Source organism: Amblyomma maculatum, chromosome 6 (assembly GCF_055883805.1).
Source record: "Amblyomma maculatum isolate TAMU_Amacu chromosome 6, ASM5588380v1, whole genome shotgun sequence".
Taxonomy (NCBI): Eukaryota; Metazoa; Arthropoda; class Arachnida; order Ixodida; family Ixodidae; genus Amblyomma; species Amblyomma maculatum.
In genome coordinates this window covers 94,488,747-94,560,835 of record NC_139349.1, presented here as the reverse complement: position 1 = coordinate 94,560,835, position 72,089 = coordinate 94,488,747, and the positions used below count along the sequence as shown (strand labels likewise).

General features: G+C 45.2%; 1 protein-coding gene across 1 annotated transcript; it reads right to left on the bottom strand.

Annotated features, from left to right (window-relative positions):
• Window positions 1-12,191: 12,191 nt before the first annotated feature.
• Window positions 12,192-51,472, bottom strand: LOC146186300 (uncharacterized). The gene is made up of 12 exons (XM_084605652.1): window positions 51,348-51,472; window positions 41,156-41,217; window positions 40,222-40,269; window positions 34,107-34,154; window positions 31,632-31,734; window positions 25,577-25,686; window positions 24,426-24,458; window positions 18,411-18,446; window positions 17,647-17,806; window positions 17,028-17,066; window positions 16,685-16,716; window positions 12,192-12,389 (listed from the first exon to the last, which is right to left on the bottom strand). The coding sequence occupies exons 1-12, from the start codon at window positions 51,424-51,426 to the stop codon at window positions 12,336-12,338; spliced, it is 804 nt and encodes a 267-aa protein (XP_084461778.1). The 5' UTR covers window positions 51,427-51,472; the 3' UTR covers window positions 12,192-12,335.
• Between the last annotated feature and the right edge of the window lie 20,617 nt (window positions 51,473-72,089).

Here is a 72,089-nt window from a genome sequence, read left to right as displayed (position 1 = left end):
TACTGCCGTCGGAAAAAGCTGTCCGGGTGAGCGGCGTACTTTATTGGTCGACAATAAAGTGACGTCACCAGCCACTAAATTCGCGACCAACCAGAAGTCTCATCTTCTCTAGCGTTCCAGCCATCTGCAATCCCACACTTGAACGCGCGCCAAAGAACGCCACGCGACAGGAGCGTTCCTGCCATCTGCAATCACACACTGGAACGCTCGCCAAGGAACGCCACGCGACAGGAGCGATGTTGCATCCAAACGCCAATGCTGTTGGGAGAACAGGACAACTAGCGTGACGTAGACGGCTGGGAGAGAAGGATGTGAGCAGGCCTTGTAAAAGTCGAGAAGGTATTGCACCACCCCGACGGGGCTAGCAACCGGAGCCTTGCAGGAAGAGGGGAGGGGGGTACACTCAGCGGCGAACGATGAGGGCAGGAGCGCGCGCAGCAACCGGAAAACAAGAGGAGAGGAAGGGGGGGGGGGGGGGGCGACCTGTTCCTTTACGTCGCTGATGGCTTATGAAGATAACGTCGCGACTAATCAACACCGCACTAGACGTACGCTGTCAAAAACAGACACGAGTTATGAACGCGTTACGAACGAGGTATGAATGCGCGCCTGTCAAAAAAAATTACGAGGGCCTTAGCGACTAAAGCAGTGAAAGGCGAAAGCCTGAGAAGTCTCATCTTGTCTAGCGTTCCTGCCATCTGCAATCCCACACTTGAACGCGCGCTAAGGAACGCTACGCGACAGCCGCCGCGAAAGCGGAACACACTTTGTCCACCACAGTATGAGTCATTGAAGACTTTCGCCTTAAAACGCGCGGTACGAACGCGCGCAGAAAGGGCGGAGAAAAGCGTCAGACGCATACCACCTGGCCCCGCGTACGCTGCTTGTACTTTGAGAGATTGCCGACAGGTCGCGCAGCCATTGACATGAACGCTGCTGTTCGGGATGATGCTATGTATAATTTTGAATGGCAATGTACAGTCTTTGCAAAAAGTAACCCGGCTGCGGGTTTCGCTTCTAGGTCGTGTAGTGAAGAATTCGTGCGCTGAATATTAAAATCTCGCTGTGCTGTCTAGTACTGTACTATAAGCCTGATTCAAAATTTAGAGGGTATCTTAGATGTCTCTTAGGAGAAGGGCGAAAGCCTACCCTTTCTATTCTATAATTTGCCTCTCATCGTTAGCCTCTTGTAGGCTTTCGTTGCAGTGCTATATATAATTATAATTGGTTTAAGGAAAGGAAAGACTCAGTATCTGTCACACTCTCTCCGGCAAGTGTAAGTTTTGATGGTACGCCGCTCCTGTCGCGTGGCATTCCTTGGCGCGTTCAAATGTGGCAATGCAGATGGCAGGGAGGCGGCAGGGACGCATTCCGCCTCGACCAACAGAACGCAACAAAAGCGCGACACACTGTGTTCACGACAGCATGAGCCATTAAAGAAGGCTTTCGCCTTAATAAGGAATAGTTCCGTAATGGTATAACATTCCTGAGCATCACCTGCGAAATTTCTGGAGGCACTATATTCTTGTGTGCAGCGAGCTCCGTAGTTTCCCCCACATTGCCACAGAAAGTTGTCCCCATCTCTGCTGGCGTCGGCAGTAGAATCGGCTCGCAACCGCGGCGGCCACGAGCGCTATTGTGATGCGCAGCGCACCTGTTGCTCCTCTCCTGTTTCCGCGCATGCGCACAAGTGGCCTGTCTTACACACTGCGAAATGCTAGACTGGGTAGCGTAGTGTAAGTCTTACTACAAAACTCTGAAATTCCGATATCGGCTTTCACTGTGAGACACGAGGTTGACCGAGAGGTGGTGATGTACTTCCCGCGATAGTATTAACGGTTGTTGTCTAGAAGTGCGACATCGGCGTTGTGGGCGCAAAGTCCCGATCATGGCTATACCAGGTGATAGATGTCAGGCGAGAGGTGGTGAAGCGTGGCAGTTCCTGGCCCTACGGGGCTGGGACGGTAGGTCAACGCCACTTGCGGCGGGGGCTAGCCAGCTACTGAATTTTATGTTGTAGGCCCTCATTGCACTCGCCACTGCTTCGGTGGTGGACGACGGCTGTTACTGCGGCGCGCGTCTTTCTCTCCCTCATTTTTTTCCTTCTCTATTTTCTCTTCTGTCCGCACGAGACAGCGGAGGTGGCTCAGCTACGAGCCAGTGGCAGGCCCGTGAATTTTCTTTTCCTTCTACCTACAGTCACAGCAACAGCAACATGTCAGGCGACATGACCGGCTACTGGCTGGTGGTCAGTTTCTGTGACGTCAGGACACAAGTCTTGGCCGGGTCCGCAGGCGCTGGCAGCTTGAGTTTCGCCCTTGAAATGGAACGAGGACATCAGAATTCATCCTTCGAGAACTCATGGATGTTTATTTATACAAGCTACCGGTCGGCTGTGCAGGTACCTTTTAACGCCCGCACTCTCAGCCTGGTTCCGCGTAGGTTCCAGATATAAGGTGGAATTTTAAAAAGTTCTACCTAAAACAGGAAAGCATGTGGATACAGATTATGCGTGTTGTAAAACAAGGTTTAAGGCAATCTCGGGTGGCCTTGCAAATACTTTAGTATCAATGCATGCTAGTGGCTAGTGAATATGCGTTGGAGAAGAGGTGCACAAATTAAAACGCAGTGATTAAGCAAGTATTGAAGCGTAAGAAAGCGAAGGAGGATCTGCAAGTGATTCCCGCAGTCGGGAGCCATCAACGCTATCGAGTCACACCGTCAAGAGCGGACCTTTGGAGTCACCCCAACATATTTTCATTTGCACACGTACCGATATAAAGAATTTTAAAGCGCGTTCCTCCCATCCAATGGCGAGTTAGTGCATGCATGCGCCTCTACGCTTCGATGTTATCGATCGCAAGAAAACGCATAATCGAAATTGTAATCATATTAACTTTTATGCTCTTTTATTTTTGTTATGTCACTTGCAAACAGTACCGTGTAGCAGTGATAATTTGTACTTAAATCGTCGAGTTTATTCGGCGTCTAGGAGCGTGTTTACGAGTTATTGCTATAGTTGCTCCACTTCGCTTATTTAAAAGTCAGCTCCCCGCATATGCACGCCATTGCGACAGTGAAGCTCTGACTCTGCTAAGCTTTCGAGCACTTTTCCGGTAGCGTTGGTGTCATTATTGCTCAAGTATCAGAGCTGAAAACCCTGCATATCTGAATTTAGTGCATAAAGCGGTTTTAAGACGCGTTCACCCGCCAATCTCCTCGATAGAGGCTGTCCCCGGCTGCAGTTCTCCGGGATCAAAGTAGGATCCGTGAGCGGAACTAGTGCCATGCTCCTGTTGCCCATTTCTTTACATTGGTTGGTACGTTTGTGGGAAGCTGAAAAATGTTTCGAAAGTGAGCGTTTGTTATTGGCGAAGTGCATTCCTTGTCATAACATGATTTCCACAAAATCTTTTTGTAAGTTTTAGCAAATATATTGTAATTATTCTATTGAACGTGATCTGCGAAGTCATGCACTGCTTGCGTACCAGGTCGACGCTTAGAATTTGAGTACTTAATATTGCAGCAGCCCTGTTCTTGCTGCGATTGCTGCGAAGCTCCTATATACTTTTCTTTACTGAAGGTAAAGCGCACGGGAAGTTTATTTCTCGGCAAACATACTAGACAGGCGGCCTGCAAAACGACGGCCACTCCGCTGATGGTGGACTTGATAAGTACATCCGTGAGTGGAACCGGCCGCGTCTCTGCTCGTCGTGTGCTCCTACGCATTCATCCAACACCCTCTTGACTAAGGCCCTTCCACGGAGGCCGTGACGTCACGCCAGTTGCCCTCGCCACCCCGGACGCTGCTTTCGGCCGCCTGGCGTTCGCGTTGAATCTCTCGCGGCTGCTTGCCCAGGTGCGCGTTTGTTGCAGGTTTTTTGCGTTCGGTAATTAATAAGGGAGCTTGACTAACACTCGCACCACCGATGCATGCACCGCCAATGTCTAAGGTTGCTTTTAGACTTGTAAACAGCGTACTGAAATAGAGTCGCAAATGCTTTTATACAAATAGTTTTATTGACAGGAAGGATTCAGTTCAGTTCAGTCGTTCAGTCGTGTCCGACACTTCGTGACCCTATAGACCATGTCACGCCACGCTTTCCGGTCTCTCACTATCTTCCTAACATCACATACTTCATCTGCAGTGCCTCGAGGATGACATCTAACCATCGCGTTGGCTGCCTACCCCTTCTCCGGCGACCCTCAACCTTTCCCAACATCGAATCTTTCTCCAGCGACTCCTTTCTTCTCATCAGATGACCAAAGTAGCTGAGCTTTAACTTTAGAATTTGACCCTCCAATGAGCAGTCAGGGTTTATGGTCGACAATATCGACTGATTTGATCTTCTCGCAGTCCAAGGAACTCTCAAGAGTCTTCGCCAGCACCACAATTCAAACGCGTCAATTCTTCGGCGGTCAGCCTTTTTCACAGTCCAACTCTCGCATCCATACATCACAACTGGAAAGACCATAGCACGAATTATACGGATCTTGGTTGGCAGTCGAATGTCTCTGCTCGTTACTAGGCCGTCAAGGCTAGCCGTGGCTCTTTCCCAGAAGCAGGCATCTCCTAATTTCATGGCTGCAGTCTCCTTCCGGGGTAATCTTGGAGCCCAAGAGAAAATCTGTCCAGCTTCCACTTCTTGTCCTTTGATGCTCCAGGACTTGATAGGGCAAGACGCCATGATCTTTGTCTTTTTAATGTTCAGTTTAAGCCCAAACTTCTCACTCTCTTCGTGTACGCGCATCAGAAGTCTCTTGAGTTCCACTTCACTTTCTGCCATTAAAGTGGTATCATCCGCATATCTAAGGTTGTTGATACGTTTTCCAGCAATCTTCACTCCAGCTGAAGACTCGTCCAGACCGGCCTTCCTCATGATGCACTCTGCATATAGGTTAAATAGGCAGGGCGACAGTATGCAGCCTTGCCTCACTCCTTTCTTAATCGGAAACCAATCAGTAAGACCATGCCCAGTTCTGACTGTGGCCTCTTGTCCATCATACAGGTTCCCGAGGAGACAGATGAGGTGGACAGGAAGGATTGGAAGCGGCCAATTTCGTTTCTTGCTGGACGTTTTCATGTTTCTGTCCGCAGCTTTTTTATTTTGCGCTGCAATTTAAATATGATCGTTTCTCATTTTACAAAATTTGTTCAAAGTAACATTTGTTGTTGCACGCACTACATGCCGCACTAGAGTTTCTGGTGTGATCATTTTTACAGGTTTCCAAGGCGGCATCTCGCAGAAATGAAATGCTTACGGGGCTAGCCTGCCATTGGATTTGTATCTTGTAGGCAGTCGTTTCACCCGCCGCCGCTTCGGTGGTGGACAACGGCATGGCCTTCCGGAGCTGGGACTGGTTCAAGTAAGCTGCGCAGTTCGGGTAAATAGGTGGTACGGTATTGGACACCAGATGAAACCTGTCACGGTCAAAGACTTTCCTGTTGCTGCATCAATGTGTGATAGCTGCTTCATTAGGTCTTTCTCTTGGAAGTGAAGTTAACAAACTTGCGCAACGTATGAAAAATATGTAGTCACTTATTGCCTGTATATGGACGCACTATTACATAATTTGCGTGTTATTAAGCAGTCCAGCACAGTACTGCATACTTCTGTTCATTATCCCGGGCCTGGTCAAATTCACTAAGACTGCCAGTCTTTTCATGTCAAACATTATTTAAGCACTACATGACCTTCTGGTGGAGCACGTGGGACATGGGGAGTACGGCATAAACTTCAGTTTCTCACCATTGAATGCACGCTGGGTGTGAAATACTTCCGCGGGATGACTCTAATCCACGATTCATTTCTTGGAAGAAGGCAGTGGAGCAGGTAACAACACACAACATAAGAAGCACACACAAACACGAGGACAACACTTCATTCCTGCTGGCATCCTTTGGAAACGCGAGTTCACGCACCTTGAGACCAGTGTCATAGTTCCCGCGACACACAGGAACACAACACCACCCCATGTTACGCCACGTCAAGTGTAGTCTTCTGCGCAACGCCATATCCTCGTTTCAAGCACCGGTGATGCTGGTCACACTTCAATATTTTGCGCTTACTGATACATGCAAAAATGCATGCACACGATGGAAAGCACACTTGAGCGTGGGAAAGCAACCCAAAAATAACCTCAACGCGGAGCTGTGCAGCACCAAACCTAATCAAGAGAGTACGCAGCGACGACTAAAAAGCAGATATTCAGTTGCTCAAACATTTTGTTGTTGTTGTAGTGGTTATTTATTGTATGTACAAAAGGAAAGAAAAGATGTTTGCCAGCCCCGGTATCTGCTATCTTATATCTGAAGCACCTGAACTGGGGCGGCGGAAATAAAGGGATAGCGAGGAGAAGGTAGAGGAAATCAAACAGGTGAGTGATAGGGAGAAAGAAAAGGGTAGGTAAAAATAAAAGAAATATATACACTATGGTACAGTATACAGTAGTTTGCTTGAGGCCCACCCGCAATGTCTTAAGTAACTGAGCACTCGGCCCATCGGGCGGGCCTCCGCAATAGCTCTGCGTCCAGGCAACTGTTCACAATGCACGCACTGGCCAACTGTACAAAACACTGACGGCTGTCGTGGACGATCGGCCGTTATTGTTGGAAATAGCACACGTGGAGCGTTCAGTCCCAGCGCGCACTATCCGGCGAGGTGAAATAGGCGGGTCATCAAGCCCGCCTGTTCGATGTACTCACACAAGCTTACGTGAGCTCGCTCGCGGACGCGCGCACAGCCCGGCGGCCACAGGAGCACAGCTACGCTGTCCGGGATTACCCCCTGCGCTCTGTAAGCCGCCAGCAACTCACGTCGTGGTTCGGCTAGCGCGGTGCAGCGCAGTAGGAGATGTTCGAGAGTTTCTACCGCGCCACAGCCGTCACACACGTCACTAGTGGCAAGTCCGTGGCGCATCCGTCGTTCCCCAGGCCACACACATCCAATGCGTACACGGAGGATCATTGCGCGTTGCAGCCGAGTCAGCGAGCGGCCGCTGACACTGTGAATGCGCTCACCTCTTGCAATGCGTGGGTCGGGGTGCTGCGTCCGGAGGTGATCGTCAATTACCGCATGCACATCCTCCAAAGCGAGTTGCTCGTCGCTAGGAGGGAGTTCATGTGCTGCGGTCGCGAGCTCGTCGGCACGTTCGTTGCCCTATATGCCGCAGTGCCCGGGGATCCACTGTGCCCGTATAGCGCAGCCACGCTCCGCCAAGCGCTTGAGACGCGCGCGAATCCGACACAGCAGCGGAGTTCCCCGGCCGGTGGTTCGAAGGCGGCTGAGGGCAGCGCGGGAGTCACATAGCACGGCACACCTGGGTGGCGGCGGAGTCAGTTCAAGCAGTAGATCCAGGCCTAGGCGTAGGCCCAGAAGCTCCGCCGTGGTGGAAGAACCCAGGTATGACAGGTGTAGCTGTCTGTGCAGTTGCAGGGCGGGGATGGTAGCCGCCGCTGCTAGCGAGCAACTGTCTCTGGCCACGGAGCCGTCGGTGTAAACGAAGAGGTGATGTTGGAGTTCCTCGTTGATGACGGCTCTGGTCAGCTGCTGCACTGCACAGGGCGGTGTGGTGCGTTTCCCCGCGATTCCGACAATCTCTCGCTGAACCTCCGTAGCAGCGGGCCAGGGCGAGAAGGCGTCGTAGGGGGGCGTTGCATTGGCGAGCTGCTCGTACCCGAGCAGCGCCGCTCCCATGCGCGAGTTCCCATGCTCCCATGCTCGAACCTGTTTCCGGGAACGTTCGGAGAAAGCCTTTATTGGCTGATACTGTCGTCGAATAAAGCTATCCGGGCGAGCGGCGCACCTGGTTGGTCGACAGAGAAGTGACATCACCAGCCACCAAAATTGAAGCGACCAACCAGAAGTCTCATTTTGTCTAGCGTTCCTGCCATCTGCAATCCCACACGGACGCGCACCAAAGAACGCCACGCGACAGGAGCGATGGTGTACCGTCCAAACGCCAAAGGTGTTGGCAGAACAGGACAACTAGCCTGACGTAGACGCTCGGGAGAGGAGGATGTGAGCTTGCCTTGTAAAAGTCGAGAAGGTGTTGATTCATCCCATTATGAATTCGTGTTCCCACGGCGTTTGTATCATTGCATAAACATTATTCGTGAACGCTCCAAGTGTGCTATTTCCCACAATAACGGCCGATCGCCCACGACAGCCGTCAATGCTTTGTACAGTTGGCCAGTGCGTGCGCTGTGAAAGTTGCCTGGACGCAGAGCTATTGCGGAGGCCCGCCCGATGTGCCGAGTGCTCAGTGACTTAAGACATTTGCGGGTGGGCCTCAAGCAAACTACTGTATACTGTACCATAGTGTATATATTTCTTCTATTTTTACCTACCCTTTTCTTTCTCCCTATCGCTCACCTCTTTGATTTCCTCTACCTTCTCCTCGCTATCCCTTTATTTCCGCCGCCCCAGTTCAAGTGCTTCAGATATAAGATAGCAGATACCGGGGCTGGCACACATCTTTTCTTTCCTTTTGTACATATAATAAATAATCACTACAACAACAACCAGTTCACTCTGACATAAACTACGGAGCACCACCAGCAATGGTTTTATTTTTTTTTTATTTGGGGAAATGCTCAAACGCTGAAACAACGCGCTAGAGCTTGTGTTTACTCGTCCTCAAGTTCGGCAAGCAGCATGACCGGAAGAGCACTGTTGGAACTCATTTCGTGTTAACAAGTCGCTGGTTGTCCTCTCTTATGTTTCGATATGACAATATTTTAAAAATATCGGCTCGTGATAATAAAATTCTTAACGTTCGCTACCAGTTGATTTGAGGCACAGGTAACAAAACATGTTCGTTATGGCGTCATCCTGTATTAGTTATTTTCTTTAGCGCAGTGCTTGATATTTCATTATATAAGTATTGAGTGAGTAGTACTTGTCTAGATCTTGAGTGCAAAGTAGATATGAATATGATGAGCCTAGGACACGATGTTTACTGAATGAAGCAATGTACTCCAAGGTTATGTTATATACGCGTTCATTGACATATACGCGGTGGTTGTTCAGAGTCACATCTGTACAAATTAAGGGGGATGTAGTAAACGCTCAGGCTTTACGAAGAGCAGAATTTATAAAACTATCCAAGCACTCGTTTTATCTTGTTTACCCGTTTACGAGTGTATGCGCGATGCAACACGTCATTGTCACGGTGTAATTCAACGTCGCCACTAATTCCGTGGGAAGAGGATTTCCTTTAAACCTTCACCTTTTAAGATCATAACACGAATGTGTTACCGGGCCCCGCTATGTGGAGCTGATATGGGTGCCTGCGCACTGCGGGAATCCCGGTAACGAGGCCGCCAATGCGTTAGCCCGAGGTTCTTTAAACCGGGCGCCGGCGGCCTCCGATCCGGCATTCATGCGCGATCGCATGCACTCCCTCAGTGAGCTAACGCAGGCCTATCGTGCCGAGCGACTTCTCTACCGTCCACCTCACCCATCTTTAGACGCTAAATTACCACCAGACGATCTGGCGACAACTACAGACGCGCACCCTCCCGTCTCCTTATAGTGCGTCTCGCTACCACCACACCCTCACCGATCCCTCCTGCACCCTTTGCAACAACTCCACCGCCACCCTCACCCACATCCTGTTCCAATGCCCAACAGATCCTACACCGCGGAGTCTAGAGCACCTTACCACCTGGGAGGACTGGGAGACCCTGCTGCAGTCTGAGGGCCCGGTTCGGCAGAAGATCGCCACAGACTGGGCTACCGACGTCATGAACCATAGGAACATGAACGTTCGAGTGTAGTGGGGTCATGCGGGGGCCCAGGGGCATGCATGCCCCAAACTCCTCTGTTTTAATAAAGTTATTACCACCACCACCATCGCATGTTCAGTAGGTCCATCTCTATTCAGTTCGAACCAGCTGCTTCGTGGCCTAAGAATGGCGCGTCTTCCTCACACTCCTCAAGCCCTGGACCTGAATTCTGACCCCACTCAAAGCTAAGTCCTTTCATTTACTGTTCAACTACTTTATTTTGGTTACATGAACTTCCTTGTGGAATTTAACAACAATTCGACATTTCAATCTGGTCTTGAATTTTAATGTCCATCGGGTTTTTACGCTCACAACCAATGACGATGCTGACGCAGTAAGAGATTCGTCAACACGTGACATTTAACGACAGCGCGCTAAATCCTTGTTAATTCGATCGTTTAGGCGATATATAAAAAGCCGAAGCTGATGCGGTGTATTGACTGGCGGCGCAAGAATGTCTCAGTGGGTCGAGGCGCGCGAGTATGCGCATATGAAGCGTTCTTGAAGAAAAAGGGCAGGATAAATTTAAGAAAAACAAGAAAGCAAAAAGAACAAAAACGTTCTGTTTATGTAAATCAGAAGGTTGTGAAGCATACCCACACTGAAGTTAGGCTCAACTTTGCAGCAGGCCATTTAGCTCTGCATTGTAGGAGGCACCTGGCGCGTGTAAACATTATTTTCTACCAAAATGGCCTCAGCGTCATAAATATTTTTACTTTTACACAAGAGGGTTACCTTAATTTTCCTAGACCAAGTTTGCAGGCAGTATGAGGCACGCTCTAAAAAGCTGCTTTTTCCATTCACATCGTCTCATTCGAAGCTAGCGAAATGAGGGATCGTCGACTCATGAGGAGCGCCGTCGAGAGGTCCTGAGAGCATGAAGACAGCTCCAATTTGCGCGTCCTGATACAGAGGCTAGCATCGGCAGGGTATACCTCCCATCTGCTGTGGAGCATCGCCGATAAGTTGCTGAGTGATCTACGAGTAAACTGCACAGCCAAGGCTAGTGGCCGCACTGAGGTGAAGACAGCCGTAGTAGCCTACGTTCATTGATTCTCGCACAGGTTAAAGAAGATTGTCAGAAAATCAGCAGTGCACTTGGTGTTCTCGGCCTCCAACAAACTTTACTCGACTTTATCGCAAGGTAAACATGAAGAACGAGGAAAGTTGAGTGCTCTAAGAAGCATAAAGATCATTTTTTTTCATGCAAGACTGGTGGAGTCAATAAGCTTTTCTTAAGGTGGTAGATGTTATGTGGGACAGATCGGTCGTTTCATTAACGATTGGTAGTTGGAACACAGTCAGGACCTCAGGACTGGAACCGGTAACAATGGGGCAGTGCATTGTGCCTAATGCTGAGATTACCGTCCAGCCTTCGATAAGTGCAGCGTTATTAGACGAAACAGCGAGTGACACACACGTGAGATATTCGAGGCCTTGTACATACATAAGATAGGTGGTGATAGTGTCAGCACCCCATCTATCACTCTGCGCAAGAAGGAACTTGCCTGCCTCGATGACCACTTTCTCCCGGAATTTCTCGGTTCGTCTCTATCCCTTTCGTCATGTTAGACGCCCACAGTAATGTGCAAGTTTTTTCAAACAAAGGAGCAACCAAAACTGCTGACAGTTTTAAACTATTATCACACGCGCTTATTCTGCGTTAAGGAGTCTCATTATTTTATCAGACTGATAGCAGCCCGACTCGTTGTTTCGTTTTTTTTTTGTGTAGATTGATTTTGTTCGTAACTAAACATCAGTTGCTAGCCAGCGCATGTGTTGTGTTTTCATGTCCTTGCTTTCGTGCTGTTTTTATAGCCATTCTTCATGCCCAAACTAGCCCTCCAAAATGCTCTCTTGATTTTCAGAACATAGTTTTTTTTTATTGTTCTCGCATTCTTCCCCTGATAGAGGTTAATACTTTATTCACCTTCAGCGCAGCTCTATTTATTTTTATTTTTTTGTATATGATTGGTATGGCTTCGGATGCATGGCACCTACCAATGTACTATTAGCTCTGCCTTTATTTATTGTTCTCCATAATTGAAGGAGTATAGATTAAATTTTGAGAAAAGTATTACACAATGAGTATTGTTGTTGACAATCCTGACCTCCACAACTGCTGGCTTCCAGTATATTGCGTGAATAATTTACATTTCCAATAACCAACACTTACAAAATAAAGCTGTCCGCTGTCTGGCATCCAAGCAAGCTAAACAATGGCAACAATGATTAGAGAATTCCGGCAGAGGCCAACTTTGTACCCGGATTGCAGGGTGTTTTCCGATGTCGCAGGAGCAGATGCAAATGTTGGCCGAACAGCAAAACATAATGCAATACTAGAAATTATAAAAAAAGGTTCTGAAAACAAGAGGCACTCTCTTATATCAGATGCATTTAATACAACCACAGTGGTCAATGGCAGGAGTTTATTGACCTTTTTTCTTCGATCCGACCAGCTAAATTCTCGCAAAACAGTATCCACCCCTTTCCCAAGCACTAATCTGGTGAAAACTGGTTTTGTCGCTCCATCTGTAGCACTGAATTACAACCATCTATGCATCATGGGGAACGTCCGCTGCCTGAATCTTGGAAAAAACTGAAAAATAAGTGAAGGAATGTATCTTTCATCAGAGAAACGTATTACAGCATGTGCACTTGTATACATACAACTGCGAGCCCGCATGAAAACTTGTGTGCGATACTCAGCTTCAGATTTCTGAAAAAAACTTCCGCAGAGAAGTCGTTCCTACATCGCATATTCAGCTGTGATCATTAAACCTTAGCTTGCGGAAAAGAGCCTTTCATGGCGAAGTATGTAGAGTTCCCTTTTAGCTTTTGCAAATGGACAGTTAAGAAAACACTACATACTATGCGCCATTTCAATCATAGGTTATGCGATGTTTATGTGTGGTATCCCTACGGGTTATGCACAAGTCCTGAATTCTTTGAAGGACTGGCAGCCCAAACTACCTCAAACACTTTTTATTTAAATACTGATCAATATACAGCCATGCAACGGTTATATTCTTATTCAGCCATTTTGAGCAACTGTTCAAGAATAGGTATGCTATAAAATTACGCTTGTCACGCCACCGTTGGGGCATTCCAGGCAGAAGCATCAGGTTCAAGAGAAGAAAAAGGAACCTCAGTGCAAGCTACGTAATATAATTAACGATTAATGCCCCTCACCGGGCCTTTAAGGAAAATAAATGAAATGAAATGACTATTTCTTAGGGCAAATATTATTCCGTGAGAATGAGTTATAGTTGCAAAAAAGCCAAACCTTCAGAAACCAGAAACGGTTCGCGCGAATGCTACTGGCTACTCCTACTGGCAATATTATGTGGCAAACCATGGATCCCCTCAACGAATGCCCTAGGCTCATTTACCTTTATACAAAGCAAAGATATAAGTTTAAAACAAAAACCGTCAACTTGTTTGCAAACTAGTGGGCATGACAATGCGCGCCCAAATTTCTCTTTGTTCAATGTGCAGGACACGGGCATGAGACAAAGAAACCAATTGAAAACATCATTTTGGAGCTAAAGTTCCGCTCACAGCACCAAGCACATAGTATAAGAAACTAAAGGCAAACCTTTCACGTGTGTAGCTCTGCATAAAGGAGCTGCACATATATAAAATAGCAAATGAAATGGAAATCGACGAATCGGCACTAAATGAAGAGTCACTGACAATACCTAAACAGATTGGTAAGCTTGTCTGAAAAAACTACTACCGATATTGTCATCGATATACGCCATAGATCACCGGCTGCAATCCAATTGATATCCCAGGCTGTCTTCACCGACGCAGAATGCCCAACGGGGTCACTCAGAAGCACTCAATTATTACAAAATAAAAAAAAATAAATAAAAATAAATAAAAAAATAAACAAAAAGCATCAATTCGTCCATTGCTGTTCTCGTGATGCGCATAACGCCCGTCGTGGTTAGGAGCTTCTCGGTGACAAAACGGCGCCAGCAGAACCAAAAACGTGAGGCTAGTTGTGTTTGTAAACACAAAAAGTGCGAAATAATTCCTTAGAGTAATGACGAGTCTGTAGCTTTCCGGAAAAGCGATGTGAATGATATTACTAAAGATGATAAGTAGAACTGTTTCAAGGCAAACTAAAGGTTACTCAACATTACCATAACCACACTAAGAGCACGAAAGTTTTGGGCTCTAGTTATTAATAGACGATTAACTGTTTTGATTGATTGCTAAAGGCCACACATAAGCGTTGCATGTTTTCACCACGAATCTGTGCGGCATGACAAAAACCAAGTGGAATAGCACGACTCAATTTAGTCCTCGTTTGCATATTAGTGAATGGTGTTTCTTGAAACGTAACACAACATAAGCTATTATGCGTTAAATCTTTCAATAGATATGCCACTGTACGACGGCGTGGCAAAGGTGGTGGGGTAGCCATCTCTGCGGTATAGGGGGTATTCACTGACGCGCTGCATTGTGGGTAATTGAGGCACAGTCGGCCATTTTTGGGTCCACGGAACGACCAGGGCGAACGTACGTATCAAGTGCTGTCGTGCGGTTCTACAGGCAGTGGAATCCGCAGCTATATGTTGTTTACTGAGCTATCGTAGACTGTAATAGACGGGTGCACAGTGTAAACAACGGAAGCTGAAGAGCTGCGCGAACGACCTCGGCATTTTAAGGTACCGGAAGTACACACGAACAACTTCACTCGAACGAGATACCTCACCGAGATGCGACGTCACGTATGGCTGGCACGGCTCAACCGCACAAGTATCATGGAATATGAGAAATGTATGTCAAAATGGGCTGGACTGAAACCTTCCGGATGTGCCTTAGCAGCCAGCTCCTGTCACTATCCGTGCACGACTGTCCTTCACGCACTCGGAAGACGCATTCCCGGTAAAAGAGCAGCACGGTATCGCTTACAGTCATGCGCATACATGCAGCGCGCCGCCAACACCTCCTCGTCGTGTTTTGCTGCAATAAAATCCTTCATAGAGGGCTCGCTAAACTTTATGTTTGTCGTACTTGCCTCATTCGATCAGAAGAAGTCGGATGTTCGCATCGTCTGTGTCGGCTGGTAATCAAAGCAGACCGCATGCAGATTCGGCGAAGAAACGTAGGCGGGCAGAGTTGTTTTGCAGAAGGTTTGAAGAACTTTACAAACTTATTTATCTCTAATAACAAATCAAGTTTAGCTTGGCCAAAACCGCTGTATTTCAAGAGTTTTGTTGCAAAAAGTTATTTCGAGCCCGCAAGGCAACGAGGTGGCGCCACCAGTGTCATCGCTGTGGCCTGTGGCAGCGATTTCTTTTGCTTCCTTTTTTTTTTTTCTTGAAGAAGAAGAAGAAGAAGTTTGTTTATTCATGAAACAGGTATTACATAAATAATACAGAAGGAGGTCCCAGAGCTCAAGGCTGTATCGGGACCTCCTATGGATGGATGTATAAGCTTATGAAAAAAATTATTATTGGTACAGCAAAAGCAGTCAAAAGAGGCAAAACCGGCGAACACAATATGGTAAAAACAAAAGAATATGAATTCAATACAAGCTCGAAAATTTCATGCGCGGCCGGTATTGTTAAAATTAAGTATACGAAGTGATACATATTCATACAAAGATACATATACAAAGTGATACGTCTTACCTACGGGCATATGAAAACACTCATCAATTGAATGTGAACAAAGCGGTAAGTATATAAAGAAAAAACTTGTTTGAATGTGACACTATTGTGATAATACGGATAACAGTTGTTGTTTAAAACCGGACAGAGATGGGGATTGCTTGACATGAGAAGGGAGGTTATTCCAAATTTGTAAAGAAGCAAAAAGAGCCGTGTGCTTGCCGTAGTTTGTTCGAACGGTTGGTAATAGAAAATTGTTGTCCTTAGCAAATCTTGTTTGATTGTTGTTGGTGAGGGCCTCCCTGTTGATTACAATTGAGGGTATGGTGTTGTGCACAGCTTTATAAAGTAGGATTGCGAGACTAGAGGTAATCAGTGAAGCGATCGGTAAAATGCTGTGCTCGTGAAGAAGTGATAGCGCTTCGCTGCGGTCACAGACGATGCAAACATCCGACTTCTTCTGATCGATTGAGGCAAGTACACGAAACAAGTTTTGTATAAAAGATACTGACTACCAAACGCCATTTCTATGCAGAATATCAGCTACAAACACTCAGCGGTTTAGTTGGTATAAACGTTGGACGGCACGCACGTAATTGCACAAAGAGCGAGTTCGTCTGCTTCAACCGCGGCTCTTAACCCAGCCGCTTGTAGCGTAGTTGCATTTTTCGAGTGGTCAGTAGGCTTGCTATTGGTTTCTTGTGACGAAGGTCGTCCGTAAGACAAGGAATTCATGAATGTCGCACATATCTATGCGTGGGCACAGGCCGACGCTTACCGTGCAGTTGCGCATATCGACTGCACACGGGTCGATACCAAAGTTTTGTTTTATACAGGTCTCTGTCCGCATCGCGCACACTTTGCCGATAAATCAAACTGTCACTCATAATACCGACTGAGTTTTCATAACAACGGTGCTAGCATGAGACAGAGTGGCAGAGCAAACGGACGCGCGCGAACAGCTAAGCTAACCGCCGCCCGTACTAGTACTAGTCAGAACAGGACGCAAATATAGCGTCGACTGCATACTGACGTCAGCTGTGACGTCACGTGAATACCCCCTATACGGAAAACTGAGAGAAGTAGCACGACATACTCCGCTCGTTCTTGTTTTGTATCAGTCACTGGCGTCAGCTGAAACATAAGTGATAATAATCCTTCATGCGGTCAAATTTTTCAAATGACGCTAAGTATGGCTACGCGTAAAATTTGGCGGCGTAGTAATTTGCGCATATATAAAATAGAAGTAAGGAGTTTCCTGACTTACTATCTGTTGCTCGTCTTCATCATCAGGGTCGGCTGAAACAAAAGATGAAAATAAGCCTTCATGTGTTAAAATTTTTGATATGGCAGTATTGAACGGCTGCGTGGCAAAGATGCCGGTGTAGGAATCTGCACAGTATAAGAAATAGCAGAGAGGCGTTGCACTACGTACTATACTCGGTATTGTTTTCACCAGAGTCACTGGTATCATCTAAAATATAAGAGAGCATAAGCCTTCATGTGTTCAAACGTTTCATATGACGTCACTGTACGGCTGCTTAGCCAAAGATGGTGGTTTAGCCATCTGCGCGGTATAGAAAATAGCCGAGAGGCGTTGCACTACTTACTATATTCGGTCTTGTTTTCGCCAAAGTCACTGGTATCATCTAAAATAAAAGAGTGCATAAAGCTTTCATGTGTTAAAACTTTTCATATCACGTCACTGTATGGCTGCCTAGCCAAATTGGTGGTACAGCCATGTTCACAAAATGACTTGAGTTGCCTGAATTGGTTTTCTCACTCCCCGATCTTTAGTAGCGAGGCTAAGTGACTCGGTGGACAAATGGGAACTGTTTCAGTTTCAGAAATCAGTCAGGAATCAGCAAGGAAAAAGCAATTCCTTTCGATATGTAGCTGCTCCTGATTAAAAATCAAAGTATGATGGGCATTTTAATGGACGTAGCAGCTTCTCAAGAAATCATGGTGGGAACATTGTCGCCACGTCGAAATAGACAATGACTATTTTCGCAACTCATAGCTGAGGTGATGTCAACTGCGCTTAAAATGCACCATTTTATCCTTAAATTGCGCGATGCACAAATGTCCCACAACTTTCAGTCACCTGCCACGATATTAGCATCGTTTACGGGGAAGTTAACAATGCCATATTTTAAAACTGTAGAATACACCACCAGACAGCGGGTAATGTACAGCATAATTCCCAAGAAGCCTGTTTATAATACTCACTTGATACACGCTTAAGTATACGCTCCACTTCTTTCATAACGTCATCCTGGGTGCTTGTTTCGAAAATGAGGGCCGAGTTCAGAACGTTGTCGGCCATACGTACTATATATGCCTCCTTTTGGTCTTTTGTAAAGTATCGCCAAAAGTGGGCGTACAAACACTGTAAGAAGCGTGAATGAAGAGGGCGATAAACGTCGGAGCGACAAAAAGTTAAAAAAATGTATTGAAGAAGAATAATAGCCGAAACAAGAAGATAAGGTTACCAGTGCAGATTCAAAAGGGCTGGCTGTGTGTGCGTGTGTTTTTTTTATGCAAGTTTATTTGAAAGCTTTCACATTAAAACTCCGCAGCATTGCCCTGCAAGGTGAGCACTTTAATTTCAGCGAAAGCAGCCACCTGTTACAATAGTGAGCCAAAAAGACGTGATGTTTATGCATCTTGCGCACAAAGCGAAACAACTTATACTGTTGTTCTTTCAAGGCAGGCCACATCTATAGTTCTGATCTAAAATTCCAGATTCTGTGAATTATGTAGGTCGTATATTAAGGGCATATAGGCTCTTTATGTGCTAATCGTGATGCCTGTAAACTCCTAGTGCTGAAATAGAGCAACACGTGTGTTGCAAGCAGCCACCTCGCTATTTATCATTTATATCCCGGTTTCAATGCTAATAGCTGAATGTTCCTAAAATGTTTCTACAACTATACAGCTGCTCGCTAATGAAGGCCAGAAAGTCCACGGAGGGCATTCCGTTGCATCCTTACTGGAAATGCGATGTTGACTCGTTCCAGGTACACGGTCTGGAAAAGAAATTTGGTGGTGAGCCTTTATTACGGATGCCACAATTTGCGCCACGAAGCCTCAATGTTTAAAAAGCACTCAATGTGCCGACAATAGCATTGCAATGGAGCTGCAGTGTATTTACCTCTTGTGCCCCTTAGGATTCGATCTAGAATATATGCAGGCACGCAACCCCGTGAGCCATGTTACAGCACCGCTCAAGCCAGCTCTGAAGCGCTCCGCGGGGATTGCTAGTATGCATGCTCAGAGGTCTTTATCACTTCACCCATATTCAAATCTACGCTGACGCTTGAGAAAAACTTCGAGTGTATGAGCTCATTGGGCGGCTAGAAATGCTTTCTTGCGTTTTTAGCTCCTCTAATTGAAAGGGCCTAGTATCGGAAATTACCTTTAGGGACGGTATCTCTTGAAAAGCAGCCAGCCAATTCTTGAGCAGGTCATGTTATTGGCAAAAATTTCAAAGGCAACCTATGAGATCTATTAAGCCCGTAGGCGTGAGTTTACATTATTCAGCATGCTACGTGTTTTTGTTACCGTCTATGCAAAGAAATGACAGGAATTTTATTTATTTGTTTTTGCTCTCAATCACTTTGATTCATTTATTGTGCCAGCACACCGGGATGACCGAGTTTCCTCTCCTTGGTGCGCTGGGATTGACAAATGTGGCACTAGGCGCCGATCGAAAGTGTTCCTGCGTGTAAGCCGAATAGATGCTACCCAAGTGCATCAAGCCCGCCGCGGTTGTGTAGTGTTTATGGTTCTCGACTACCGTGTCTAAGGATACTAGATCGAATCCAGAACGCCGCGGCCGCTTTTCAATGATGGCGAAAAGCAAGGTGACCGTGTGCTGTGCGGTGTCAGTGCATGTTAAAGAACCCCAGTTGATCGAAACTTCTGCAACTCTCTACTACGGCTTCTCTCATAGGCTGAGCCTCTTTCGGATGTTAAAACCCATTAAACCAAACCAAAAACATCAACGCAGCTGCAGCGTCTCCTTCCTCCCTTTCTCCCTGGGCATAGCTCTCGACCTGTCACCCTCTCTACGCTCCCTGTTCTGTCTTTTCTCGCCCACAGCTTATTTCCATCGCCTAGGAGTATAGGTATCTCACTTAGGGTGCCTTGATGGCAGCGCCATAGTCCAGGCTGGTGACAGCCTTTGCGAAACCTCGCGCCGCCCGGCCGCTATATTGGCACAAGCAAGCTGCAGTGGTGCGTAATTTGCGGCCTTTATGCGCATTATATGTCCACAATCCCGTGAATACGTTAGATATTGACGTTCACTTGTTAGCTTGAGCGCAGGAAGATGAACAGCTTTTGCGTCCTTTGTACACCGGATTGACGCAAAAGGGGCTCATAGTTTCCGGCTTCTCTCAAGATCGTTGTGCAGAAAAAGATGGGAGGGCCCTATGAAAAGGATCCCTGAATGCGACCGACAAACAAGAAAAGTGTGAAGAAAAAACATGTTTCCATTCTGCTCCTTGTTACTAATGTATTTCTGTAGATTGAGGACAAGGATGCGATTGAATTTCCTCTAAAATATACACTGTTTCGGCACTTGCTCTTTAACAGCCTCTCGCCGCATGACACATTGTGTCGTTTGCGTATTCTTGTGCTGTAGTCACACTGCTCAGAACTTTCGTGGGCTGATAACCGAAGGACCTGGGCAGTAAGGAATGTGAAAGCTACGCAGACTATTTTTACTTGTCATGGTTTTGGTAGCATTTCACTATCACGTTCACAGGTGTTGCATTGCCACTTGATTATAGCAATTTCATTACGCACAAAAGGGCCGCTCGTGACAGGAAGAACAGGACGAAAACAAACTTCAAGCTATGGCGGCTAATTATATGCGATAAAGTGTCTGGTTGCTGGAAAACCACGAGAAGAGTTTCTTCCAATGTGCCATTAAAGCTGCCTTGTGAAAAATCTGATACTGGCCATCCGAGGCTATATGTAAATGACCGATTTGAGGGCATGCAAATTAAATACAGCATTCATCTTGTGTGGCACTAATTAATTAGTATTTAATTCTAAACCATATTTCTGTGGTATGAGAGTCTTGGGACGACGTAAGCAAAAACAGCTCCTACGCTCTGGTGCCCAACAAATGGTTTCAGACTGCTTCAGGGATACTTAAATAGTTCTTTAAATGTTGGTAGAGGAATTCTTTGACAATTTTCGATAATACTGCTGGCCCACTTTCGGCTGTATCGCATGAATACGCGCACCTCTTTAGGCCAATGAATGTGCTGTTGTCCTAAAAATGCTGATCCTTTTACGGTTCTACGGGGAATGATAAGTTGCGGGTTTGCACGCTTAATGCGTGATACGTGTCACGCCCTCTCTTGCGAGCAACTACTCGTTTCGTCGTCGTCGTCTTGTTCCCCTTGTACTGTCCTCCGATCAACCCGCTGATCAATCAATGTCAGGTAACGTTCCCAGCTAACTATCAACTCGAAAAGGCACACTCACTTCTAGGCTACGTGACTTCATATGGTCGACACCGCTGACGTCACCGGACAATTTTCCCCGACATAGTGTACTAAACATCTTGCGTTAAAATCATTCTAGTACTACCTATGGGTATAGCACGCTCTAAATAACCTCCAAATGACATTAGTGCGCCTCATCGGGAGCGCCATTCGTGGAAAATAAAACTAGAAGTTTTCCATGAACACGAAACACGCTGACATAGTGGTAACAAGACCACGCGGCTCATCGTTTTGAAGACGCTCACTGATTTCACCGCCGGATTTTCTTTGCCGCCACCGATCTGATCAGACATGATCTTTCAGTGCCACCGTGTAATAAAAATCAGCTGTGGTTTAGCTCTGGTTAAACCTAGATCAACGTTTTGACTGCCACATCATTCCCCTATCACGGCCTATCAGTGTAAGGAGCTACATTATTGGGGACACTTAAGCTCAGCCTTCAAGGGTATGACATGAAAGTCTAAGCTACCAGCCCACATATAGAGTCCCGCTTGAACCAAGCCGTACGGACGTGCCTGCGTGTCCTAGGGGTAATGTGAATGCAAAGGGTTCTGGAGGCTGATTCTGACATCACCCTCCGGTATGAAAGGAGAGACCAGAGTTAGCAGCTCCTACCCGTGGCATATGGGTAACGGCAATTCATGGCAGGCTGATTTTAATGTCAGCCTTCCACATGAAAGAAGAGGCCCGAGTTGGCGCTCTTTCAGGCTCCCATCGACAGTGACGCTGATTGCTCGAGCTGGCTGCCCTCGTGAAGCTTCCGCTTCAAAATAAAATGTCTGATGTCGTAAGCGCTGGCTTTGGCGTCATCGACAGTTGGAAAACTTACAGATTCTGGAAACCTTAAACGTGCCCCTGGCAGGTGGTGATTTCGAAAAGGACCGAGAAAACACCAGGCAGGGCTAACTTTTTAGTAAAGAAATTATATTGTTAAACCTATACTTGTCTAATATTTATATTATACTTAAAGCGTCATGGCGACACGCCGGAGCGTCCAAAAGTTGCATTAAACAGTGTCTCTGCGCAAGTTAGTTACCACCTCGGGGCAGTTTTCTGCCCAAGTAGTGCTTTCTCAGTAACAATGTCGTGCCCTGCTGACCTCTTTGATTGCTGCCGCATAGAATGTACCCGCCATATGGTTTCCGCTTTAACGCCCATGTAGCATGCATCTCTTGTCGGCTGGGATACCGTATTGCAACATTGCAGATCGACGACGGAGGACCCTACACCTTTTACTACAATAAAGTGAGTCGCATTCATCACCTCCAATCATGACATTGTTTCTGTTAACATATGGCTTCTGCAGACTACAATCCTATTCAATGTATGCTATCGCGCTTCAGACAGCGAAATTGAATTTCTTAGTCACCTGTACTCGGTAATACAGGGTCTAAACAATGCTTTCCCCTGGCCATTTACTTACTAAGCGACGACATTACAGCTTTAGAGCTTAATCGGTTTGCTTATTCACACATACTGACAATTGAGAAGGTTTTTTATTAGGTTTTTACATTCACCTTCACGCACAGTTTCGGGGCACCATTTTGCCTAAAATATTTGCCTTTTTGCTCCGAGCCCTGAATGGAGAACGCTATTATCGTGCACTGCTGGCTTCAGCAATCACTGTACATTGTTCTACATATCTTCCTCGCCCATCGATACTCCCAAACCATGCATAATTGTTTTGACGAAAAAAAAAAAAAAAGACTTTTCATTCTGTTTGACAAGATCTTCCAAACTTCGCCATATACGCTTTCGAGAGAAGGGTTCGTAAAATTGGCTCATTTTCAAGCACAGTATATTTTTACTCATAATTACACATGTACCTATTATGTGCATTCGAAGTGCGGCCAGGAAGCCCAAGCTTTCTTAAATTCTCAGAAACGTTTAAAATGAAACAAACGGCTTTTCCATCAAGGAAAGCTCTTGACCAGTGCATTGAAGTGGGAAAAGCATTTCTGGTGCTTCACGGACACGTGAGAGATTCCTCACACTCAAAACGCTTTATAATCCCCCTGAACGTCACGCCATCATTCAACCATAAAGGTTTCTACAAAACTAAGGTGTCACTGAAGAATTCTCCGATTTGTAGCTCTTTTACTAACAATTACTCCTCCAAAGTTCCATCACGCTCACGAGGTTAGTGAGAAACTCTTGTGTTTGTCAAGTTTTATCCATGAATCTACCGCAGACATTCATCTTATATCCAAGTTGAAATTTTCGCTGGTTTGCGCCTTACGATAACTTCTTATGGAATAGCAAACCTATCTGATAAGCTGAAGTTGTCAAGTGTCCTCGGACCGGATGATATTAAGATACTGAAAGGCGCCAAGGATGTCTCGAGACATATAATGAAAACAATCGCTGAGCACTCTACTGCTACAGCCCCCCCCCCCCCCCCCCGCCCAATTCCAGATGACTAAAATCAGATTTGAGTAGTCTCAGTTTTCAAAGAAATCAACGTCAATATTGTAGTAGCTATCATTCAATTGCAGCAACATCCACAGCATGCAAACTACCAAGGCAGCAATATGTATTGACAAGTCGCAATACATCTTGATTCGAAATCCTTCGGTTTTTGCCAACCAGCATGGCTTTCGGTGCGGCTCCTGATGTGAATCCCAAGGTTCCTTGCTCGCTACCAATCGTAACCTTAACTACCTTTTAGACTGACGTCATCTGGCTTGTTTTTTGGAACGCTTTTAGTAGTGTACCTAATGAGGGTGGCTTAAACAAATTTTGCAGAATTTTGATTTCACTCTCTACAACATGAGCGTCCTGTTTCCAAAAGAGTAATTATCAGTTTGTTAACAATAACAACTACTCTCCTACAACTACAGTTTTCTCTAGTGTCCCCCGCAGGGCTTGGCTCTTGGTCCACTTGTGTTCGTCATTATAAAATAATGTTACAGTCGGCATTTTCTTTGACCATTCATGGTTTCACAGATGCCTCCATACTGTGCGATGGTATCTAATGTTCTGTGATCCCAATGCTCGCATATTGTTTCAAATTAAGAAACAGTTTGAACAAACGTTATCATGAAATTATCAGTTTTGCACGCACAGAACGCTGCTTTTGTAGCTGCCTAACTCTAGACGGCGCGAAGAATGTAAATTGAAGGGCAGCGAATTTCCTCGCGTAGAACTTTGCGCCATGTGTTCTCGGGCCGCCTTTCAGCTTCCTGTCTCTGATAAGCTATGCGAACAGTAAGGTAGACGGGTGTTTTTAGAAATACACCATTTCCGGGCAGAAAAAGCAGCCTTCTCCAGTCATCATGAAACGGTATGACGAACCGCGTTCAAGCTTTTTATAGAAATGCTTATGCTGGAACAAAAATCACATTGGTCGACGGAATTTCCCGCTATGAATGTCCAATAATCGAGATGCTCCTGCAGACACTTGTGCTCGCATTAGCAGTTCTCCTTTCCCAGCGGTGCTCCCAGTTGGGTGCACTTCGAGTTTGCTTATTGGCAAGAAAAACTTACGTTGTTGTCGTTAGGGTTCTCAGGAACCTTGCACTGAAAGAAAAGGAAATTGTTGATTGATCGCCGACAGCTTCATATGACAGGTCTTGAAGACGCATATTTTACTGTCTGCATCCTGTTGTTTTTGTCTTATTATTGTACATTTAGCTACTGCTACAGGGAGAAGAGGGTGAAGAGCTCTAGTTTTAAAGCGACACTTCAAATGCAGATGTATTCTTGATACGTGGCACAGTCGGTGTACTTTACGTCGATGTTTTTTATAACAGTGAAGAAAATGTTTTCCAAAAAATGACGAAATATTGTTTCATTTTTCATTCATTTGTTGTGCATACCTTTGTGTCCGCTCGCGTTTTTATAAGAACAAATTGACTTGGAAACAAGAATGAATGAAATAGGCACTTCATTTAAGGCCACACATGGTGTCATCGCGGTGTAGATCTTATTCAATTTTGGTGAGCGGTATTCAGAAAGTACTAACAGTCTATTCAGTAAATGGTTTTCTTTCCGAACTCAACATTCAAATCTCGAGTCCGTATGCTTTCCATAACTCACGGCTCCTCTCAAGAAATTTTTAAAATGTTTTTCTTTCAAACTAAAAAATATTTTTGCTCGCTTTTACCAACAAACACAAAATTTAGAAATATTCGACGGATAAATTATTTTTGCTGGAAAAAGAGTATTACCAGTTTGGGCTAATTCCCTTGACCAAACTCCTATTTTCGTCCTCATATTGTTACGGACGAGGAAGGAAGACGAAGCGAGCAGTGGCGCGGGCAGGAGCGCTCGCGCTAAGCCCACTGACATTTTCATTAAACATCATCTCACTGTCATCGAACATCTTCTTTCTGTCCTCTGTTCTCCTGTTGTCATCGGCTTGCCGTTTTGTAAAAATATAGTCATAATCTTGCAGTAATTGACTTATCTGCGCGGCGTTTCCGCTGTTCTACGAGCATTTAGGATTAACCATCATTGGGATTTTCTCTTAGGAATCGTGTTAAAACGCTTTGATTAAATATTTCAAGAAAATTTATATTCTGAGCGTTAAAAAACGAAAAGACTAACCTTTGGACACAGATAATGTTTTTAAGGAAAATAATTTATCGTCGACATTATACTGATATTCCTCAAACACCTGCTGTGAGAACACTCACCTGCTCTGGGCACTCGCTGAGGGAGATGTCAACCGCTGACCTTTCGATTACTATTGATTCAGGATCGAACGAGTTGTTTAAAGCATTGCCCACATCACTTACGAGGTATTCTTGAAACAAAAAAAGAAATGAATGTTCAGTGTCTCACTGTTATTCTTGCTTTCTTCCCTTGACGCTGCAAAATTTAACCGTTTACACGCTTTCTCGACCTGTGCTAATTGTGATTGCTGAGTGAAAGTCCTCGTTCTTGTCTGGAATAAGTTTAAATGTTTCACGTTTTCTTATCGAATGCAATACATTATAAAAGCGGGTATTCAGTACATTGCTACAGCAGGTGGTCCCAAATCAAAATTTTCAGGGGGCCCTCCTAAACCAATGTGCCGAATACAAACACACAGCAACACAATTAAAAATTCAAAAATATAGCCCAACAGCTTGGTTATAACTGCTAACAAAAATTTTAAGGCCACATTGTAAACCCCGAACTATGGAATCAATGCACGAAAGCAGTGAGTACCATGACGTTACTGCAGAAAACAAAAGGGTTTGCTTACAATAACTTTGAGAAGCAGCAAATTGTCGTCCTGGGAAAATGTAGCAAGAAGGCATTCTAAAGTAAGATGGGGGAATTACAGTGATTGAAATGCCTTCCATACGCGCACGGTGGAAGAGCGAAACAAATTGCAACTGAAGCGGGCTGAGTAAAGGAAGGCTATTGGGATTTTAATACGAGTGGACAGCTGTGCTAGTGAATAGGGCAAGTAAGCAATCAAAGTGCACTATTTTTTTTTAATGGCGGATGCTTGAGGTATTAGTAACACGTCCACCCACGAAATGATATACATTAGGTAGCTGTGAATAGAAGAAACATAATAGGGACAAAGAACATGTTGTGGAGAGTATCTTACGCAACCGTGTGCCTAAAGCGACTTTCTCCATAATTATTCATAGTATAAGGCATATCTCAGATGTTAGAGTATTATGGTGTCACAATGGAAAGCACAATTAAAAATCGATTTGAGGTAGCTGACATAACAATGTGGAGTAACAGCAATCTGTTTACTACGATGCGAATAAAAGACCACAAAATGTGGTTTTGAGGAATAATTCCGGCGATTATTTCGATCTCAACCAAGTGTAATTTCACGGTCAACATTGGTCATATATGTTTCGGTCGCGACTGTATAGGGTGTTGTTATCAAACAAAGTGCAAGTAAATTTTCAAAATTAAAGTAGAATTTTTATGGCGTACTGAGAAAAGAAGCGGCCCACGATTAAACCCTATGGCATAACCTGGTTAATAAACACTGGCTGAGTTACACTTTCCCCTAACGTGAACAATTCAACTCGCTCAGTAAGGTAACTGAGTATAAAGGTTATAGTCGGACTGTAGATTCCTGAAGATTTCGCTTTAGAGACAGAATGCGAGAGTTAATTGCAAAGAAAGCTTTCATGATATAATAAAAACCGCGCCTCGCTCGAGTCCTCCATCAGTAGAGTTATAGCATCAGTTATTCCTGGTAGCGTATGGATCAGCAGAATTGTTGGGAAGAGATCAACACTGGCGGGCTGTTAAGGAAAACAACAAGGAGATGCTTGAATAAGCTATGAACTGTAAGTTTATCTATAAGCTTGCTAAACATGCACCTGGGCTAGACGGTACATAGCTTTAGAAGGGGAAAACAAACGCATTGAAAAGCACACACGAAAGGAAGAAAACGACACGACAAGCGCTAACTCGCATCTACTCGGATCTCTTCGATTGTCATCTCGTTCTCTTCCTTCCGTGTGTTTTTCAGTGCACTTCTTTTCCCTTTCCAAATCTTGCTAAATATAGGCGAAAAGATAAGGGTAGATGGGCAGCCGGTTTACTACGATGTCCTTTTATAAAACTGCGTTGCCGCGGTACTACGTTGCCTCCGAGGTACTCTACTATTGATCATACTATCAACCGGATTGCAGAAAAATCCTCAACATATAATTACCCCCTATACATAGCATTATTGATTACGAAAGAATGTTGGACTCTGTCGAAATCTCGGCAGGCATGCAGGCATTACGAAATAATGGTGTAGACGAGCGGTGCGCGAAAGTATATATATATATATATATATATATATATATATATATATATATATATATATATATATATATATATATATATATATATATATATATATATATATATATATCTATATATATATATATATATAGCGTGTGAGCAGCAGTCATAGTTCGCATAAGGAGGATCATAAAATTCCAGTAATAAAGGGTGTTGGGAAAGGAGACACGATCTGTCCAGTACTATTCACAGCTTGCTTAAAGGCAGCTTTCAGACTTGGAATGGCAGCAGTAAGTATAAGTGTTTATGGAGAATACCCGAGTAATCTGTAATTCGCTGACACTATTGGTTTACTATGTCACTCAGGGGATGAAATGCAAAGAATGATTGATGACCTAGACAGGAAAATCAGTAAGGTAGGCCATATGCAGAAAACTAAAGTAAAGTTCAACTGCCTAGGGAGGGAACAGCAGTTTTCAATAGATAGCGAAGCACTGGAAGTGGTGGGTAAATATGTCTACGTAGGACAGGTATAGCAACCGCAGATCAGTACCATGAAAGGGAAATTACTAGCAGAATAAGATTGGGATGGAGTGCATTTGGCAAGTACTCGCAGATTATGACTAGCAGCTTACCGGTAGCGCTCAAGAGGAAAGTAATAACAGTTTCATCGTACCTCACTTCACTTATGGGGCTGAAACGTGGAGTAACGAAAAGGGCTCCGCTTAAATGAAGGGCATCGCAGAGAACTTTGGAACGAGAAATGATAGGTGTGATGTTCGGAGATAGCGTACAGAGTGTGTCAGAACAATGACTCGAGTTAGTCAAATTTTATTAGAAATGAAGAAGAAATAGGCATGGGCAGGGCATGTAGTGCGAAGAGAGGACAACCGATGGTTGAAAACGGTAACAAATTAGAAGCCAAAGGAAGGAAAGCGTAGCAGAGGCGTTAGAACTTCACGTGAGTGGATGAGGTTCTGAAGCTGACAGGGGTCAAGTGAATGCAGCGAGCACAATAATGGCTTAATTGGAAGATTATGAGCGAGGCTTTCGCCCTTCTGTGGCTACAGTCCAGCTGATGATGATGATATAGGAAAGGAAAAGCGTAGTATCGATCACATTTCTAGATGGACATCTATATATTTAAATGGTGAATTGGTTCATAGGAAAGGAGTCGAACTTGCCACAGTTCTCTGCGGACACCTGAAACCCTTTCTTTCTCTTCACTTTCACTCCCACCTCCCTCCATTCTCTTACGGCGTGAGTCAGGTGCCCGCAGAAAACACGTGACTGATACTGCGTCATTCCTCTCCTGTAAACCACCACCACACGTGAACTGCAAGTAAAGAAGGGGTTTGCGGGCAAAGGCCGACCTGTTGCGGAAAAATTAGTATTCTAGTTCACTATACGACAAACCGAGGGAAAGTCAAAATTTGCACCCACTCCCACTTTTCCTTTCCCTTACGGAGCGGGTCAGGTGTCCACGGTGACGTGTAACCGATGCTGCGCCTTTCCTTTTCTGTAAACCAATTTACCAGTCCAAGTATGTATAATAAAATTATTCTCTGAATATACACCACTTTTAATCGACGTTTAATCGATAAAACGAAAAATATCAACTGTTCTCTCAATCCACACCATTTCTGTATACAAAACAAAACATATCACCAAAGTGGAACGCCGTAATAAGTCTATCATTAGAGGGATAGTGACGGCGAATTCTTTTGGCGTTTGCACTGTGCCACTTGCTCATCTATGCTCAGCTAACTTTGATGCGCCAGGTTTCGTGCAGTCGCGTATCCCCGGCCGACGCCGTTCTTGACCTTGAACAGCAATCGCTTCAGCCGGACTCCGCCAGATGGCGGCACAGGTCGGTGCGCCGCGCGCTGCAGCGGCGCCGCTGCTTCGGCCTCACAACGCCATGCTCATGGCCATGCTTGACCTTGAGTCGCAGCTGATTTTATTTATAGGAAGGGAAAGGCGCGGTAACTGTCTCACTCGTTTTCTGTGGACACCGCAACCGCGCCATAAGGAAAGGGAGGAAGATGGGAGTGAAAGTGGAAAGAGAGGAAGAGGAGCCGTAGTGGAGGGCTACGGAGTAATTTCGACCACCTGGGGATCTTTAACGTGCGCTGACATCGCACAGCACACGGACGCCTCTTCGTTTCGCCTCCATCGAAACGCAGCCGCCGAGGTCGGGTTCGAACCCGGGTACTCCGGCACAGTAGTCGGGCGTCTTACCACTGCACCACCCCGGCGGTTGAACAGCGCCGTAAGGGAAGGAAGGGGGTGAGTGCTCACACACGTTCACACAGTTTTCAAGCGTCCGCTCTCCGTGCTGACGCACAGCTCACTCGCGTCCTCACATACTTCGCACTCCTGGCATTCCCCGGATCGCACTATCTCAACACATGCGATGCGAGCAAGGTCCGATGTTGCATGCGCAGGTCTAATTCTGACACGTGCGCCAAAGCGGTGGTCGGGACGCACCGCTCAGGGTCCAAGGGGCGGACGGCCGCCGCCCAGGGTAAGGAATTGCGCATTATTAAAAGACGATCGCTAACAGGAGTGAAAGTGGAAGGAGAAAAATGGGAGTTCGCGTCGGGGTAAATCAGTTACTGTGCAGTCTTGCAAGGAGAAGCATCGGCGATGCGCCGAAGCCAGAAAACGGCAACGGGCTCAAGAGACTGCTGAAGAACGTGAACAACGGTTAGCTTACCCAGAGTGGGACGATGAGACTGTGCAAAATACAATGGTGTGTAATACATGCCGACCAAGTCTGAGGGAACAAAAGGTTCCGTTATACAGTTCGTCTGAAGAATCGCCGGAAGAACAGTCGTAAGCATTGTGTGTCATGTGTTACTCTATAGCCAAATTATCGAACCACACAAGCTACCATGCGGCCATTGCTAACGCAATTTACCAGACTTAACCGGAGCTAAGCCACTGCCACTTTTTTTTTTACTGTTCGTTCTAGTCCATTAGGATTACCTTTTGCAAATACATTACTCAATGCCTGACAAAAACTCAGTCTTCATGTCTCTGTAGGCCTTCCAATAAAGCGAGAAGGTTGCCTGTTTCCGTGCTATTGCTGTGCTCTAGGCGCCACTAACAAGTTGCGCGTTGTGACTTTTCATTTCACTGGCCTCTCAATATTTTTGCAAATGCGCTCTAAAGAGTACTACGCAAAGCGTCTATTTGTATATTGTTACGAAGTGCATTCAAAGAAAGCCAAACCCTCGCGCGAAAAAGATAAAGTGATAGTGCGGAATCGAACCCTTTCGCTTGCTAGCCGGGCAATCTAACTCTGCGCCGCTGAGGAGCTTTCGTTTAGCGTGATATTTTTCGAGATCTTAGGTACGTGCCTCATATCTTACAATGGGCAGCAAATAGAAATTGTTGATAGCAAAGAGATTACATTGTTAATTAGAACTACAGGGTGGCACTACTCTACTTCTACTACTTTTCGCTACTATGTAACTGTATTACTTACCACTACTACATAGCACTAATCACTTGCTCTACTTACTATGACCATCGCTTAATAACATCACTGATATGCTCACGTCAATGCTGTGGCATTACATCTTATGGGTACTGAAGAGACCCCTATAAAACATATCGACTAGAGGTTAACACGAAGCCCCGCCGGGGTGGCGCAGTGGTAAGACGCCCGACTACTGTCCGGAGTTCCCGGGTTCGAACCCGACCACGGCGGCTGCGTTTCGATGGAGGCGAAACGAAGTGGCGTCCGTGTGCTGTGCGATGTCAGCGCACGTTAAAGATCCCCAGGTGGTCGAAATTACTCCGTAGCCCTCCACTACGGCTCCCCTTTCTCTCTTTCCACCTTCACTCCCACCTTCATCCCTTCCCTTACGGCGCGGTTCAGGTGTCCACATAGCAAGTGTGACAGATACTGCGCCTTTCCCTTCCTGTGAACCAATTATTATTATTATTAACACGAAACAAACACGCAGGGTACAATTTACTCACGGTATCCTTCCGGGCCAAACACGAAAAACGTGGACAAAGAGTTTTTAAGTGCGAGCGCAGGCACCGAACCTTTGTTACTGGCTGCCAAATTATAGAACATACACTGAAAAAAAAAAAGAACAGATCGTTGCGAAATCATCCTCGATGGCCCAAATTAAGAAAACATACATGTGGTCAAACGCAAAGACTAGTGTTACGAGAGAAAGTCTGTGTTGCTAACACCATATATGCAGCTGACGTCTTCGGACGCCTATGACGTAATCCCCAACGTTATGAAAAATCAGACACCCTACACGACCAAATGGGATTAGACATGGTCACGTGTCCAGGTAGGGACTTGGTTATACACCAGCTCAACATAGCATACTACACTAGAAGAAGCTTGTCGGTATGCAGATTAAGTATTAGATAGACCTTTGCTAAGCTTCAAGGTCACCCCAAGTTTGAGCCTAAAAAAGTAGATCCCTGCTCTAATATGCGCCACCATCTAGCTGCGAGATTGTTTGGGTCTTAAGGTATTCGCAGGGTCTGAACACTCATTTTTAGGTAGCCCTTCGTTTTATGATTTTGTTGTCATTGGTTAGATTTGTATCTAGTGATATGATTTATTTTGACATCACAGTCCATTTGCTTCAATCCAGACTCGATTGCTCTCCTCATTGCCTTTGCAAGTCGATCAGCTATTCCTTTTTTATTTCACAGTGTTCTTTGGCGACATGTTTTATGTAGTGCTCTCACAATCAGGATGGTAATCAGGCTTCAAATGCGTCACCAAAGGCGAAGAAAGGTAAAGGCAATTATATTACAGCTTTCTCTTACGTGTAAGTGTGGCTCGAATATATATTTATTTTAATTTGTATATTTGTCTTCAATCACAGACTAAGCTTCCCGAGCTTAAACTTCTGTTTTCGCGACTTCTCAGAATCTCGTTTCAACAACGATTTTGTTCTTCAAAAAATTAGACAAGGTTTAATTTCGCTTTGACCAACAGATGCTCGACGCCTGATCAAATAATAATGAAAACCAGTTCCTCTTTCGGGTCTGATTTCACAGGCATGTTATTTTCCACTTAAAAGAAGGAGCTCACGTTACGCAAATTTTTTATAGCTGTAACTAATTTCTGGTCAGATAAAATGAATTCGAAAGCAGTTTTAGTATTCTCAAAAAAAATTATTTTTTTAATCTTGCATGATAACCATTAAACGTCCCCAAGGAACATTGCATGTTGGGCATTCATCATTGGTCAATGCAGTTTCAAAAAAGCGATTTTATTTTTTTTACTTCCAGCTCTATAACCTGAAACGCGAGTGTGTCAGAAGCGTCTAAGTTTGTTTAAATTGGAAAGGGTGAGTAAACATCGAGAGCGCCCTTTTCATGATACCATACCTTCATGGAATACACATTCTAACTAACTGATATAAAGGCAATAACTCCGATTGCGGTCACAGTATCACGCTCACCTACTTATATAGATGTCTCGAGCAGCAGGTGAATGGGGAAGTCCATGCTTACGGCCGAGCACATAACCAGAGCTGGCAGTCTTAAAGACTGCTAATTCTCTGGCTTACAGGTGTACAATCACAATGATCACGTGAACATACCTCCGGAGAGCGCTTGCAGAGAGGACGCACCTATATCTGCTACGTGTACAGTGTGGTGCGCGTTCGAATAGATCATGCTAGCGCAACTAGGATATTGAATTTCCGACCACACCGACATGGCCAGGCACTTCAATTTCAGGAAGTCCATGTCAGACACAGGCAGATAAACTCCAATGCCACCTGTGGCAGACGCACAAGGACGACACGCGTGGTAAACATCTGTGATTCTAAAGACCAACAGCATTCTGAGAGTTAGACGCCGCTTTGTCTTAGATGATATGATGCTGCTGATAATTCACGTATTTTTTCTTATTTTCGTGTTTTATACACTTTGGATTTAGAATTCATTTCTAATATCTAGGTGAATGAAAACTAGAAACATAAAATCTTTCATGAGATGCATTTTTCGAGAACAAAATTAGCCAGATTACAGGGTTAAACAATGCTGATGCTTATTCCGGAGGTAGCAATTGCGTCATTTATTAAGAGCCAAGCATACTGCATTTAAGCGTTCGCGTGTAAGTTCTTATTCCAGATAAATTTTATTCAGACACTGCAATGCCTTCTATATTATTGAATACAAGCATCTAGTCGAAAAATTCAATTATTTTTTTTTAAATAATGAATGCCTGTATTTAAATTTGCTTCCTAACTCGTAAGATGCGTAAAGAAAGTCGCCTTACAGTGTCATAATCTGAATCCTAATTTCAGTTCTGATATAGGCACCGGTGCGTATTGATTTTCTATTGTTCACTTTAAGAGCAAGAGTGGCTATTTGACAGAACAGGTTCTAACTGGCAACTGTTATTCAAGATTGATGCAGCAATAGAGTAAGGCACAAGCGAAACGTTTTATAAAAAAATTTAAGACATACGTTGAAGATATCAATCAAGATCATCGCATATTTCAGTGAATCTTCTTTCTGAAAGAAATGAAAATTTTCAGCTTGTTAAAGCGAAGATCCTTATTCAGGCACGATGCCGACTCACTAGATGCTTTTACGTGTTCTCGTTAACGTTTTTTTTTTTGACAACTTTTATAAACCAACTGTGCAGAGACAGATATTTACCGAGCCCCAAAACATAGCAAAGGAAAAGGTATCATGACCTTGGCGAGCTTATTCCATCAATTTAAATTATACTGTTTAAGTGGCAAAGAAGAGCAACAGTGGAACTGTTTCTCGCAAGCTCAATTATAAAGGCTCAGGAACAACCAAGATGATTTCACTGGCTAATGAACAAAAAATTACAAATTTTATAATAACTATTTCTAATTGCCAATGTTTAGCATTAGTTACTCACTTTGGGCTTAACTGCTTTTCATCAATTTACATCTGATTCAGAAGTATTACTACATAGTTTTCTATGGGCATTTTACTGAATTAAAATTTCCCTTAACTTTGTTAAGCAAACTGCCTAACCCCTTTGTTGTAATCTTTGTTGAGTTATTACAAGTGATTTCCCATTAATTGGGGGGGGGGGGGGTTAACTAGATTACAAATTTCATTTATGAGGCTTCAATGTGTGGAGGCCTCTCGCTTCCATCCGCAACAAGTATAGGGGGGATTCCGTCTCCCCTTTTGCACATGCCAAGTTTGGCAGGTGGCTACAGCGTGGACCAAGAATGGTGAAGAGCAGCTGAGTCTTCGCTGCACCAATCGTGGAATGCAGCAGGTGGCGCTCACAACCTGGCATGAATCGACGCTAGCTTGCGGTGCCGACGGGGCAAGCAAGGCTAGCGTGTCTAAAAGCCTTGCTTTGCAACACGACGGTATCAGCCATCACCTCATAGATGAACTTCCGGAGCCTATACTCGTTTAGGCTCCTATATCAGCGCGATATGTAAGTTGACGTATGGCATGACATATAAAAAATGATTACGAGAAAGCACGTGACTCAGTCGAAACCTCGCAATCGTGCTGGCATTGCCAAATCAGGGTGTAGATGAGCCGTGTGTGCAAGTACTGGAAGATATTTATAGCGACTGCACAGTAACGAACTTTCAGAATAAAGGAGGTAAAAAAATTGCTATGACGGAAGGAGTTAGTACAATTTTCCCCAGTACTATTCAAAGCTTGCTTACAGGAAGTATTCTGAGACTTGGAATGGGGTTAGTTAGGAATAAGTCTTCATGGAGCATGCCTCAGTAATCTGTGATTCGCTGGTGACACTGCCTTGCGACGTAACTGAAGTGATGAATTGCATATAATGATGGATGATCTCGACAGGAAAAGTAGAAAGGTGAGCCTAAACATTAATATGTATAAGGCCAAGCTAATATTCAACAGTTTCGGGAATTAAGAGCCTCTTAAAATAGCTAGCGAAGCGCTGGAAGTGCTAGACGATTTTTTTTTTTTTTTTTTTCAGTTATGACAGGTACTAACCGCAGATCCGGACCATGAAAGGGAAATAACACGGAGAATAAGATTGAGAAGGGGGACTATTTTGCAAGTACTCGTAGATTTTGACTAGCAGCTTACCGGTATCACTCAAGGAGGAAGTATGTAACAGTTTCATATCACCTGTTCTCACCTATGGGGTTGAAACGTGGAAGCTAACAAAAAGGGTTCTACTTAAGTTGAGAACCATGCAGAGAGTTATGGAACGGAAAATGGTATGTGTTACATTAGGAGTCAGGAAGCGTGTAGAGTGGGTCAGAGAAATCGCTCAAGTTAATGGCATTCTAGCAGAAATTAAAGATAAGAAGAAATGGGTATGGGCAGGGCATGTCGTGCGAGGAGAGGATAATCAATCGTCGCTGAATTCCAAGGGAAGCAAAGCGTAACAGGGGGCGGCAAAAAGTTAGGTGGGTAGATGAGGTGCCGGTAAGAAGTTTGCAGGGATCACGTGGATGCGGCTAGCATATGACCAGTTTAATTGGAGTAATATTAGATAGGCCTTCGCCCTTCGGTGGGTATAGTCCGGATGATGGTGGTGATGATGATGATGATAATGATGATTGTGCTGATGATGGTGGTGGTGGTGGTGGTGGCGATAACGGAACACCGGATTCATTCGAGCACGAAAATCCTTGCGGGACTTGCGGGACCTATCTACGCTTCTTTCAATAAGCAAAGTGTTGTAGAAATTTGCACTTTCGCGAATTATCACAAGATTAACAGCATCGCCGTTCTCACTGTTTCACTTTGCGGTTTTGGTACTCACTGATTACATTTCCTTTCGAGTCGAAAGCGAAAGCTACGTGGCGGCGCCCATCGCTTCTTCATTAGTCTGCAGCTTGCAACTTCTAGTGAGCGAGGCGCTTTACGCGGTCATCGTCGAATAAAAGCCTCGCATGCAACCGCGCTGTCGCGTACTTCCTTGCATGATCCAGGCTCTAAATGAAGTAGATGTAAGCCGAGTAACAAATAACCGGTATACATCGCTGCACTGAAATCAAGAGGACTCCAAGAAACTAAGAACGAAATGTTTATCTTGTGTCCGCGTTCCCCACTGGTTGTGTTTCCAAGCTATGTGCATTAAGTGCGAGACTAAATCGAGCATAGATGAAAGCAGAAGCTACCAATTGACCGCTGTGCCGATGTCACGACCCGAACACCTCCAGCTGAATGCGACGCCTCTATAGAGAGAGGCCAAGTATATGCGATGATCCGCTGAGATATTCATATCTGGAAGTAGGTGGACTCTGTAACTTATACATATACCTTTCTTAATAAGGTCCCGAACTACCTGGAGTTCAGTGGGTAGGAACAAGCTATGCAGAATGCTTATTTTTAGCAATCCTTTCCCATTACATACAAGGTCCACTCCGGATTAGTGAAAGAGACGGCCAAAACCATACAATAAACATCTGCAAAATATTTCGGAAGCAGCTGATACGGCCGCTCCTGGAAAAATGCGCTGCATCAGTCTGACAGTGGAATGAATTGTACCGACGTGAGCAGGCTTGTCTACAGCGTTCGAATTCAGGTCTACGGACTAGAATATGAGAAAGCTTAAAGCAGTTAATGGTCTCATAAGTTATATTTACACTGTATCTTTGCTGCGTAGTTATACACTGACGATAAAAGCCCGAGCATAGCCCCAATTAAATGCGAAAATTTTACAGCTATTCAAGCCTACTCGTCTCCATATCTGGACATAAATTACTTTCGATGGCTGTTCTTCACATTTAAAAGAAGCCTCCCACTTTTTGCGCAGCAGCTACAAACCAATAAAGCGACGTGAACAGCAATAACGTAACCAACAAACTAAAACATAATAAAGATTACGGGCATGCGAAAGTTTTGCAGAGGCGGGTTACTTTCGTGTTCTGCGTTTTTGCTTTTTGCAGAGCGTTTTTGCGACTTGAGATTGTAACATGAATGAAAGAAATTGTCTTTTCGCAAAAGCGCAAAGCAAATACAAATTACCTTTACTAAGCTGGACTCTAAAGTCAGTAGACGCGTCTAAAATCATGTATTTTACGGACAATTAGAAAAAGTTGGCCAGTACGTACTAGGCTCAAGAGAAAATCTAACTGCACGAGAAAAATTTAATGTCTAGAAGTGCATTCGCAAAGAGCGCGGAAGAATGTCTCATCAGTAAATAAAATAGCTCATGCTTCTTCAGCCTGAATTCACAGCTCGTGTTGTAGGCAAATACTGAGTCAGTTGATGCCTACCGCCTCTAATAAACGTTACAGCGGTTCATATTTTAAGCATTTCTAGTCTGATGGGCGCCGGAAATGCCGGCAGGAAACGTTGGCAGGAAATGTTCGCACGAATTGACAGTTCCGAGTCTTGAAACTAGTCCACCTCGGGATCGCGAGAACCGATTGTAATTCTCCTTGGTTAGCTTGATGAGATTCATAACGATGACAACGCGATGCAGTCAGTGACAATGATTATGATGACGGTAGCGACAGAGGTGATGATATTAGTGATGACAATGAAGATGCGGTTAGCGAAAACCATGCAGTAAAGTGGCATTCGCGATTTTCTCTCCTAAGCATACTTACATGCAGTGCTGTAATTTTTTCTTTTGTTTATGAGAACCACATTTCTGCTGCATTACATATCTGCGAAATGCAAAGAAGATTTAAAAACCGCTGCGCATTAGCACGCTAAAAGTAATAAGCATGACCGCTACTGTGGGACACGGTAAACATAGGGATGAAATCTTTCGAAATCTGCTAAGCAAAGCAGTGCCAGGTATCAGCCACTACAGATATTCAGAAGTGAAAATGCTTGACCACACCTGAAACTCTTGGTTGTGGGAACAAAGTTTCGATAATGTGACGCTCTGACGTGGAAGGTTTGCTGCGATCCATTTAGTGGCTTCTGTCCACGGCTCCCAATGCCTGTCCTCGTTCGTGTAGTATATTCACTGTGTTGACAGTTTAAACGAAAATCCCTTTATATGTGACTTTGACACCTCACACGTATACTCTTGAGCATACAGTTGTACATATGTTGCCGCATTACGTGAAAGACTACCCAACAAGAATAGAAATTACAGGACTCTGCTTCTTAAGAGAGGAAATTGCGGAAGCCACTCTAAAGGACGGTTTCACGAACTGCGTCATTTTCACCCCTACTCTCATCATCACTATCGCTACAATCATCAGCATCAACCATATGCAAAGTCATTATCAGCGCTAGTACTATCACTGTCACTGAGTACATAGTCGTTGTCATCGCTACTTTTAATCTCACGCTAGTGAAAGAGAATTATGATCGGTTTCTCACGAGCCAGGCCTCGCCTATCACAGGGATGCCAGACCTGCTCGAATTTATTTTTGAGACTATGCATTGGTTTGTCATGGTAGCAAAAGTGGCTTCAGAACCTCCCGACCAGCCCTCTAGGGTACAGCCCTTGTTTTCTTTGAGGGAGTTTCAATGTCACAAAGCCAGGCTAAACGTGGCTGATCATGATGTCTCTATATATATACGTAGCCATGTGCGCTTAATGCTGCGATTATGGTTTGTTTTTGTGAAACTGTAGGTGATAAAGCCAGATAATAAAGAAAATAAAAAATAGTTTTCGCTCTCGACTGATGATCGGAAAGATAGTGGTTCGAATACCGGTGGAGACATTTTGTTTTCTCAACTTTCAGTTCTTGGGAACATGTCCGCAGCCCATGAGCGGACACAGGCTTCCACCTTAAAAGCCCTGTTTTAGCAAAGCCATGTGAACGTGCCTGTGTAGACTATGGGTAGCATATCTGATTGGACTCCAGAGACCCGGGTTCCATCCCAATCTGAGAGGCCCTGAGTGGGCAGGCTCTGTGAACTTGGCCGAGTCATGCGATCTTGGGACATCAGGCGACCCGCATACAAATGGGAGCTCGGCTTTGTAACCTGCCACTCAGAGAGAGAGAGAGATATTTTAATGGCAACAGGAGATGTCTGCCTGCCTGCCACTCAGAGCTCTTCAATACTACCAGTTACGAAACTTCCCGTAGGGCCCATGTATAAAAATTCGGCGATTTTGATTGGTCAAAATTAGGCTGTGTACGAATATTGGGACCGCCTGTGGCCTTTAAAGAAATTGGGCGAAGTTACAAACTTTCAGATTGTTGATAATTCACAACCGCCTGGGAAATAAAATTGGATGAAAACTTGCATAGAGAAAATTTCTTATTTGAAACCTTCTAGAAATCTCTGCCGTCGAGGTAATTGAGATGGAAGAGAAGAAAGAAAAAGTAATTACCATAAGGTAATGAAGGCAACAGCGGAAGGCTTCTATTGACCGCTTCTAGATGGCGCAACACGTCATCGGCACCAGAAAAGTTCATACAAAAACTGGTCATCTTTTGAAGCAGTTTCCCAACTGGTATTATCCAAAAAGTCCCTTGCTACCGACCACCTGCAGCAGTAATGTTCGCGATTTGTCGCTCACAACGAAAATGCCGAAGCCGGATTTCTTGACGTAACGGGATTGCTAATTAAAGCGGTCCCGTTAATATGCGACCTTTATGCCGAGAAACGAGCCACTTTTTCTTCGTTTCTTTCTTACCCAAGCTATCTCATATACTTTTGTTCTTACCGGGGATGTGCCGCATTGCATCTGGCTAATAGAATCGATGTGGAACACCTGGAAACAGCAAGAATAAAACAAACATCAACAGCGACGCTTTCTTGTCTTTACCTTTACTTAAGCTGACATTGCGGAAGAAAAGCTCTGAAGGCCGTTGATACTCTGTCATGAAAACTGATTGTTACGAAATCAAGTAAACAAAGGAAAAATTGAGGAGATATGAAGCGCTACGTTTAAATGGCATTTTCTTTGATGAGGTGCTCATTTGCATACCGCCCGCCTCTAACATAACAAGCACAAAGAGGAAAAATTGCAAAATTTGAGTAAAAAATTATGAAACGATATTTACTGAAGCTAGGTATTCTCACCTCCGCACTAACATTTTTGTCTGGGCTTCACTACGTACAAGTTATCTGAAGATAAACGTCGTGTGTATCTTCTTCCCCTTGAAACTAATACATGCGAATGCCTAAAAAATATATCATGTTTGGGACTTTGACCTACCGCGCTTCATACCGCCTATGTCGTTTGGGTGCACCGATTGCGAAGGCTGAACGGTGCATGTGCGGTTTAGAACGCACCGTCATAGTTTGCCCTCATTGGATACAATGATGTTTGTAACACTAGATTTATATCATGGGGTCAACGCATAACAGCTAACTTATTCTAAAACTCCCAATGATGACATCTGCAGTATGTTTTCACTCTAGTTAGGCATTAAAATCATTTCTGAGTTCTTTTAAATTTTTCTTTGATTCGCTACCACTAGCGACTAAGATATAATATCTTCTTTAGATTCATATTCTTTTTTAAAAAAAGTCTCATAACTCCCCTTTTTTTTTCTCACCAACGACACTTCACCTTCAGCCTAAATATTTCGACACCAGTACAATTCACCTTCGCAATAAAAAAAACGTTTCGAGACAATGAGGAGATAACTTACCTTTCCATTTTTCAGAACACATTTGTTTCCAATGGTGGGAAGGCGAAATGTACAACAATCAGCTGTAATCATGCACAAAGCAAATATATTTAGTAAAACTGCAAAAAAAAAATATAAATAGAATGACTCTGTATCGTTTGACGCACAAGTGCGAAACCAACGCTTATATACAGCTCAGAGTGTTTCGGCAATATTGACCTGGCACTCATCAAGAAAGAGATTAAAGGGCGACTTAAAAAAAATTATCAGCCTTAGTACACCCATTGCAATGCGAATGTCTCTGCTATATTCCTCAAATTAACCAGGATCAGGTACCAGCTACGGACCTAAAAAGCTTATACCGTCGCGGGATCGCAAAGCCGGATTCAATATGCACAAATTGACACAACGGCTACTATCCCTGCGGCACTTGCACTATCTTTAGCGTCAGCAGAATGCTGATTACGCTACTAATAGGCGACGGATCGATAATACACTACTGCCAGCCAAAGTGGTTAGTTCAAATGCAACACAACGACAGCTGACAAAATTTGCAATGCTTTACTTCCTACTGTAAGCTTCTTTGCCCTTCCGAGAGTATTGAACGTTGCTTTAGAACTCTTGGTTGTAATTCCCGAGTTCACTGATATATTTTGTGGGTCTCGGTTCTCTCTTCAGCTTCGCAATTCCTCTCCTTACTTGCACAACGATGAAACAAGGCTAGCTCATCAGAAAATGAAAATGTAAAATGATGATGATGAAAAAAGTTTATTGAAAGCAAAGAGGGAGGCGGAATTGTGGGAACGATGGTCGGATCCTTAGCGCGGAATTCTGTTGGCGCTCCCGCCCTCACTCTTTCGAGAATGCTCTCGGTCCTCGAGGCCCGAGCTGAACAGGGCTACGCCCAATCCTCCCCACGTTGGCTTTATTATAGTGAACAAGGTAATATTGGCCTGGCAGGCCCATACCGTATGGCACAAATCTGCTTTCTGCCTGCAAAATTTACAATCCATTTAGAATGATTCTGACTCCTTGAAGCTTTCCTGGATTGTTAAATGACATCGTTTTATTCGACGTAAATTACACTGTTCTGATTTGTGTAATCATTTGGATGTAGACTGGAACTTTTGTTTTGATAAGCGCAAGTGCTGTAATATGTCGGAAGAGGTTAATAATGACGGTTGAAGTCCGAGATAATCTCAACGCTGATCTAAGTCTTCTGATTGCAATTATCAACATACCTCCAGTGAAGGCGCGTTGAAAGGCACTTAACCTTTGCACTTCGCTGTCTGACACCTTTCCTGATTGGTGCTGATCGTGCTTACAATTTCTGAGTGTAATATCCTAAGGGCTGTGCATTTGCTGTTGATATTTCACGGTACCTTACGCTATGCAACTACGCTACATCCTTCTTTGTGCAGCAGTGTATACATGACGACTAAGCATTCCATTAACGGAAATGGGTTCCTCGTGTGAATATATCATCACCACCCCCATCATCATCAGCAGGACTATACCACTGCAGGGAGAAGACCTGTCCATTATCATTTAATTAAACCGGTCCTGTGCTACCTATATCCACTTGACCCCGGCGAATTCAACCTCATTCACCCACCTAATTATCTGTCACCCACTGCTAGCTTTCCTTCCCTTAGAAAATTGGTGTATTCATCCCTGTGTCTGATTTTCAAGTCTACATTTCTTTTTTGAAGGTAAGAGGGGGTGGTATTTCTCATTGCACACTTTCAATAGCTGTTACCGAGCCATTCTTAAGTGGCGACAGTCCGCAGTTCACGCAAGAGGACGCACGTTGTCCTTTTTTCCTTCGGCAAGGAAAGAGCGAATGGTGTCCGACGGTAGCATGTTTTGGTTCATATTTGTTTAAAGGAAAAGTTGCGGAGGGCCTAACTTGCGATTTCAGCACCACACGGTCCAGTAAGCTGATCTTCTCATTCATATCTTATCCCGTATAATCTCACTACTACCCGTGTGCCTCTATAAGTAGCTAGTTATATTTGGGCGCGACGTCGGTATAACGAAGTTTGCAGGACTCGGGGTCACCGAAGAAATCGTGGCGGTGCACTGCGTCTTATACAAAGAAGCACAGTGCAGCAAGGAATTTCATACGAAATCTGTCATGGACATTGTGTCATGCGCAGTGAACTTCACTCGTTCAAGAACGCTCAACCACCGTCAGTTCACTTCTGTGTTGCAAGAGATAAAATGCAACACTCATATGGAGATTCTATGCCGCACAAACGCGTGCTCGTTCAGCCAAATACATGTGCTCAATATATTTTCTTTTTTACCCCAGAAAGGAAACCCACTGCTTCTTGAAAGTGCAATGCAATCCAATCGATGAGCAGGTAGAGTTCAGGCTTCGTTTCGTGCATTTCTGACAAACTAATGGCATCCCCGGAACATCTTCAACGCATAGCTTTTGGGAAAACGAGAAAAATATAATGGCAGAGATTGAGGGTGCTCGTCTATTTCCGACGAAGTTAGAACTTAGGCGGTGCCATTCAAGAGCGGCAACTCTGAACTACTTTCCACCCCTGTAATCTCTAGGACACGTTACCCAAGAATATTCGATGCTTAACAAGATTTGCTCCGAAATCTCAATGAAAAATAAACTTCGTTTGAATACATCCGCGAACTTTCAATAAAAGTTCAAAATTCTCCCTTAATTCTAAGTTGTAAGGATTTGTGATTCTGAGCCAAAGTTCTGTGAGCTACATATTCTATTTCCTGAAACTGAAAAACCGTGCTCTGCGTTTAACAATGGTAGCCGGGCTCCTTAGAGAAATCATGCGAATCATCGTCGCACAAGATCTAAAGCTTGGCCCGCATGAAGCATTTTTTGCACGCGAAATCACGCTGCGCGCCAAACGCCCCAGCCGGCGTCGACGAATTCACTTCCGTATGGTCAGGAGCCGAGCCAGAAGAGCGCCGTTTTTTAGCCGCCCAGTAATGCGGAAATCGGATCGCCCTAAAGTGTCTCGATGCGAACACACCCCTCCGGGCACACGCATCTATAGGCCTCCCTGTCGCCGCGAGATTTGAGCTGTGATTTCTCTCTCTCTCTATTCTGCGTTATTTGTGCCAAAGAAACGTACACCGTCCTCACTTCCAACAGCTACGGATGTAAGTACAGAAGCCATAGCACACGGAAGGCGTCTGGGGTCTGGCAAGGCAAGCAGCTCATTAAGGACTTTTGAGCTCAACAAGAACGATCGCACGTGGTCCCTGTCGGCGGCCCACCTTGGCCTTCACCGACCTCGCTCTCCTGCAACAATTTTGAGCGACTGCGACTTAAAAATGCTATAAAACTGACCCCTCGACAATACGCTAAGAGTGAGATTCAATGTTCTCCGGACGGGTCCCTTCCACAGAAACTCCTCGCTGCCATTACCATTTCTGATTTTCTTGAGCATCCATCTTCGCTAGGCATTTATAGAGGTAGCACACGCTTCTCAGCCTACTACCCAACACTGAACACTCATGCTTTCTTCCCACTGCTGTATTTTGTAGCGCGTTAATTAAGGCGAAAGCCTTTATTGCCTCATCGTTGTCAGCAAAAGTGTCACGCTTTTGCGGCGGCTCTGATTGGTCGAGACAGGATTACGTCATGGAGGTCTCGACCAATCACAGAGCATCACCACAGTATGCGCCCATGCGTGCTTTATATAGCCATATGCCAATGACCAATCACTAATCAGTGACTAATTAATTATTAAACAATTATCAATAATGGCAAAAAATTATTAATTAATCATGAATTATAAATGAGTATTAATTACTAATTGCATAGCTGCATGGTTGATTGATTAATTAATTACTAATCCATGCCGCACACCATGGTCGTATGTCATTCAATGATCAATTACTAACTAACGACTAATTCATTAAATAATTACTGACTAATAAATAATTATTGACTAATGCCTAACTAACCAATAATTACTAATTAATGCCGCGCACCCGGTAAAATCAACCACACAACCGTAAACGGAGAACAACTGCGAAGATACAAGAAGCGCGATCTCGTTGCTAATGAGCTAATGTCATCTCCCCGAAATGCTTGCACCTAAGGACAGGCGCAAATTTAGCGCAAAACTCAGGCTTTCGCCTTTCATCACTTCAGTTGCCAACCTGTCCTCGAATTTTTTTTCTTTTTTCCAATCTACTGCCTTTTCGTTAAGCAGCTGAATCCCGTCAACGCTGCCGAAGTCCGGTTCGCAGGCATCTGATGCCGAAAAAAAATCACTGCACAGCATCTATGTGCGTCTACGTTGCCATAAAAAGGAACTGCCGGTTCCGATAACTTCCTAATTTCTTATGGTTCGGAGACGACGGTGCTCAGAGGATGCTTGAAAAAGCATCCCTGGAGCTATACCAAAAGAATGGAGCCTGAGGTCTGCTGACAAGGCAAAACGTCCTTAGCGAGATTTAGAATAGGGGGACCCAACAAGTTATGGGGATGGGGTAGTTGCGGGGCAACAACGCCTACCCGCGCGAAATGGTGCGATGACAGGGCGAGATTTGGCAATCACACAACAATCGCACTCGCGCCCCGCTGTTACCCTAATCACTAAAAGATAGGATAGTTTTTCCTAATGAAGCAAACTGGTTGCGACTGCGGTTTGAAAGTCTCATAAAACAGACTCCCTTGACAATGCGCTCTCTGTACTGTACTTCGGAGTCAGTGACTTCCATAGATGCGCTCCGCGCTGCCATTACCACCCCTACTTTTTGAGTCTAGTATAGCTAGTTCAGTATAGCCTTGAGCAGCTACCTTCAAGAGGCATTTAACGAGATAACGGGGTAGATGCGCCACCGTCGATGACGCACGCCGGGAAAGCTGCTTATTCAGTGCTGGAGTCGAGGTCAGCAGCTGCGCCACCACGTATGACTGTTTTCTCGAGTCGCGTGCGCGACTCCTTCGAACGGCGTGGCTCCACCCAGAATCACGTGACGACACCTCCGACTCTCACTGGCCCTCTGCCGCACCTCTCCCCCGTGGCTTTGGCAAAAACGTCCTTTCGGACGGCGGAAAAACTGATCCGCTGCCATTGACGCCGACTAATCGCCTAGAAAAACGCTCCATGCGGGCCACGCTTAATGCCGGATATTATTACGAAAGCAATACTATGAGAGCGAAAACTAGACCTCGGGTGGCCGCAGCTACGCCGTGAAGAGGTGTGAAGAGGCGAAGCTACGGTCTGCTGGTAAAAAAATCAGCCTGCCATGACATATGAATTCAGCTACCCCTATGCCATAGACAGGAGCTGCCAACGCGGGTCGCTGCTTTCATATGGAAGGGTAATATCAAAATCAGCATGCCAGAACCGTTTGCATTCTCTTTACCCGTACGATACGCAGGCTCATCCATACGGCTCGGTTGAAGCGTGACTTCATATGTGGGCTGGTAGCTTACGCTCTCGCGTCATAGGGCGAGCTTAAGTGTCCCCAATAATGTAGCACCTTACACTGATAGGGCGCGATAGGGGAATAATGTAGCAGGCAAAAAAAGCCTCCGCGGTTGCTTTCGCAATTCAACTAGGATTAACCAGAGCTAAACCAGAACTAATTTTTGCTTCCTTTGTCGTGCTTTTAAAAAGTGAAGGCAGCACCACGCTTCAGGTTGAATCCTGTCAATAAAGACGCCACCTATTTTCTTTTAACGCACTGCGAAGTGCACACTCTGCGCACACAAAACCTATAATCGGCAATGTCAGTGACCTCCTCCCCGCCCTATTTTTGTTATTTTCTAAGTCCTGGCGCGCAGGAGAAGAAATGTTCTTAGCGTGGTGTTTATATTAGTACGGGTTTGAGACCCTTGACAAAATGATACGAATAATTGTCTCTAGACGGAATAAAAAATACACTGCAATGGCATCACCAGTTTTTTTGTTCTAGTGCGCACTGCCAAGATATAGTGTAATTGTGTGCCCCCCTTACAGCTTTCTCGGTGATTATCTTAGGATCAGTTGTATAAATCGATGTGTTTAGATAGAGAATTGCACATTGCTAATGCGCTTGAATAGGATGAATTATAGGCAGTAGGACGAAGAGGTGCTCGTGCGTGTAGTCGGGTTCCGGTCGCTGAGGTGGGAGGATGTTTTACTGGGTCTCTTGTGCCGTCCTTGCGCGCTTTGCTAAAATATCTGACCTATGGCGAAGCCGGGAAATGACACTACGTGATTCGTGCACTAGACTGTGTTGCGTGAAATGACGACTGAAAACTGTAAAAGATACATATTCACATAAGTGGCTGGTCTGATAAATCCGGGCGTCGGCACTATATATAGGTTACAGTTTTAATGTGTCTCCTTCAGGAATTGTTTAAGCGATGGCGTTGTCTTGAAGGAACCGTACTTGATCTTTCGCTTTCTTATATCTCATATATTAGATATACTATCGGTCTTATTCATGACTACGATAGGAGTGAACATGCAGGTGAAGTGCAAAAACTACAAATAGGAGAACGTAATGAATTCAAGTTGAAAACCACACTTTGCTCCGAGCTAATTGATACTTTCAAGAATTGAACAGTTCTCCGTCAGTTCCCTTATTTGCTGAACAGTACGTTCTAAAGTGCTGCACTAAAATTGTTACCTATAAACAAAAGAGTATTTTATGGCTGTGACTAGATGTCATTGCATGCGAGAGGTGTGCATAATTGGACCTAACGGAGCTCGATCGAAGAAACATTGCGATTCATTAATTGACAGTCCTTTATTTTGAAGGGAAGGCATGAGTTCTCTGCGGCGGAAATGCGGAAAGAGCTTTAGTCACATCTCTATAGGTCCGAATGTGTGTACCATTTTTCTGTGGCTGCACCCTATCAGATGGGCCTCAGTCAGCCTCCCTACTCAACCTTGATCAGGCAGTTTTGGCTTCTATATGTCGCTAACTAGAGCACGGAGCAGCGCGGCTCTGGAATCTGTCGGCTGGACACCATTCGCCCGGTTTCAAATGCAGTACACTGGCAGAGTCAAATGGTAAGGTCGGCGCCACAGTGCAGACCGCATTGCGAGCACGTTACCGCGACAGTACGGGCTGTCGCTATTTCGCAAGAGTATATGGGTATACGCCGAGTGAGCATAACCCTTGTTGATAAAGACCACGTGGGACAGTTCAAGGCTGGTCTTGCACAAAACGAGGACCGGTGAAGTGATTTCTTTCATGCGGGAACGACTTGATTTATGAAGAAACGCACGAGCTCAGTGCATGGTGGATACTGAAGAGTAAAGCTGAGATGTGGGCGAGTTGTTATGCATTGATACCGGGCAACAGCGCAACAAAGGCGGCATATGGACAAAGACGAGAGAGTTATTGTCTCGTTCTTGTCCCGTCTTTGTCGCCCTGTTCCCCAGTCTTTGTTGCCCTGTTCCCCAGTGTAGCTGCTGAGGAGGTTGTGTAGCATACAAGTTCTCTCCTGAAGTGTTGATAAATTAAAAAATGATCGTCCAACCTGGGGTAGCAGGAGCAGCAGTTTCCACCATATTATCACCGGGCATGGTGTATCAATTATTTCAATCTCATTCCTTACCTGTGCATGCCTGTGGAAGATGGTTGGATGCCCGTGTCTGCGGCCTCCTTCGAGGCAGCGAAATATTTCTTAGTAAGCCGCGCATCAATCAGTGAAGACTCTTATTGGTTTCATTACAGTTCGCGGGAGGGTGCAAATGGTTCTAAGATTGTGAGATGCTCAGAGCGCAGAGGGATACAGAAACGAAGATGGCACATGTTGGCGCTAGCCCAACACTGCGGCACTCTATCTGTGATGCCTGTTTTAACATCATATTTATTCTTAAAATGCCCAACAAGGCAGGCGCCTTCTAGCTTGAGATTTCCAGTAATGTGACGGTGCTCCCGTGCTTATTCCTTCTCGGCTCGCGAAAGATATACTCCGATCGCTTCTCGGCGATATATCACTCATATCTCGCGACAATTTTTCCCTCCCCACAGGTTTTTGCAATGCGGCCGCTTGAGGATGTGGACTCAGATACTCTCGGCATCTACACTGATACTGCTCTCATTGGCGATGAAATTCATTCGTGCGCACGCGCTAACATTTTGTATTCCATATTTTAAACCCAGTGGTTGCATTGTCTGTGTACACGCTGAATACACAGACCCATAATTAAAACAATATAGAATTTCAGGCGCCTAGCAGGGACATTGGAGTCCACGATATCAAACGAAGCACTGCAACTCAAAATAAAATTAAAGGCCGACACATGCTTCGAACGCCAATTATGTGGCTACAATACTGTCGCCTACAAAGAGCAAAGTAAAGGTGGCGTCTACCGTATGGGAGCGCTCAACGAAAAGACCTCCGGTTGGTCTATAAGGGCTCCATGCATACAACAAGCTTCCTTAGCAGGTGTTAAGGCTTCATTATTTCAGCGATGTTGTAATGTGCGCTTTTCAATTTTTCTTGTAATAGAGCTACCAGCCGCAGCACCATACACTTGGTTACACACTGAAGTGTACATGCCACACTAAAATCTCAAAATTAAATAGCAATAATACCTTAATAGGAAGAAATGGACCCCCCCCCCCCCCCGCCCCTCTACTTTTCGTATGTTTATAGAGTTACATGCCTTCTCAAGAGGTCCTCAATTTGGGGAAGAATTTTATCACAGAACACTATGAACGTTCCTGGTTATGGACTTGGAAATCGTAATGTCAGTCATCGATGTTACTTAGCAACGCAAAATGAGCTTTGAACGAGTCTCACGTACCATATATGTGCTTTTTACCGTCTTTATATCCTATTTCAAAACTCAGTTTCGGACGTATAGTATGTGTGCCTCTTTTACATTGCTGAATAGTAGTGAAAGCAGTCCAGTGGTCAGGAGGATAGAAAAGCTTTCAGAATGTCAGTATTGGGAGGGCTGTACTGAAATCAGAAATTCAACCGCAAATAGAAGCAACAAATGTGCTCCGTGGTCGTCGAGGAACTTAATCACCGCTGCTCTCTGAGGTAGGAAAAGCAACCACCACAATATGGGACTGTGTAGAAGCAGTTGCGCATGGGTATAACCATTAAAGCTAAATCGGGTTCTATCTCGTATAACAAGCCAGTGATATATGCCTGTGCCAGTGCCCTTGAAGCAAAAAAGACAAATAATACAAAACTTTGAATCAGTAAGCACATTGTGCACTCCTGCCTGGTCACTGATATGCGACGGACAAACCGCAAAAAAAGGAAACTAATACAAATAACATTCACTTCTTTACGGCATACACGGCAACGCTGCGAATGTTTTCACTGCTACCAATTCTGCCTTGAATATAATGTAGCACTGAAACTTAATAAGCTATCATTTGGCAATGCCTACAACAATAAACGATTTGTTTTTGTTTTTGTTTTTTTATTTTGGTTTATTATTTGCAGGGTAGCCAGCCAAATGACTTTTCCGGTTAAGCTATATGTGCCTTCGTCATTTCTCTCTGTCACTTGTCTGTATCGTCTTAGAATTACTTTCCTGGGGTACATATCTTTAGAAAAATGGTATTCCCGCAGTTTTCCTTTCTTGGCTCGAGATAGCTTCGGTTGAATATGCGCCATGAAACCAGGCCCAACGCAGTACTGTCCTTGCTGGTTTTGTGCTGAGCATGTTCTCTACAATTTACAAGTTTTATTCAACGGAATTTCTTCGGCGTCAATAGTTTCAGTTTTCTATTGATCTTTTCTAAACTTTCACTGCAGTCCTTTTTCCTTCAGTTGTGCGAAAATATAAAAATAATTGCAAAAGAAATTCATCTAAGGCAACTAAAAATGCTTGAGCTTAAATTTTTGTCTCCCCTTCCCGTTTCCGCCTTGACAGCAAGGCACTCAATTGTTTAAGGTGTCCTGCGCACGCGTTAAAGGGAAATGCCTTTGAGACTCTCAGCTGCTACAGTACAAAATTCGTAGAACGAAAAATTCGCCCGATTTCTTAGTCTTCATTGTTCTTTGATGTCACTAGGCACGCAGTTGTGGGCTTCGTTACTTCTATAACATACTTTTCTGAGTGCACCAATTGTTGTTGTATCTTCTTGCCATATTTAGGACAGTTCAATGAGAAGTTGTAAATCAATTGTGCGTATGAAAGCAGCAAACAAGGCATATGAAATTGAAAGAATGTGCACTTCTTTCTAATAGATGGGTTTCCGAATATTGGTCCGCAGTCGCAGGACGTTGACAATGATTTCTCACCTGCATCCGTCGGAATAAGCGGCGCCCAGGACATAAAGATGGCAAGGCCAAGAAGTGCTGCCAGATTCCATCCTAACATGATTCTACAGTATTTCTTAGCCAGAGAGTGCTTTCTAAATGGATTGACAGCCTTTCACAAAGTCTATATGATCTAGCTAGATCTTGCGCGCCCTATTTAAAGGCCCAACAGGAAGCTTAACGTGATATTAGACATTTATTTTTTGTTTGTTAGTTTTTCATTCTTTTTTCACTCTTTCACCGCCAGTAAGCTATATCTCAAATGCTTGCTCAATAGCCGCATTCGCCGCGTGCGTGGCAAATGTCGCCAGCTGCCAGCAGTCGTGTTACGAGGTTGGGAATGTATTGCGCTGCCGCCGTCAAACCCTGCTGTATTCACAAGAAAAAAACAAAAAAGGGCGCTGCGAACAGCTAGCTCTACTCTATCATCACATCACAAAAAAAATTATGTTGCTTAAAGTTTTGTCGAGTGGATATGCTATAGTTCTGGAATATCCGATGATTAACCCTAAATTCAAATATTTTGTACTACCAACAACTAGCCGCAAGCATTTTTAATTGCCAGAAGTATTTCGAGCTCGCTTAGTGCGCGAATTTGCCTGTGTACTGCTATAATTTGCCAGTGTTCTGTTTTCCTCTTCTATAGGCCTAGTGACGTTTTTGTGACATTTCATGGCAAAATATGTAAGAAGCGTGCCTTGCCGGGCCGTTATACGCTTTTGAATTTCATATATAGAAGTAGCCAGTCACCTTTCAGCACAAGAAATTGTATGCTAGCAAAATCAAGCAACAACCGCAAAGTACTGCAACGAAAACGGTAAATTTCATTACATTATATTACTGAAAAGGGGTTTTTGTTTAGATTATTTATGCAAACTGCGCCAAGACCCACTTAAAAAGGCACGCAGTACATGAGCGAAATGAAAAACATGTTCTCAGCCGTGATGGCCAACTCACAGTAATATGAAGTAATCGCATGAACTTTCATATTCTGTTTGCTTTAACGAATTTATGCAGATGCATGTTTCCTAAACCAGTTTCAGTTAAGGAAGCAAACGATTCATGTTATTATACACACATAACTCTTGCACGGTGAGTTTTTCCAGCAGGCAAGGCATACATTACGCAAAAGATAAAAGGTGCCGTGGTACAGGGCTGCCGAATAATTCTGACCTCGCTAAATGTCCCCAATTTATCGATATTATTCTGAAGGCCTGCATTATGGCACCTCTTTTAATTAGTCATATCTATCATCCTCTCTTCCTATAAGGCGTGGCCAGGTGGCGGCCGCGAAGTGGGAGAGATACAGCACGTTTCCTTTCTTAGGACCAATTTATAATATTTTTTTTTAAGGCTTACTTCTTAAAATTGATCAGTATTTCCTTCCTACGTTGAACAGCGATGCGAACTATTACTCGTTATTAATGATGAAATATGTTTCGTTTAATTTATTTTATGGATTTTCGCCCGCAGCGGCACCAGATGCATGAACGCCGTTTGACTGCTGTAGAACCTGGCAAAAACATTCCTTTTTTTAAGTTTGCATTTGAAGCCAAGTTTTCAATTTTAAAGCAATAAAAAAGTCGGCTCACTTTCACAATACATTCAAATTACAAATTTCAGTGTTAAATCAATATTATTCTATTAGCTTCATCAATTAAATAATGCCTGACGCTCCATACAAGCAAGCTGCAGAGAACGCACCGATGGATTTTTCATAGATATATATGAAAAATCTCTAAGAAGTGGTTTGACATGACCAGTAAAATAGGATGTGGGTGAAGGCGCCTGCGAGGAATAGACTGCGCCATCATGCTAGTTTAAACGTTATCTATCTTTCGACCAGCTATCTTAGCTATCTTTCGAAACCATTTCTTTATCCAAAGACAGCACTCTGGAACTGCTACATTAATATCTCCTTATTTGGAACGTTGAAAAGGTCTATAATTCATATAATTTATTAAGACAAAGGGCTCTAAAACAGTTTCATTGCAAGGCTAAGAAACAAAACGCTGCTTGATCCCTCTCATCAAAAATGGGTACGTGCATCACGTAGCTTCCGCTGGCCATGTTTTTTTGCCGACGATTACGTTACTCCCTAATGCAATATTTGAGCGCAGCTCATTGGCTGTTTCAGCTTTCCGATAGATTGAGGCAAAGAATTCGAACAAGACATGTATGTACAATTACAGACAACTTTTTAATTTTCACACCAAATTTCTTTCCGAGATTCCGCGGGATATTGCGAGATTGGGACGTCATGGCCTGGTAACGTCATCGACCATGACCGGACGTGAAGTTAAAAATAAAGAAATGTTGTCTCCACCGGGAATCGAAACTCCATCCCTTGGATCCCCAGATGACGTGACGTTCTTAATCGACTTTTTTTTCTGATAAGCCACTTTCGCCAGAGAAACCGCGCTGCGGGAGTTGCGATTGATGGATAATATAAATATGATGCTCCAGTGGCAAAACAAGAAAATGAACGTCAAAGAAAATGAAACAAAACTATCGCGAACTGGAAATTCTCGCCTCTTTCTGATAACGATAGGCAGGCGGCCTCAGTTGTACCTATCGCTACGCGTTCCGCTGTTCGCGTTTCATTTGACGCCCGATAGTACGCTCCAAAATAAAACACGACAACAAGCTTAGGTTATATGAATCAACACCAAGGCTGGTGTTAACACGAAAGGGTTCACTCGACCACAAGACATATTTCATAACAAAGTAATAATAACAAACGCAACTTACACACCACACATACTTGACAAGTGGTTTCTCGGAAGACACGAAACACTCAAACACAGCATATGCACCCACTGTCAGGAACTGTGTACAGCAGACCTAAAACACCTTGTATGGCATTGTCCTTTGTTTTCACGAGGAAGAAACAAAATTACGCATATTCCACACGACGACATGCCCACCCTAGCAGATCATATTCTATCAAGCACCGCAATATAACATTCCTTTGCTACATACGGCAGTGAGTGTGGCCTGCTTCGAGTAGTGTGAAAAAGGTCGACTTACAGCGCGAAGATCGGCTGCATGGCAAACAACAAGCAACAGCTTGAAGAACCGTGAAAACGAAGCTACACTGCCATCCCTCCTAACTCCCTAATTACCCAAACAGCGGCCGAGAGCCACCCCTTCGTTCAAATAAAGGCTTCATTCATTCATTCATTCATTCTGCAATCTGGGGATAAATACGGGCGCAACATATTCTAGGCTAACGTGCCGTAGTGCCTATGTCAATTAAGGCGAAAGCCATGAATGACCCTGTCTGTTCGGTTACGAGAAGTGTCACGCATCTTCGCGAGATTCCACGGGATTCCGCGAGATTGTACCTTCAATGGCTCACACTCGCGGCCATGGCCCTGTCCGTCCGGCTACGACCATGTCACATTTTAACTAGTGCCAATAATAGCTATGGCTAATGACTAAATAGTCACTAATCAGTACTAACTGACTACCTAGTACTGATGGCGAACTAGTCTCTAACTAGGACTAATTAGTAATTAGTCTGATTGACAAGTCATGGGTAATGACAGAGATGACTGACCATAACGTCATCACATAGTGATGTGATTGGCCGTGGTCATAACCGGACGAGACATCATCATGATGTCCGATACAAACGTGTCTAGTAACCGGACGTCACGTCCGGTCACGACGCCACCAGAAAATTCACGAATATACGAAGCTGATCCCGTCGGGCGGCAGATCCAGGCGTTCGTGTAACGCCTTTCTTAAAGCGCTTCCTCGAACGCCGCCCCCAGCATTAGAAGCAGACGCAGTACAGCAGGCTGCAGCGGCGTTTCAATTGGTTTATAGAAAAGAAAATGCACAGTATTAGTCACAGTTCTCCGCGGACACCTAAACCGAGCCGTAAGGAAAAGAAAAAAACTGATTCGTTTATAGGAACGGAAAGGCGCGGTAACTGTCTCACTTGTTTTCTGTGAACACCTCAACAGCGCCGTTGGGGAAGGGAGGAAGGTGGGAGTGAAAGTGGAAAGAGAGAACGAGCAGCCGTAGTGGAGGGCTACGGAGTAATTTCGACCACCTGGAGATCCTTAACGTGCGCTGACATCACACAGCACACGACGCCTCTTCGTTTCGCCTCCATCGAAACGCAGCCGCCGAGGTCAGGTTCGAACCCGGGTACTTCGGCACAGTAGTCAGGCGTCGTACCACTGCACCACCCCGGCGGGGGTAAGGAAAAGAAGGCAGGCGAGTGTGAAAGAAGAAATAGAGAGAAAGAGAGAGGTGTCGTAGTGGAGGGCTACAACCATCGCGCTATAAAGGCTTTCGCTTCTTCGCAGAAAGCCTCTGCGATGCCCCCTAGCAATTTTTCATGTCCCAAGTACACATAGAGATGGAGCCAATGAAACAGTAGCATTTTTAAATTTAGAAAATTATAGGGGAATAATTAGCACGCAAAAGAAGCTTCCGCCGTTGCTTTCGCAATTCAACTAGGGTTAACCAGAGCTAATAATAATAATAATAATAATAATAATAATAATAATAATAATAATAATAATAATAATAATAATAATAATAATAATAATAATAATAATAATAATAATTGGTTCACAGGAAGGAAAAGGCGCAGTATCTCTCACACTTGTGTCTGTGGACACCTGAACCGCGCCGTTAGGGAAAGGAGGAAGGTGGGCGTTAAAGTGGAAAGAGAGAGAAAGAGGAGCCGTAGTGGAGGGCTACGGAGTAATTTCGACCACCTGGGGATCTTTAACGTGCGCTAAGAGCTAAACCACATCCAACTTTTTTAACAGCATAATTTCGTGTAAAGCAGTTACAAGCCCAAGCTTAATTTTTTTTTAAATATGTGTCCTGTGGCGGCGTCCGAAGATTTATTAGCCAGAATGAACACCACTTCTTTTCATGAATTATGCAATTTAATTTTGCGTAGTGGTAATTCATATCACTTTGAAACAATTTATATATGATAGAAGCCAAGAGTCGCAAATTAACACCATAATGTTTTCCCATTGAAGAAAGCATGCGTTACTAATATCACACTTTTAGAAAGCCTTTGTCGAAAAGCTTCTACCTGTTCATTCCAGGATTTGTATTTGTAAAAATGAACTCCAAGTTGCTATAATTGTGCACAAACTGCGCAAACAAGGTATATATCTACATCCGACTTCTAAACACACCAAACCCACAAAAACTCGCAACCACCTGTCACTCAATCAATTCCTCCATTCATCTGTCCATGCATGCATAATTGCAAGCGTTCATCCGTCAAACCTATTCATTTATCAAACAATTCACTCAGCGCTCCTTAATACGACTTTACGAGACTGCTCGTAATGAGCATTTCCTGCTCGCGGACTTTGGAAAGCGTGCAAGCGCAGACGCTGATGATATTCCTTGAATTGCCCATATGTATGTACATACCTCTAACAAAGGCACAATTGAAGAGGCACATGCTCGTGCAATGTCGATATACTTGTCACACGAACTAATTCGCGTGTGTTTACGAGCACTTCCACGACACCGTTGCCGGCCAGTGATGAAGATTGTGGATGAACGGCCGGACTGCCATCAGTCGCGAGTACCAACAGGCTATATTATCCCGACCAACCACCATGCGTGATGGATAATACTTCGGTGCTCCAACGTGTTCCCGAGATATTAAAGGAATTCATAGGGCTATTTAGTCGACGCAAACAACTTACTCTTGCGCACATCTGGTCAGAAAATCATACTTATATTCTCGTATACACTGACGGATCTGTGTCAGCACAGGCATCCGCTGTATTCGTTGTGATACCTGCTCAGAAAACGACTTTTCATTTCCTTTTGGGGCATATTTCCACGTCAATCGCCGCTGAACTTGCAGCCCTTCGGGAATCTATTAGCTACATATGTGGGGAACTACCTCAATGATGATATATATTCACGGACTCAAAGACTGCATTGCAAATTTCGAAAAATTTCTTACAGCACACCGCATACCAGTCTCTCGCACTCAACACCATGGAACTCCTTACATCTGCTCGACTGTTGTTGTTGTTGTTGTTGTTGTGGCTGTAGGAAGAAGGAAAAGAAAATGCACGGGTCTGCTACTGGTTCTGTAGCTGAGCCACCTCCGCTGCCTTGATTCATTGATTTATAGGAAGGGAAAGGCGCGGTAACTGCCTCACTTGTTTTCTGTGGGCACCTCAACTACTCCGTAAGGGAAGGGAGTAAGGTGGGAGTGAAAGTGGAAAGAGAGAAAGAGGAGCCGTAGTGAAGGGCTACGGAGTAATTTCGACCACCTGGGGATCTTTAACGTGCGCTGACATCGCACAGCACACGACGCCTCTTCGTTTCGCCTCCATCGAAACGCAGCCGCCGAGGTCGGGTTCGAACCCGGGTACTCCGGCACCGTAGTCGGGCGTCTTACCACTGTGCTTGCGGGCAGAAGAGAGAAAGTAGAGAAGAAAAAAAAGAGGGGGAGAAAGACGCGCGCCGCAACAGCCGTCATCTACCTCCTAAGCGGTGGCGGGTGCAATGACGGCCTACAACAGATAAATATTTGGTGGCAGGCTAGCCCCCGTTGCAAGCGGCGTTGACCTACCATTCCAGCCACATAGGGCCAGGAACAGCCAACCTTCACCACCTCCAGCTGCTGCCCGACTGCAAGGCCACAGTACAATGTTTCAGTGAAACGCTGAGCACTGCGGGATCAATGGAAATGAACAGGTCGATTCTGAAGCAGAGCGCCCTCAGCAGTGGAATCCAAACAGCTGTGCCTTTTTCATGAGCGGATACCGCGTGTCTTCTAACGAACTGTATGAAAAAAAAATTGGACGCTTAAGCTACGCCTTCAAGAGTGGAACGCGATAGCGTTATTGCACCTCGTTCGCACCGCCCACTCATTCGCTCGGTATGCTCTTGAGTCCCGAAGGGGAGAAGCGGGTGAGCGAAGATAGTGATCTAAAGAAAGGAAAGACGCTTCATTCTACAACCCGTGAGGGTGCACGGCGAAACGTCAGGGGCGAGTGGCGCGCCACGTGTCGGGGCAGCGCCGCACATTGCGAAGAGGGGTTCTTCTGTGTCCCATCTTGGAAGTTGCTTTTTATTTATGAAGTGCATGCCGGGATTTATCGCTCACGGCCAACGCCGCCGACGACACCGGCTTTTCTGCGACACGAGCTCCTTAACGCTACCGCGTTAAAATGGTTGGTTGGTTTGTGGGGTTTAACGTCCCAAAGCAACTCAGGCTATGAGAGACGCCGTAGTGGAGGACTCCGGAAATTTCGACCACCTGGGGTTCTTTAACGTGCACTGACATCGCACAGCACACGGACGCCTTGCTTTTCGCCTCCACCGAAAAGCTGCCGCCGAGGCCGGGATTCGATCCCGCGTCCTTGGGAACAGCTTACTAGGCCCAGCCAGGCGCCCGAAACATCCGTCTAAGAAGACTTGATAGAACACTGTCATTTTATGTTCCGCGTGAACTTCTGCACAGTCATGCATGCTTGCTACATCAACTTTGTTTAAACGTGGCTTTCACGCGCATGTATTTGCATTTAATTGGGCAGGTAGACTCCCCGGAATGTTCAACTATCCACTTATTCATCTGTCCATCCATGCATGCGTATTTTCCCACTTGTCCGTCCATCCACCCACAAATACATCCTCTACTCAGCAAAACAAGCACCCGCCCATCACACTTCCTATTCATCCGTTTGTCCGTCCATCCGTCCATCCATCATTGCTACCATCCGTTATTTCATCCACCCATCTATTCATCCATCCATCCATCCGTCCATCCGCCTGTCCATCCATCTATACGTCCGCCCGTCCCTCCATCCATCTATCCATCTATCCATCCATCCATCCATCCATCCATCCATCCATCCATCCATCCGTCCGTCCGTCCATCCATCCATCCATCCATCCATCCATCCATCCATCCATCCATCCATCCATCCATCCATCCATCCATCCATCCATCCATCCATCCGTCCGTCCATTCATCTACCTATTCATACATAAATATATAGACACACACATACACCCATACATGAATACATAAACACCCTTCCTCCTACCCGTCCGCACGCCCGCCAGCCTGTTGGTCCGTCCGGCCGTTCGTCCGTCAATCATCATCTGTCACTCACCCCATGTTAAAATCCAGCCAGCCACTTTATCTCCAGTCCGTCCAGCTATACATGCATTCATCCGCCAGTTTGCATAAAGCAGATAGCTTTACTGAACGTGCCCTTAAAGTTGACATCAAGAATTGCCTTGTGGCCTCTTTCCTGCAATAGTTAAAGTTAAGTTAAATTGGTTCACAGGAAGGGAAAGGCGCAGTAACTGTCACACTTGCTCTGTGGACACCCGAACCGCGCCGTAAGGGAAGGGAGGAAGGTGGGAATGAAAGTGGAAAGAGAGAAAGAGGAGCCGTAGTGGAGGACTACGGAGTAATTTCGACCACCTGGGGATCTTTAACGTGCGCTGACATCGCACAGCACACGGACGCCACTTCGTTTCGCCTCCATCGAAACGCAGCCGCCGGGGTCGGGTTCGAACCCGGGCTGCAATAGTTGGCTGTACAGGTTTTTGGTGTTCTGAGTGGGTACACCTTCACGCATTGCTGCATGTCGTCGAATACATGCCTCAATTAAAAATTATATTTCTCTCTTTCGTGTACAGGCCGACTTGACAGGAGATACCACGTCCTTCTGATACTTCCAACTTTATGACGAAGTCAAGGCAGCAATGTAAAAGACTAACCGCTGCTTTTAGCGAGAAAGTTTCATAACAACTGCCATCAACAGAAAACCTTTCATTCTAGACATTTGTGCCCAAACATATACAAGAAAAAAGAGCATACTCTTTTTACTTGGTCGCCATTACGCTTTATCTAGGAAATTGTTGGAAGTCTTTATTCTCTTTTGAGGTACCTCTAGATTCTGAGGCAGATGAGAGGTTACTTCAAGGCCTGCTTGCGACAGGCCACTAAAGTAGACCCAGCGAAGAGATGCGCCTTTTGTGCAGCATGTGAGCATGCACTGCATGGTAACAAAGCAAAACAAGCACAAGCAAGAAACGTTATTCACGGCGCCAGCAGATAGCACTGGCTTAAATGCGTATTGCCTAAGACTTGTTAGTATACCGCAGATGCATTGTCTTGCATGAATACCAAACTGGCTGGCCCGCATATGCGTTCACATACGGCTACATACGCTCACAAGTGTATGCGGGCGCTCTGAGTGGCTTTTCTCGACTGCAGTATGAATGTTGAATGGAGGAAAAAGATGCGAGGATGGTGAAATGAAGCACGGTAAATTCTACTTTCGCAAACGTTTGCAAGTGGCTGCGACTTACGAAACCTTCAACGAAGCAATTTCTTTATGGAAATATGGTAAACACAGTGAGATCCGACACAGGAGGAAGTTGCGAGAGACAGTTTTATTATCAGAAAAAGCAGGCCAGCATGCATTGCACATATATGTGAAATGCATACTTGGGATAGAAGGCAGACATATGGCACCCCTGAAAACATTCCAAGTATGAAAATACTTTCCTAGTATGTCAAAGATATCTGCGTAAAACGCTGCAGCCCTGACGTCTGGTACAGATAATTCAGCTGAAAAGGTATTCTGCCGCGACTAATTCAATGATTATTCGCCCTTTCGAACAACGGCATTGATAAGTAGTGTCTACACAGAAACAAAAGATGCAGTTTCGCCCTCTTTTTAACGAAAGATAACTGCTAATAGGAACCTTCGAACACTACTTCTTGGTTTCAAAATCAACTCTGAACTTAGTTTTCCATGAAACACTGTTACTCAGCATAATAGCTTTGAGAGAACTATATATGGCTTTATGCCTGCGGCACGAAAGAGCCGATATAGGGAGTGTTCATGTCGATAGAGCTATCTATAGGCTAGGCGAGGCGAAACAACACAAAGCGAACCCGCCACTAAGCTAACCTGCAAGCCATGAGACTTTGCCGGTTAAGTGGATGGCGGGTTCGCTTTGTGTTATCCCGCCTTTTTTCTGGGCTATATAGCTTCTCCAACAACAATACTCGCCATCTCGGCTAATTCGTGCCGCAGGCGTAAAGAAATATAATTTCACCAGAACTATAATGACGCTATGCGTTCTGCTTATGATAGTACGCAAGTGCACTTTAGGTAATCTTGAACAATGTAGTGTTATCATTGCCATAGCCAAGATAAGAAGTAAAGTTGTTAAGAGCTGGATTGAATAGTACTGCTCTAAAAAATAAAAAATACAAGGTAGAGTCAAAGCTAAACCGTCAATTGCATATGTAATTACCATGCAATGGCAAAAAATATCGAATTTATTCCATTTTAAGCTATCATTAACATTGCCAATAAGCAGAAAACGATTTATATACTGAAGTTTTCGGTTCGTTTGATTACAGCATGAAATGTGCTTTAAAATTTCAGTAGTGTGTGCATGACTTTTGCGTTCAAAAATCAATCATGGCTAGGTGGATTTATTTACTTTCATGTCAGGCGCATATTATTGTTTAACTTAGCACGTTATGCAGTTCTTTAGGACATGCTTCTCTTCTTTCTTTTTATTTTGTGACTTCACATAGCACATGCATCAACTGTCTTATTAATCATAATTCCAATATAACGCCTGAAACTGCAGAACATTTCATGCACGCTTCGCATGGCTGTTGTTACGTCGTGTATGATGTCTCTATCGAATACATGACTGGACTTTACCGACATACAATACTCCGAGCTTACTGTCAAGGAGCTTCTACAGGTGATACTGTCTTTGAGACAAACATACCTTGTTTTGAAATATGCAGTGTGGCATTCCAAAGTGAAAATTTATCAGCAGTATAGCCATGTTGCTTTTCTCCCATTTACTACCTCCAACTTCCATTTATATACTCCTGTCGTTCTCGTCAAGAACAAATATGACACACTGTGCTTCTGCGTCGACAGCAGAAAGCTAAAAGCGAGACGAAGAAAGACGTTTTCCCGCGCATAGACGACTCCCTGGACAAACTTCGACACGCTAAGTACTTTTCTTCAGTCGATCTCAGACGTGGCTCTTGACAGATTGAATTTGATGAGAGGGGCCTGGAGAAAACTGCCTTCATCACACCCGATGGGCTTTACGAATTTCGTGTCCTCCCCTTCTGGCTGTGCTGCTCTCCTGCAACCTTCCAGAGGATGGTGGACACGTTGCTCACTGGTCTAAAGTGGCAGACATGTATAGTTTACTTGGATGATGTGATCACCTTTTCGGCAACTTTCAAAGAACATTGTCATCGTCTCAGAGCTGTCCTCGACGCCGTTCGGTCTGCCAACCTGTCCCTCAAACCTGAAAACTGCCACTTCGGTTTCACTGAATTGAATTTTCTTGGGCACATCGTGTGTGCTGGTGGCATCCCGGCTGACCCTGAGAACCTCGCGATGAAGTCCTTATTACGTGTCATGACGAACCGACGTTCGGCCATCATGGTTACAGGCACACTCTCTTTAGAGCCCGTCAAAATTATTACTGGCCACACCTTGCGTCCAACGTCAAGCATTACGTACGAACGTGCCGGCAATGCCAGAGGCGTCGTAAGAAACCTGCGCTTCCACCTCCAGGCATGCTTAAGTCCATCGAGCCCAACAAATACCATTCGACAAAGTGGGCATAGACCTCCTTGGGCCCTTTCCTCTGTAATCGACTGGCTACAAGTGGATCGTAGTTGCCACGGACTAATTGACCCGCTTCGCCTAGATGAAGGCCCTTGCGCGCTTTACTTCAGCCGAAGTGGCTGAGTTCTTTATGCACGACATCCTTCTTCGACATGGCGCCCCATCGACCATCATCACTGACCAGGGACATGCATTCATCGCTCAGCTCTTACGGGATATCGTGACACTGAGCCATACTGAACATCGAAGAACTACCGCCTACCACCGGCAAACGAGTGACCTAACAGAACGGCTCGATAAGACCATGGCAGACATGATTTTAATGCACGTCAATTGTGAGTACAAGACGTGGGGCAAAATGCTGACTTGCATCGCCTTCGCTTGCAATACCGCGAGGCAGGAAACAACACGTTTTACCCCGTTCCGTCTCGTGTATGGTAAGAAAATGTGCATGATGTTAGACGCCATGCTACCATGAGGTGACGACATCACCTCCGACGCTGGCCAATTCGTGGAACAAGCAGAACAAGCACGCCAGCTAGCCCACTTTCACATCAAAGGACAACAAGGTGCCGATGCCCGACATTACAACCTTCGCCACAGGGACGTGCACTACGAACCGGGTGACCAGGTGTGGGTGTGGACAGCTGTGAATCGCAAGGGCCTGTGTGAAAAGCTCCTGCATCGGTATTTTGGCCCGTACAATGTCTTCCGCTGCCTAAGCAACGTGAACTACGAAGTTGTGCCTGACGGAACTACGACAGTGGCTCATCGGCATCAGCGGCCCGAAGTCGTGAACGAGGTGAGGCTCAAGCCTTACTTTTCTAGGGACTGAGCGTCATCGGCGCTGTGTTTACCATCGCTGCGTGTACCATCTTGCCCAGGCTGTGTAATGCTCCTTTGTGCAATAATTGTGTAGGTCTTTTTTCTGTTTCTTTTTTTTTTTCTTATACACAACTCTTTTCACATCGAGGCGAAGCTTAATTTTTAGGGGGAGGATCATGTCACATGCCTTTTTGAACTGAATAATTCTTGCCCAACAAAAGGCCGCAGCGTGTTCAGGTTGTTTCCTTTGGGTTTGTAGGAATGTGTTTTCATACCTGGAAAAGGTTTTAGGAATGTCATAGCTATAGTCTACATTCTGTCGCGCTCAAGCATGCTTTTCACATATATGTGCAATATCTGCGAGCATTCATTACCTTATATAAACTCTCCTTTGACTGCATCATAATTCCATAAAGGAAATAGCTTAACAGAGACTTTACTAAGCTGTAGACGCTTACACACGTGTAAGAAGGCTGTGCATTGTGAAAGCTTCCTTCCTCCGCTTACCACCTTCGCTACATTTTACCGCTTTCAACTCTGTAGTTGCGCAGATCAGTACAGCTGCAGAGACCGCGTTTCTCATAGCAACAAGCTTTGTAGAAAAATGTGCGCCGCAAACTTGGTATCATGCAAGCCCGTGCATCTGCGGGAAATCGGCGTGTATTTGGCAATACGTCCGGCGTCGTCTGCTGGCGCCGAGATCATGCACTTTATATTTATGCTTTTAGGCTACTTTCCTTCTTCTTTGGCAAGTCCATGCTGAGGTACTTCGCAGGCAGGTTGCCTGTCGCTTCGCTGGCACTCGTGACGCAGCCTGTCGCAAGCAGGCTTCCACTTACCCCTTATCGGGCGCAGCAGCGCGGTGTGCTTCTAACGAGAATAAAGAATTTTCCCCAGCGACAATCTCATTCACGACATCCGCAAGTATTATCTGATACGTGATGTAAATGCTGCCAAAATTTCGTCATAAGAGCTACCCGCGCACTGCTCTCATGAGTAATTCATAAACTTGTTTCTGAAGGTCATTGCGTGCATTTAATGGTCGGCAGTTAAAAGGATACGGCAGCTCCTAACTTGGTTTAAAGATGCAAATGAGAAGCACCAATTTTAATAGAGGCACGCTTCTGAATTTCGTGCGGCAGCTCTGGAAAACGTGGTTACCCAACACGACCCACCAATATCTGCCGAATCATATAGTATGACCAGATATTGGGCACTAGGCCATTCTGGGTGTCCAGCTGTACAAAAAAGGTTCCATAAAACCTTTTCTCCCGTACGGAGAAAGAAATGAAGAAAGGATGAATTACAGACGACCTAGTAAATTATTAGGTGAGTGGGTTGGCGGGTGCATGGATAGACGGAGGGATGGACGGACTGACAGACTCCAGTACACACAGGCATACAGAGGGACGGAAGCACCGACGGATCGATTGATAGCCGGGCGGGACGACAAACGGACTCTTGCCCAGTGGATGGGTCAGTAGGTGGACGATACATGAGCATTTCTTTGCAAACGATTGGACGTTAGCTCCCGCCATGCTCAATATTTATCTTCGTATTTCTTTAAAAAATCTGTCATATTGATATAATAATCAATTCTCTATTAGTCTTAACGCGTAGCTTCTATGAACAATTTATCTTAGAAAGTGTTTAGCGCGAAAGCTGTAGTAAATGCAAAAGTCAATCTCAATGGTTCGCATAGTACCACTTCCAATGCTGACGCTATACATAGCAACTCTGCGGCTCTGCCGTAGCCGCAGTGCAGCGAAGCAAGCGAGGGCGTAGGTGTGAGGTGGACGATCCGGCGGCGGAGACCAAAGAATTGGCTGCAAGGCTGGAGCATGACCGTAATCGGAAGCCTGTTAAACGCGCTGTTGAACCGGATCGTCATACCGCTTACGCTCGATACTTAGTTGAACCATACTAGAACCTACTGAATTGTTCAATGCTGCTCATAAACACTATTCTGAACCGGACCATCTTACCGCATTCGGCACAAGGTCAAACCATGCTTATGCCTGCCTAACTTGTTAACACTGCTCTTGCATCTTAGCCTCACCTCCCTGATTTTAGGCCACGAATTTCACGACCCTTTCTATAAATAGCGCTCATTTATTTCTATGACGTCTATTTCTTGTTTACCCATTTTAGTCTTTGGCATACTTTCAAAAACTAAAATGGGTAAACAAGATGTGAATTAATGTGAGGTAGATTGTGTGACGTCATGCAACCAGAAGTAGAGCCGAAAAAGGGCATAGGAAGGGATTGGCGCGATTTGAAAATACCAAAGACTAAAATGGGGAAACAAGAAGTGAATTAAGCAACTAGAAGCAACCAGAAGCAACCAACAGCAGCATCGGCTTGGTTTGGTTTGGTTTGTGGGGTTTAACAACACAGAGAAACTCAGGCTATGAGAGACACCGTAGTGGAGGACTCCGGAAATTTCGACCACCTGCATCCGTGCTTTCGCATTACTCCAATGCAGATTCTGCAGTGATCTTTTTTTTTTTTTTTGGGGGGGGGGGGGCACCAGAATTGCCCCGTAAGGGAAAGAAGGTGGGAGTGAATGTCCATTTGAGCTCTGAAGTGTCTTTCATAATTGGTTCGCAGGAATGGAAAGGCGCAGTATCTCCCTACTGAAAAACTTGTGTGAGGAAATAATCTCACATTTTCTCCCACAGTCTCACTCAATTCACGTAAGAAATCACATACAAGTCGCATATAATTGCGTATGATCTCATCGTTTCTTGCACATTAGCATAAATTATGGAAGATATTTTATGATAATGATATGCACGTATGAGAGAGTATGTGATCTGATGAGATTGTGTGAGGTTATTGCCCCGTAGAACTTTTCATTTTTCAGTAGGGCTGTCACGCTTGTTTCTGTGAGCACCAGAATCTCGCTGTAAGGGAAAGAAGGTATGTGGGAATGAAAGTGGAGCTGGTTATGAGGAACAACGTCGATGGCGACGACGACGCGAAACCCGGGAACGGGCGCCAAAGAGCTGCTCTCTGAAAAGCTTTTGTGGCGCAATGGATTTACACTACTTATCTCAGCACTAAAGCATGTGTTCGAATCCTGTGAGTGCAATTTTTATTTTTTATTCACCCCATTCAAATAAATTACTAACATATTTCCTAGGGCGTGATCCCCTTCAGCTTGCATAATGTGATGTTTTAGATTCCTCATAGCCCCTTGCTAAGCAACTCGGGGGATGAACTGCAAATAATGATTGATGACAAAATCAATATGCAGAAGACTAAGGTAATGTTCAACAGCCTCGGGAAGGAACAGCAGTTTACATTAGGTAGCGAAGTACTGGAAGTAGAAGGCGATTATGTCTACTTAGGACAGGTAGTAACCGCAGATCCCGACCATGAAAAGGAAATAACAAGAAGAATAAGATTGGGATGGAGCGCATTTGGCAAGCACTCGCAGATTATGACTAGCAGCTTACCGGTATCGCTCAAGAGGAAAGTATACAACAGTTGCATCTTACCTGTACTCACCTATGGGGCTGAAACGTGGAGGCTAACCAAGAGAGTTCTACTTAAGTTGAGAACAACCCAGAGGGCTATGGAACGAAAAATGGTAGGGGTAACATTAAGAGATAGGAAGCGTGCAGAGTGGGTCAGAGAAATGACTTAAGTTACCGACATTCTAGTGGAAATTAAGAAGAAGAAATGGGCATGGGCAGCACATGTAGTGCGGAGAGAGGAAACCGATGGTCGCTTAGGGTAACAAACTGGATTCCAAGAGAAGGAAAGCGTAGCAGGAGGCGGCAGAAAGTTAGGTGGGTGGATGAGGTTACGACGTATGCGGGGGTCAAGTGGATGCAGCTAGCACAGAACCGGGTTAAGTGGAGAAATATGGGAGAGGCCTTCGCCCTGCAGTGGGTATAGTCAGGATGATGACGATGATGATGATGATAGCCCCAAAACTAGTCGTGAGACGCCCGACTACTTTGCCGGAGTTCCCGGGTTTGATCCCGACCGCGGCAGCTGCGTTTCGATGGAGGCGAAACGAAATGGTGACCGTGTGCTGTGCGATGTCAGTTGTTTTGTGGCTGTCGGAAGAAAGAAAAGAAAATGCATGGGCCTGCTACTGGCTCTGTAGGTGAGCCACCTTCGCTGCCTCGTGTGGACAGAAGAGAAAATAGAAAAGAAAGAAAAAAAGAAGAGGGAGAGAAAGACGCCCGCCACAACAACAGCCGCCGTCCACCACCGCCGAAGCGGTGCCGGGTGCAATGACGGCCTACAACAGATAAAAAATCAGTGGCAGACTAGCCCCCGCCGCAAGCGGCGGTGACCTACCTGCCCCAGCCCCATCAGGGGAAGGATCCCGCGATGTCAGTGCACGTTAAAGATTCCCAGGTGGTCTAAATTACCACGTAGCCCTTCAAGTGTAACACATACAGCGCCTTTCCCTTCCTGTGATCCAATTAAAAATACACAGCCAGGAGGTGACGGTATGACAACGGTTACACTATGCAATTACTTTCACCGCAATCAATTACTGACTTCAGTGAATGTATGTTATCGTAAGGTTGCGTTCAGAGCACCTCTCAGCAGCAATCGCCATTTATTTCGCTGGGAGACAAGGAGAAAGAAGTTATGGGACCCTACCATTGAGAAAAAAGAATTATGCCGCTGTCAGCACACGTGCTGACGTGGATTACGACGCACCATGGTGTGAATCGGCTAAGTATTGGGTGGCTGGTCCTCTTTTTCTGTTTTCCCCTGCGCATTTGCGCCTTTTACCGTGTTGATAATGCACGCAGAGAGATTGTAGCTGTAAAGTGATGTCTACGCAGCTTCCCGGCCAGGAAAAAGCCCGCTCCCCGAAACAACCCCCGCCCCCCACCCCTGTGGTGCGGGAGGCCTTGCCTGGGGTTGCCGTAGGATGATGATGGTCACTGGTTGAGGTCTGTACCCTCACAGGAGGACTGCATCTGGTGCATGCTCCCTTCCATCTGACAAGGCAAGGAGAGCTCCCCCTGGTCGGCTTTCATCGTGCCTCATTATTTACCTCTGGAAGCGTTCCAACGATCTGGCGTTCGAAACATTCCTGTAGCGCTGGTGCCCAAGGATGGCGGATTTATCAAAATGACTAACCCTGGAAGTTAGAGCTGCTCTCCAGGCAGCCTCTTCGCAGTATGACTCGATTGCTGAAGTGAGGCAGTTTGGACGTGGCGGGATACTGTGCCGATCTCCAGACCTCAATTGCGTTAAGGATCTCCTTAAATGCAATTTATTTGTATCGCTTCAGGTGAGCAGCTTTATCCAATCTCATCTTGCATGCACAAAAGGAATGGTCCGATGAATAGACACTAGTTTAACTCTAGCTGAGACTCTCGACCTTTTTCGGCGGCTGGTGTGGTGTATCGTTACAGCGAGAGGTTAATAATATGCGGGTACCAACTGTTACAAGTGTTAATACACTTTTATTAACCTCAACTACATACGGCCAGCATTGCGGTTGTCCAACCAACCCTAGCCCTAACCCAAGCACACGGAACACAGATCACCAGACACCGCATGAGACACCGCGTCCAGTCTGCCTTCTGCACGCCACCTGAATGTCCACTCCGTGCCGCTGGTTACCGACACACCTCGGCGGCGCTAGTTACCACCACAACACTCCTCCTGCCCCAAGTTGAAACTACGGCGCATACCGTTGCACGAGGCGGCAAACTCTGGATGACTGTCGACCCACTGGGGTGTTTGTAAAGCGGTGGGATTACTAACAAGTGAGGGGGTAGCAGGACTCATGAAGTTTTGTTCCATTGCGGCCGGCACACGCTGGTGTGCCTTGTGCCGGAATTAAATGTGAACAAAAGCGCGGTGCTTGTATTCAATATAAAAGATCCTATAAACTTGTCTGTAGTGTATCAGCAACAAATAATACCTCAGGTTAAATCATTAAACTATTTAGAGGTAACTTATGATGATAATCTTTCATGGCAGCCCCACATTAACCATATTGCTACGAAAGGGGGTCGGTCCGTGGGCATGTTGCGCCGAATTAGTCGTCCCCGGTCTGGAATGCGGAGAGATGGGCTTTTAATTGTTTATGTTATGTATGTGCGTCCAGTTTTAGAGTACTGTTCAGTCTTGTTTTCTGGTTCAGCAGCTTATAAAATTCGGCCGCTTGTTCTCTTGGAGCGAAAAGCGCGCTTCGGTTGTGTCTTGGACTTCCAAAATTTGTTGCCAACAATGTGCTCTACCCTGAAGCCCGGATTCCTCCTTTGTGTGTTAGACGTAGCCGGTATAACAAGCAAAACCGTTTATTTATACATCAGGTAATGGCGCCCGTTTTCGCTCTGCTTGGCGCGGTCGCCCATGTCGGGGTCTCCCGGCTGTCTGCCTGGTTAGCTTGCCGCTTGGGGCGCTGTCGTCAGTGGCGCCCACAACACTTCCCTTTCTTGGAAGGTTTGGTTGGTTGGTTGGTTTGTGGGGTTTAACGTCCCAAAGCAACTCAGGCTATGAGAGACGCCGTAGTGGAGGACTCCGGTAATTTCGACCATCTGGGGTTCTTTAACGTGCACCGACATCGCACAGCACACGGGCGCCTTGCTTTTCACCTCCATCGAAAAGCTGCCGCCGAGGCCGGGATTCGATCCCGCGTCCTTGGGAACAGTAGATCTCATAGGTCCAGGCGTTCTGGTCTCTTACAAACACGTCCACTTCTTGTGGTGCGCGTGTCCTGCAACGGTTGCAGGTGACTTGCTGTACGTCTTGCTTGTCCTCTGTGTCGGTTTGTACAACGTAAGACCTTGGTTCTGATGTTGGCTGTGTTACCACGCCGTCTGATGCAGCTCCAGCGACGATGCGCACCGCTGTGCCTGTTGGTAAGCGCTCTCGGCTCTGTACCTTGTGCCGGGTGTCGTATGATCGTTTTGCACGAGCTCTGTAGGCTTCATTATTTTGTCTGAATTCGCTGTCATCCCACTTCGGCGCTAGCAGCTTCGGAGTGGTTGGTACTGTGGTGTTCAGACGATGACCCATTAAGAGTTCTCCTGGTGAAAACCCTTCCACGCTGGATGTGGCCCTGTAAGCAAGCAGCGCTTCGTGTATGTTGGAAGACTTCCTCAAAAGCTGCTTTGCTGTCTGCACAGCCCTCTCAGCCATACCGTTGCTCTGCGGGTAGTAAGGGCTTGAAGTTGTGTGTGAGGCTCCACAGTGATGCACTAGTTCTTTGAACTCCGTGGAAGTGAACTGCGGCCCGTTGTCTATTATCCGTGGAACACCGTACCGTGCAAACATTGGCTCCAAGACTACGGCTATGTTTTTGTAGCGGTCCTCGGCAGCTGGTCTAGCTCGAAAAATCGAGAGTAGTGGTCTACTACTACAACATACTCTTTCCCCTCCAGCGTGAAGAGATCCATGCCGACTGTGTCCCAAGGGTGTGCTGACAATGGGGTTTGAAGCAGGGGTTCTGTTTCTGGCTTTCTGTGCTCTCAGTAAGTTGGACACTTTTCCATGTAGTCTTCAATGTGCTTGCCTGTGACAGATGCTGCGTTTTTAATTTCTTGTAAACGAATTATCAAACGCCAGTGAACTTTGATGCACTCAATGGAATGCTGGTTGTGTTCGACAAGGGACGCACCATGAACCGCCGTCTATGCCTGGCCACCATATGCATTTTCTTGCCCTCTCTCGGCACCTCGTTGTACCCAAGTGGCCTGCATGGAGTTTTCCCAGAACCTCTACTCTGATATCTGGCGGGATGATTATTCTGTCGCCTTTGAATAGCAGACCATAAACGAGCGAAATCTCACTAGCCACCTCGACGTACCTTTTCAGGTCAGGCGACAGCCCATGCACAGTTGGCCATGATGTAGTGCAGAAGTTAGCCACCCTGGAAAGTGTTTCGTCTGACTGGATGCTTGCCCTGATTCTGTCCAGCATTTGGTTTGAAGCAGGGAGCTGTTCAAGTGATAATTCTTCAAACTCGCGCACTGCACTCTCGAGAGTTCTTTCTTTTTCTGCTGGTTTCCCAGATGGCTTCCGGGACAGAAGTTCAGCTGTGTACAGCTTTTTTCCGGGAGTGTGGCACATGGTGTAGTCGTATGCCAAAAGGCGCATCCTGAAACGTTGAAGGCGAGGACTCAGCTCGTCAAGTCGTTTAGTCGTCAGCAGCGGTATTAACGGCTTGTGGTCCGTTTCCACGTGAAAGGTTGATCCCAGCAGGTATTTGCGGAAATTTTCGCAAACCCATGTGATTGCCAGTGCC

Excerpts from the sequence above, each read along its gene's own strand:
- LOC146186300 (XM_084605652.1), bottom strand. The coding sequence starts at position 51,426 with ATGTTAGGATGGAATCTGGCAGCACTTCTTGGCCTTGCCATCTTTATG. Across the intron at positions 24,459-25,576 it reads TCAGCGAGTGCCCAGAGCAG|TGCAAGGTTCCTGAGAACCC; the intron begins GTGAGTGTTCTC and ends CTTTTCTTTCAG. Across the intron at positions 17,807-18,410 it reads GAGTCAACATCGCATTTCCA|TGTTTGTACGCCCACTTTTG; the intron begins GTAAGGATGCAA and ends CGCTTCTTACAG.